General features: G+C 44.6%; 1 protein-coding gene and 1 long non-coding RNA gene across 2 annotated transcripts in view; one reads left to right on the top strand and one right to left on the bottom strand.

Annotated features, from left to right (window-relative positions):
• Positions 1-166, top strand: part of LOC134342405 (uncharacterized) — a 17927-nt gene extending 17761 nt beyond the window's left edge. The window contains exon 4 of the long non-coding RNA XR_010017018.1: positions 73-166. This is a non-coding gene — a long non-coding RNA (uncharacterized LOC134342405). The remainder of the gene's footprint in view (positions 1-72) is intronic.
• A 6078-nt stretch (positions 167-6244) lies between these two features.
• LOC134347039 (1-phosphatidylinositol 4,5-bisphosphate phosphodiesterase delta-1-like) lies at positions 6245-47572 on the bottom strand. Its single transcript, XM_063049107.1, has 15 exons — positions 46546-47572; positions 40074-40238; positions 36228-36444; positions 35622-35751; positions 33206-33434; positions 30907-31108; positions 28322-28466; positions 22450-22590; positions 21157-21398; positions 19138-19223; positions 16229-16342; positions 13920-14095; positions 11947-12082; positions 9016-9165; positions 6245-6650 (listed from the first exon to the last, which is right to left on the bottom strand). The coding sequence occupies exons 1-15, from the start codon at positions 47570-47572 to the stop codon at positions 6568-6570; spliced, it is 3243 nt and encodes a 1080-aa protein (XP_062905177.1). The 3' UTR covers positions 6245-6567.
• Positions 47573-72089: the final 24517 nt, after the last annotated feature.

Consider the following 72089-nt stretch of genomic DNA (forward strand, 5'->3'; position numbering starts at 1 on the left):
TTCATGGACCATTCAGAAATTTGAAGGTCAAGATGAAGAAGCAGTTTCTGAGTTGTTGAATGTGGTTTACAGGCTACTGAAGCTCCTCCCTGACGGTAGGAATGAGAAGAGGGCAGTTCCTGGATGGTCTTCCTGAGGCACGATGTGTTAGGAAACATAGAAAACATGGAAACGTAAGTTGATACAAATGACACATTTCAATGTGTGTGTTGATGTTGTGATGTCGATGTGACAAATGAAGCTGATCATTTAATTCGCACAACTGCCAATGCTTTCCATGCACCCACCACTCTCTGTGTAAACATTTTATATCTGACATACCCCTATGCAGTACCCTCCTCCAATCATCTTCAAAAACTGCCCCCTTGCATTAGCCATTTCTGCGCTCTGTTTATCCACTCGATCAGTTTATCTCATATTATTCTGCATTGTTTTTGTGTACATTGTTTCAGTGTACTGTGTCATGATTTGAGCTGTATCAGCAGTATCAAAAACAAACCTTCCACTGTATCTTGGTCCATGTGACAATAATATACCAATACCATAGAGTTGCTTCCCGCCAGTGGGCACACTCGAGGCCTGGGTCCCCATGAACAAGGAGGAATTCTATGGACATCACCTGTGAAGCAGAGTGCTTCATTATTGTCGCCTTGCTGTAGACAGAAGCTTGGTCTCTATGCCATCATGATGTGGTGTTTGATTCCAGGTCACTCCTTACCCCTTCATCCTGTTCCTGAGGAGTCAATGCAGCATAGAACAGGAGAAGGTCATGGTGCAGGTCATGGAATCTATCCTGGGAGACAAGATGCTCTACAATACCTTGATCGGGAAGATGTCCTCACCTGAGGTAAGGAGCGGAGTGGGCTTTATTCAAACAACAGGCACCAACCGGACAGGACCCTGCTGATGAGTACATTTCTGTGGACCTTGTAACATCTGCCATCTCCCCATCCACCAAGATCATGTTGTGTCCGATTGGGAATCCTGCGGATGTACACTCGAGCTCTGCTGAGGACGGTCTCGGTCTGACACCTTTGCCTGGGCTGTTGAAGGTGGAGCACATCCCACCAACACTGGAAACGATGCAGAAATACTACTCATTGCTCCTGAGATGGTAAGTCTATCTGAAGAAGGAAACGTTTCACAGGCTGGGAGAATGTGTGGATTCAGCAATGGCATGTCAAGAGGCTGCAAAACCAGATCCAGGTTGACTTGTCACACCTACGTTGAAATATATAATGAAATGCATTGTTTGTGTTCACAGCCAACACACCCAAGGATGTGCTGGGGTAGCCCACAGATGAAGTCACACATTGCAGTGCCAACATACCTGCAGTGTGCCCAGAAACCTCGTTAAAACAACAGAGAACACAACAAAATAGAATAGATTGAGTGACAAAACAACAACAGTAAAACAAACCCTTTCCTCATTCTGTACACATCTCCCCACTGCCCCCCCCCCCCCGCCCGACAGGACAGGCCATCTCTGGCATCCAGCATCCAGTGGACCTGAACTTGTAGACATTGAGCCTTTGCTGACTCAATCTTATAGAGGGGTATAAAGTCATGACAGGTATAGAAAGGGTCACTGCAGACACACCTTCTGTTTCCCTGTTTTGAGGAATCAAGAACTACAGGACATAGGGGAGAGGAAAGAGATTTAATAGGAACCTGACGGGAAAACCTTTTCACTCAGGGTGTCGTCATTACATGGAATGAGCCACCAGGTGAGGAGGTGAATACACAAGCAACATTTAAATGACACTTGGCAGCTATATGGACAGGAAAGGTCCCGAAGGATATAGGCGAAACACTGGCAAGTAAATCTAAATGAGAATCTTCGTCAGCATGCATGAGTTGGGCTGAAAGGCCTGTTACCGTGCTGTATGACTCTATGCTCACTGATTGGTTGCTTCTTGGCCTTGTGATGGGTGTAGCAACTGAAGGGAAAGATGTTGGTGAATGTCCAGAGGGTAAATTAACTAGCAGATGAAATTGATGAGAACGAGGAGGACTTGTATAGACATGAGGCTGCTGAAATGGAGGAAGGATGTAAGTAAGCAGAAGCTTAAAGAAAAGGTGGGTCCCCTCTTCCTTCCTTCCTTCCAGTCCTGGTCAATTCATTCAGTCTCTCTCTTCCTTATTCATTCACCCAGTGACCCCACATTTTCTGACTTGCTCCATCATCCCCTCACTCACTCTCCCTCCTTCCCTCTCACATTCAATTCCTCCCTCACTGACTGCCTCCACACTCACTTATTCTCCCTTTCTTCACATATTCACTATCTCCCTCCTTCCTCTCAGCTTCACTCCCTCTTACTCACTTGCTCGCTCACCTCACCCATGCTAGCTCACTCCCTCATTCAACCTCTCCCCCTTCCGCACTCTCCTCTCATTCATTCACTCCCTCCCTCCTTCAGTCATTTAGATTCAGATTCCTTTATTTACCACATGTACAGAGAAACGTGGAGTGAAATGTGTTGGGTTCTGGTGTCCTCTGGAATGTGTCCCGATACATCCTCATCCTCACTGGAATGCGTGGGTTTACTCTGGGCCCTCCGGTCACATGTCACTGGCTGGAGAACAAACATTTTAGGTTGGCATGATGCTTTTGTGTTAATATCCCTGTCGTACTTTCCAGAAGGAAACTTTTGAAAGAGGCAATTTGCTGCCTTCAACAGTCAGGGCATTGAGTTTGGGAGGTGGGATGTTTTATTGAAGATGAGCGTATTAGCCACATGTACATTGAAGGATACAGTAAAATGTCACGTTTTGCATCAAATGAAATCAGCAAAGATTTTGCAGGGCAGACCACAAATGTTATCACACTTACAGTGCCAGCATAGAATGCCCACAGCTTATTAACCCTAATCTGTACTTGTATCTTTGGAATGTGAGAGGAACATTTGCATGGAGTTCTGCATAGGTATGTTCCATTGAGGCAGGGAAAGGGTGGTAGAGTTAAAGAACCATGGTGTACAAAGTACATAGAAAATCTCGTTAAGAAGAAAAGAAAAGCTTACAACAGGTTCAAGAAACTAGGTACAGTTAGTGCTCTGGGAAATTACGAAGTTGCTAGGAAGGAGCTTAAGAATGGAATTGGGAGAGCCAGAAGGGGCCAAGAGAAGGCCTTGTTGAGCAGGACTAAGGAAAAGTATGTGAAGAGCAAGAGGATGAGCCATGTGAGAATAGGACCAATCAGGTGCGATAGTGGAAACATGTGCTTGGAGTCAGAGGAGGTAGCAGAGGTACTTAATGGATATTTTGCTTCAGTATTCACCGGTGAAAAAGACCTTGGTAATTGTGGGGATGATTTACAGCAGGCTGAAATGCTTGAACATGTAGACATTAAGAAAGGGGACGTGCTGGAACTTTTGAAAAGCATTCAGTTACATAAGTCACCGGGACCAGATGAGATGTACCCCAGACTACTGTAGGAAGCGAGGGAGGAGATTGCGGAACCTCTTGCTAGGATATTTGCATCATCAGTAGGGATGGGAGAAGTATTGGAGGATTGAAGGGTTGCAAATGTTGTTCCCTTGTTCAAGAAAGGAGTAGAGATAACCCAGGAATTTATAGACCAGTGAGTCTGACCAGTGTTCGGCAAGATGTTGGAGAAGATCCTGAGAGGCAGGATTTATGAGCATTTGGAGAGAGATAATCTGATTAACGATAGCATAGCTTTGTCAAGGGCAGGTCGTGCCTTACGAGCCTGATTGAATTCTTTGAGGATGTAACAAAACACATTGATGAAGGTAGAGCAGTGGATGTAGTTTATATGGATTTCATTAAGGCATTTTAAAAGGTTCCCCAGGCAAAGCACCTTCACAAAGGAGGGAGGCATGGGCTGTAAGGAGACCTTGCCTTGTGGATCCAGAATTGGCTTTCCCACAGAAGGCAAAGGGTGGTTGTAGATGGTTCGTATTCTGCCTGGAGGTCGGTGACCGGTGGTGTTCCACAGGGATTTCTTCTGGGACTGTCCGCTTTGTGATTCTTATAAATGAGCTGGATGAAGAAGTAGAAGGGTAGGTAACTAAGTTTGCTGATGACACAAAAGTTGGGGGTGTTGTGGATCGTCTGGAGGGTTATCAGAGGTTACAGCAGGACATCAATAGGATGCAGAACTAGGCTGAGAAGTGGCAGATGGACTTCAACTCAGATAAGTGTGAAATGGTTCATTTTGGTAGGTCCAATTTGAAGACAGAATATAAAATAAATGGTAAGGCTCTTGGCAGTGTGGAGGATCTGAGAGATCTTGGGTCTGTGTCAATAGGACACTCAGCTGCTATGCAGGTTGACTGTGTGCTAAGGATGCGTATGGTGTGTTGGCATTCATCAACCGTGGGATTCAGTTCAAGAGCCATGAGGTAATATTACGGCTATATAAGACCTTGGTTAGACCCCACTTGGAGTACTGTGTTCAGTTCTGGTCACCTCACTACAGAAAGGATGTGGATACTTCAGAGAGAGTGCAGAGGAGACTTACAAGGATGTTGCCTGGATTGGTTGAGTGTACTTGGCCTTTTCACCTTGGAGCGACGGAGGATGAGAAGCACTCTGATAGAGGTGTATAAGATGATGAGGGGCATTGCTGGTGTGGAGAGCCAGAGGCTTTTTCCCAGGGTTGAAATGGCTAACACAAGTGGGCATAGTTTTAAGGTGCTTGGAAATAGGTACCCAGGGGATGTCAGGGGTAACTATTTCACACAGAGAGTCGTGGGTGCGTGGAATGCACTGCCGGGGATGGTGGTGTAAGCGGATACAATAGGGTCTTTTAAGAGCCTCTCAGATAGGTACATGGAGCTCCAGAAAATAGAGGGTTATGCACAAGGGAAATTCAAGGCAGTCTCTGGAGTAGGTTACATGGTTGGCACAACATCGTGGGCCAAAGGGCTTGTAATGTGCTGTAAATTACTCCATTCTATGAAACCCTTTTAAGTTGGCATGATGTTTTTGTGTTAATATCCATGCCGTACTTTCCAGAAGGAAACTTTTGAAAGAGGCAATTTGCCTTCATCAGTCAGGGCATTGAGTTGGAGGTGGGATGCTTTATTGAAGATGAGTGTATTAGTCACATGTACATTGAAGGATACAGTAAAATGTCACGTTTTGCATCAAATGAAATAGCAAAGATTTTGCAGGGCAGACCACAAATGTTATCACACTTCCAGTGCCAGCATAGAATGCCCACAGCTCATTAACCCTAACCCGTACGTTTATCTTTGGAATGTGAGAGGAAACATTTGTATGGAGTTCTGCATAGGTATGTTCTATTGAGGCAGGGAAAGGGTGGTAGAGTTAAAGAACCATGGTGTGCAAAGTATGTAGAAAATCTCGTTAAGAAGAAAAGCCTACGGCAGATTCTTACGATTACAGAGAAGAGGAATCAGAAGTTCCGCATGTATAAACCCTTTCACTTCCGGGATCATTCCTGTGTACCATGTCTGGACCCTCACAAATGTCATCATATCCTGGCTCAGATCAGGGGCCCCAAACTGTTCACAATACTTCAAATGTGATCTGACCAATGCCTTATGAATTCTCTGCATTACATCCTAGACCTCTCCTCTCCACTCCAAATGAGTACTAACATTGCATTTGACTTCCATACCACTGACAGAGCGCAATAGCTCGGTGAGAACTAACTCCGTCACATACAAACAGGGAGGGTGATTATCACACATCTTGGATATGTTCAGGGTGGCAGACAATCTCACAAGCGAATAACCTGCGCTAAAATATGATAATAAGTGAACGTGAACATCTCACCATAATTTTACTGAACATACACACCACGAATGCATTTTCAAAACAAGAGCAATAAGTAGCAGTGGATATTGTTTACTTGGATTTTCAGAACACCTTTGAAATGGTGCTGCATGGACTGCTTAACAAGGTAATGGCCCATGATATTACTGCAAAAATACCAGCATGAGCGGATGGGCAGAAGGCACAGTAGGAATAAAGGGAGCCTTTTTCTGATGGGCTGCCGGTGACTGGTGGTGTTCTGCAGGGGGTGGTGTTGGAACCACTTCTTCTTACAGGGTACATCTTTCTTGACATGTGCTGACTGGAAGAATGCACAATCCTCAAGCTGTGATGTACGCCAGTGCTCTGCACAATTCCAAAATAAACTTTCCCATTTTAACCTCCCTATATCTCTATCTCCCAAAGAAGACAAGGATAAGTGGTGAGTGTGGTAAAATTATTTTTAATTAACATGTAGAGAGTATCTCACAATGTTCGCCATCAATCAGCTCCTGACTTGGTGAGTAATCCCTTCTCTGTCCTCTGACCAGTGTTAAATGTGAACACATGCGGATAATGGAAAGGTCAGTAAGTACATTTGAGCTCCATTCTCAGGCCCCAGAAACAACCCCAATCCCCTTCTCTCTTATCTCCCACTCTATTTCCCCCTCCCCCCTCCCACTTCCCTGTTCTTTCTTTCAATCTACCCCAACCCAATCCAGCTGTCCCTCTGTCCTTCTCTAGCTGCTCAAGAGGACTCTCTGTTCCAGCTCCTGGTGAGTCAGGAATCCCAGCGGAGGAGATCATGGCGGTGAGGATTCAGTCGATCCTGATGTTGACGAAGAGTGAGGCTGCGGGCAGGGGGTCGCCTTTTGCTGACAGAAGGTGGATGTGGCGGTACCCTGAGAATATAAGAGAGAGAGAGGTAATCACCTAGTAACCAACACACCCAACATCCTTGGAGTTTTGAGTAGATTTGGCACTCCCAATAACCCTGTCCACCATCTCAACAGTGAACTATTTCTTGTTTACTTGTGCTACACACCACATGCACTTTCAACTACATTTTATTAACTCATTTGTGTTAATACTTCGGTTTCTGTGCTACGTGTCTGATATGTTTTGTGGGTGCACCATGGTCCGAAGGAAGATTGTTTAATTTGCTTGTACATATGTATTGTCAGATGAGAATAAATTTGAACTGGAACTTTTACCTCCAATTCTCCCTTCCTAACACCCCGTTCCATTTCCCATTTTATTGTCATTCCATTGGGACATGGGCTCAGAGCTGTGCTGGCTGTTCCACCTTTACAAGCATTGCATTGCTTGCTGGTGCACAGATTCTGCCGTCACCATTAGAAATATGAGTAATGTGGGTTTCGGGAGAGCAGTCCCTTGCTGCCTCACTGGGGATGGTGGCATTGATCAGAAATGTGGGACTGCCTCAGTCATCAAAGACAGACATGGAGGCTCCACCCTCTCCTCCCTGGCCAGATGTGGAACTAATATCCTAAGCCAGATGTGAAGGACCCACATTCTCCTCTCTGGCCAGCTGTAAGACCAATTCCTTCAGCCAGATATTTCTTATTGTTTTATTTAGTCAGGGATACAATATGAAATAGGCTCTTCCATCCCACCAAGCTGTGCCAACGAGAAACCTTACCCTCATCCCAGGAATAATTAGTCACCTAACTGTGACGTCTTTAGATTGAGTGAGCAAGCTACAACACCCAGAGGAATCTCATGCACACCTGAGAAGTACATACGTATAGGCATCTGTTAGTCTGGTGAGACCCTGGATTTGCACCTTGGAAGGTTTCCAGGGTGCAGGCCTGGGCAAGGTTGTATGGAAGACCAGCAGTTTCCCATGCTGCAGGTCTCCCCTCTCCACGCCACCGATGTTGTCCAAGGGAAAGGCATTGGGGCCGCTGCAGCTTGGTGCCGGTGTCATCGCAGAGCAATGTGTGGTTAAGTGCCTTGCTCAAAGACACAACGCGCCACCTCAGTTGAGGCTCGAATTAGCGACCTTCAGATCACTAGACCAACGCTTTAACTACTTGGCCACGTGCCAACATGGGGAAGCACATACTGTACCCACTTTCTTAGAGAGGACGCCAGTACTGAACCTCAAACCCCGAAGCTCTAAGCTGGAATAGCTAAATTACATGATGTCCATCTTTTTCTCCTTGGTGAAACGTGGGATGTTCCTGCTCACTGGGACAGTGCCCCAGGTCCTGGTAGAGGAGCTTGGGATGCGACTGAAAGAGGTGGAGTGGGAAGCGGGGTGAGGAAGAGCTATTGGATCAAGGTTGGTAGGACCCAGAGAGGGAACCGGAGCATTACTGGAGTTACATACGTGGTTAGGATGGGGTTAGAACACGTCACCCAGGACCAGCATAGCCACAGTTGGCCATGTCCTACTACTAGTCGTCTCACTCACACCAGAGCAAGTATAACCTTGTGGCCTTGGTGGCAGGGGGGATGGGGTTACAGCCCACCTGCACATTGACACCCTTGTCAGAACTACTTGTTGGTCTCAGGGCCACTTGGCCTATCATGGCTGAGTTATTAAACCTCTCAACCCCACTCTCCTGCCCGTAACTTTTGTTGCACTGATTAATCAAGAACCCAACAACACTGGTTTAAATCACCTCATGACCTGGCCTCCACAGCCATCTGATGAATGAATTCCACAGATTCACCACCCTCTGGCTGACGAAATTCATCCTCAGCTCTGTCCCACTATTCTGAGAATGCACCCTTTACTGCTAGACTGTCGAACTATAGGGAATACCCTCTGCACATCCACTCTATCTAGTCCTTTCAAGATTCAATAGGTTTCTCGGTCTTCGAAACTCCAGTGAGTACAGGCCCAGAACCATTAAATGTTCCTCAAAAATTAACCACTGAATTCAAGAGATCATTCTCATTCTTGTGACTCACGTCTGGACGCTCTGCAATTCCAGCACATTTTCTCTTGGGTGAAGGGCCCATAACTGCTCACAATACACAAGTGTGGTCTGACAAACAACTTATAAAGTCTCTGTATCACATCCTTGTTCTTATATTCTTGTCCTCTTGAAATGAGCTTTAACAGCAGGCTTCTCTGGCTGAGGGAGAGTGAAGGATGGGACAAAGCACACGACCCCATTCCTGGAGAAGGGGTGGGTCTCGGTGAACCAGATCTGGCTCTCTCACTGCCCAAACTCTCCACACTCTTCCCTCCACTCCTTCCAGTTTTAAAGGGGTGGGGTCTTGATACAATACCTTGCTGTAAGCTAGTGAATGGTAGTGTGAACTGTCCGATGAAGTCATTCCTCGAGGAGCCGGGAAAGTCCTGAGCCAAGAAATGAACAAAGGCCAGCTCGGGCATGCACACGTCGAACTGAAAGTATGTGTTCCACATGGGGTTGAAACCTGAAACAGTGAAGGGGAAGATGGGTCAGACACAATGCCAACACTAATACCTCCAGCATGAACATGGGTTCAAATCCAAACAACACTGGCTCAGAAACGATATTGTAAGTATGAACACAGTCATTTCCACGTGTTGATCTCAGTAGTTTCAAAAGATGCTGCTATCCAGAGCAATACACACAAAATGCTGGAGGAACTCAGCAGGTCTGGCGGCATCTATGAAAGAGAATCAACAGTCAATATTTCAGGCTGAGACCATTTATCAGGACTGTAAAGGAAGGTGGAAGATGGCAGAATAATAAAGTAGTGGGAGGGGAAGGTGATAGACAGGAGGGGTTGAAGTAAGAAGCTGGGAGACGATAGGTGGAAAAGGCAGGAGGAGTCTGATAAGGAGAGGAGAGCAGACCTTGGCAGAGGAGGAGGAAATAGGGACACCGGGGAGGGTGTGATATGCAGGAGGGGAGAAGAGGGAAAGGGCCAGAGTGCGAAATTGAAGAGAAGGGAAGGAAGAGGAGAAGAAAGTTCCAGAACTTGGAGAAATCAATGTTCGTGGCATTAGATTGGAAGCTACGTAAAAGGAGTAAGAGGTGCTGCTCCACAAACCTGAAAGTGGCGTCGTCATGGCAGAAATCAAAGCTGTCAGAGTGAGTTTGTTTGGGTATGTGATTTGTTTACACTTAAATGACTTTGGCCACCAGACTTCAATTTGACAATGCGCTTCCTAAAAATGAATACCAGATGCTTCTGGCACCATAGTTTGACCAGATGCTGTAGTTTCAAAGACAGTATTACCTATACATAGCTATAGCTTTTTAAGTAGCGATTGCCTTTGTGTTTAGCATATAAATATCGAGCCCACATTGAGCTAGCAGACCTTTCTGCGGAAAGCGTCTCCGTCTGTAAGGTGCCTGCTGTTCCTTGTTGTGTAGAGTAAAGAAGCTGCTTTGTGTCTACCAGTGACTCTGTGTCTCCGCTGATTTCATCCATGCTACAACAGCCATGGAACAACATGTTGGAATAGGAATTAATATTGTTGGTCACTGATGAATTCTGCTTTTTGTGGATAGAGCAGAGGTACTCAACCAAACAGTGCCCAATCTACAATAGATTTCACCAAGCTGGAGAAGGCTGCACCAAGAGGGCTGGTAACAGCAGGTGAAGACAACAGCTTCACGGGTGGTGTTGCTTCACCCGGAAGGGCTGTTTGAGGCCCAGAATGAAGGTGAGCGAGGAGGTGAACGGGTAGGTGTAGCACCTTAGCTGTTTGCAGGAATAAATGCCTGGAGGAGATTCATGGGGAGGAACACAGAGCATAGAACAGTACAGCACAGGAACAAGCCATTCAGCCCACAGTGTTGTGTTGTGTCGAACCAGGTAAAAAGCAAATCAGAAACACCCAACCACCAATCCCTTCTACCTACACAATTTCCATATCCTTCCATCCATGTGCCTATCTGGAGGTCTGTTAAAAGCCTCTAACAATTTGTCTTTACCACCATACCAGGCAGCACATTCCAGGAATCCACGGTTCTCTCAGTAGGAAAACTTGCTGCTCACACCCCACTTGAACCTACCCCCTCTCACATTCACTGCATGCCTTCCAGTATTAGACATTTCAACCCTAGGAAACATGCACTCTTTCCACTCTACCTACACCTATCATAATCTCATAAGCCTCTATCAGAAATTCCCTCAGCCTCTGCAGAGAAAATAACACAAGCTTATCCAGCCTCTTGTGACCGCACATGCCCTCTAAACCAGGCAGGATCCTGAGAAAAGTCTTTTGCACCCTCTCCAAGTCTCAGAGGTCACGGCACAGATCCCTATGGAACTCCACAAATTTCAGGCCTTCTGCTCCAATAAACCCCTTCAATCACAACACACTGTCTTCCATGTGCAAGCCAGTTTTGAATCCAAACAGCCAATTCGTCATGACCCCATGTATCTTAATTTCTGATTAGCCTCCAATGAGGGAATTTGTCAAACACCTCTCTAAAATCCATGTGGACAAGATCCATAGCCCTACTCTCATGCATCTGTCTTGATATCTTGTCAAAAAAACTCAATTAACTTGGTAAGGCATGATCTGCTATGCACAAGACCATGCTGGCTCTCCCTCATTGGACATGGGTCTTTCTGCTATGCAATAGGAGAGGTGAGAAGACAGAATGTGTTGGAAAGCCACACGGCCACAATGACAATATGCAAACTCCCATCAAGTTTCTGCTATCAAGGCTGATTTACATTTCCACTCAATCCCGTTCTCCTGCCTTTTACCCGTAACCTTTGCATTGACTGTACCTGTCAAACGCTGCTTTAAATATAACTTAGCAACTTGGCCTAAACAACTATCTGTGGTCATGAATTCCAGATTCACCACCCCCTGGTGAAAGAAATTCCACCCAATCTGTCTTCTATAGTCATATCTCTATCCTGAGGCTGCACTCTCCAGTCTCAGACTCTCCTATTGGAAACATCATCTTCACGATCACTCTATCCAGGCCTTTAAATATTTGATAGCTTCCCCAATTTGAGATTCCCCCTCATTATTCTAAACTCCAATGAGTACAGGCCCAGAACCACCAAACGCTTCTCATATGTTAACTCCTGACTTCCTGGGAGCATGCTGGTGAGCCTCCTCTGGACCTTCTCCAATACCAGTACATCCTTTCTTAGATATGGGGCCCACTACTACTTAGACTCCAAAGATCTGAAAAAAGTTGGACCTGGACCCACCAACTACCATTCACCCCCGCCATGCTGGAATGACTCCAAACTTACCATTGTTGGAAACATGTGGTGTCACTTTCTGATCATTGTCGTCTTTGACTCCAAAAACCTGCACCTTCACAAGTGGGTCCACCACCGAGCTGGGTTTCGCCTTGTTTGTCTTGGGGAGTTGCTGGGCAGAGAGGACCTGTGGAGAGGCGAGGACATGATGTGAGAGTCGACTGGTGCAACAGTAACTTAATGTATTTGATGACTGGATGATATTAACAATCGAGGAACACAGAGTACAGGGCAGTTAAGTCCCTTCAGCCCACAATGCTGTGCTGACCTTTTAAAGAAGATTTAGCATTATTTGTCACGTGTACATCAAACACAGTGAAATGTGTCATCTGTGTCAACAACCGACAGACCAAGGGCAGTCTGGGGTGAACCGTAAATGTTGCCATGTTTCTGATGCCAACTCAGCATGCATACAACTTAGGAATCATAAGCCAAACATCTTTGGAAGGTCGGAGGAAATCCATGTGGTCATGGGGAGAATGTACAAAGTCCTCAGAGACAGTGGCTGGAATTAGAACCCAATCTTACAGCAAGCACTGTAAAATGCTATGTTGATCGTTACATCACTCTGCTGCACAACCTCCCTTAATTAACTCGAAATGTAATGCTAACTAATCCCCTCTGCCTGCACATCATCCCTATCTTTCCATTCTCTGAACACTAATGTGCCTATCTAAAAGCCTCTCATATCTGCTTCCACCATCTCCCCTGACATCCCGCTCCAGACACCTACGGCTCTCTTAAAAAAAAGCATGATCTGTACAAGCTGTTACGTACCCCGTAACTGGGTTGCCAAACCAGCAGAAATGGATCACTCAGTTGGAGTCTGGAGTACTAGAACTAAGAAAGTTTTATTAAAGAAACAAGCAACACAGTAATCGAAAGGATAATAAATGCAACAGTTCAGTGATGATAAACACACATGTGCACAGAATTAAGATAACAGCATCAATCAAGCTCTATCGTTGTCTAGGGGTAAATGACCAAATTTCAAAATGACTCAAAGTTCAGTTCGCAGTAATCATTGCCATGGCGATGGACAACGTGGGGGAAGAGACAGAGAGAACAGGAACAACTGATCATTCAGAACACTGCTTCACTCACAGACCAGCGAGATGGCTCACAAACAGCTTTTGGGCGGGTCCTTGGTGATGTCACCTGAGGTCACCGACTGTGACCCCTCCTCCAGATGCGGTCGATCCTCTGCAGTGAACCCGGCACCCAGGCAAGGGCGGACACACACCGGGTTCCCGCTGATCGTACCTTTCCACCCTTGTCGTTGTCTGATGCTTCTCACCCACTCGTGAGAGGCGCACCGCTTCCAGGGTCTCGTTACCTCGGGTGGCGTGTGTCCCTGTCTTAGCGAACCTGTCCCTTTTTATCCCCCTGCTGGGGTATCGCCTGTCCATCACTTCAAACAGTTCAGGGTTCAAAGGGGGGGAGCCGCTCCAGACAGCTCTCTCTCCCACATCCCTTCATTACACGTCTCCAGACGCTGCTCCATTGTTCCTTATCTCTCCTTCCCCTGAGGGCAGGTGGCAGACCAACTGCTGATGCCACTGAAGCTAGCCCAGGCCAGCAAACATCTTAATTTTATGTGTATTCTCGTAACAAAGCCCTTTGAACAGCCTCTCTCATCTTGAATATATGCCCTCTGATAATACGCATTTTGAACAAAGGAAAAAATATTGTGTGTCCACTATCTCTATACCTCTCGTAATTTTATAAACATATCAGAGCTCCCCTCAGCCTCTGACACTCCAGAGAAAAGCAACCCAAGTTTGTTCAACTTCCCTTAATCGTGCATGCCCTCTATTCCAGGCACAGTGCTAATGAACCCCTTCTGCACCCTCTCTAAAGCCTCCACACTGTTCTTGTGATGGGTTGGTGTGACTTGGTAGGCTGAAGGGACAGTTTTTATGCAGCCCAACCAACGGTGTTTATCCAACATTTCCTGCTCTTACCAGCACGCTCAGCTTCTTTCTGTTCAGCCAGAGTCTCATCTGGATCCTTGAGGCACACGTTGTCTTACGCTTCCTCAGGAACTTAGGCTTCAGGATATAACCAGAGAAACCGTTGTTTCGAAATTTACTCCGGTAGATGTCCATCTCCTGCCCAAAGGTCTGAAAGTTCACGGCCACTGCAGGCATTGTGGTGGAAGTGCAGAAGGAAGAGGGTGGGGAGGAGAACCAGAGGGAGGATAGAGTGTTGTGTGGGAGAAGAGGAGGAAGGATGGGCAATGGAATGAAAGGAGAGGGTGTGCGCATGTCATTGAGAGAGAGAGAGAGGGAGAGAAAATGAGAACATTTTTAAAAACATTTCATTATCACCTCTGCACTGAATATCAGCAAGTAATAAATGTGTTTGTAGCTGCGGTGATTACAAGGAACTGAAACAGTTACTGGGTTACCATTCTGTGTGGTATCAGACATAGTTTGGTACTGAACAATCTCCCAATTAAAAGCCAATTGAGTTGTACACACAAACCGATCAGGAGCTGCATTGGTGTTCGGCAAGGGTGGTTGGGTGGGATGGGGAATGTACAGGCAAATTCTTGGAAAGTATCCAGGGAATCTGGGCTGACTAGGATCCTGTGCATAACCAGTGATTGGGGGTGTTAATACTTTACTGAAGCCTGTCTTCCCTGTGAGTTGGCTATAATGGGAGAGTGTGAGTCAGGGACTCCCATCCATGACGTGGTGTGTGAGAGTGTGTATCTCTAAGGGTGTGTAGCATTTCGATTGTGTGTGTGTGTATGTGAGAGATTCAAAAACAGTTACTCTCCCCAAGATGTCAGATATGAGGTTTGCATCCATGATGGGGTGTGCGCGTGATGTGCATGCATGTCCATCTCTCTGGTGGGGGTGGGTGGGTGTGTGTGTGTGTGTGTTCGTGTTCATGTTCATGTTCGTTTTGAGCGGGTGGAGGATGGAATGAGGGAAGGTGGTCCTTACGGGAGAAAGGAATGCTGGTTGAGGTGGTAGCAGAGCCAGTCAGGAACATAACGGCCAGTATTTACACTCAATGCCTTGGCTGTGAGGGCAAGCATAATGACTTCTTCACCAGCCTCTCCACATGTGTCAGTGACCACTCGACTTGCACCTCGATGTCCCTCTACGTCAACACTCCTTAGGTCTGTGCTACATACTCTGCAAGTTTTATCGCAATTTGAGCTCCCAAAAGGCATAACCTCACACTTGTCTGTCCCCTTTGGCAGCAGGGTGGGGGACGGATGATTGAGAAAGGACCAAAAAGAGTCTAGCCTGAATGTGGTGGACACCTCTGACCTCTAACCCCAGTGATGAAGCTCCTCAAGGGAAAGCTCCCAGAAGGCTTTTCAGGGTCAAGATCAGGGAATAAAGTCCACACCATCTGGGCCACTCCCTTTTTTCAATGCTGCCATCGGGCAGGAGGCACAGGAGCCAGAGGATGCCTCACCCCCTGGTGTAACGACAGAAGAGGCATAATGTTATGTGACTGGAGGAATAGATAGGGGTGATGTCAGAGGTAGTTCCATATTTTGCTTAGGGAATGGTGAGTGCATGGAACATCCCTCCAGGGGAGGTGGTAGAGGGAGATGCACAAGGGACATTGAAGAAGCTCTTAGAGAGGTGCATGGATGATAGAGGGAAGCAGTAGATTGACATCAGAGTGGATGAAAAGGATTGTACAAAGTCAGGGCCAAAGGGCCTGTGTTCTATGTTCTCGTAGCTTCTTCCCCACTGAGACCAGATGACCATATTGCATAGAGGCAGAATTAGGCCATTGGGCCCATCAAGTGTGGTCTGACATTTCATCATACTGATCTATTATCCCTCTCAACCTGTTTATCCTGGTTTCTCCCATAACCTTTGCCTGCCATCAGTTTCATGAACCTTAGTTCTGTCTCAGACTATATTTGGCTACTTGGCAAATGTTATTTTGCTTAACATTTATTATGCCTCATGTATAACATAAGTTAACCTAAATTTATATCATTTACAGTTGTGGATATTTTGTAATGTAAAATATTACGGCTGTAAAAACTTAATTTTCATGTTGTTTATACGCACGACAAATTGTGTTTACATAGTGCACAGAAAAACCATGCGATGCAGTCGGCTGATTTGTTTGACAGACAGGCAGGAGTGATCTAATCAGGGTCCGCTTATGATGCAGGAAGGTGAGGCAGTGCAAGATGGACATTTCCACTGCCCAATGCCGGGAGGCAAGGGTTGGGTTTGGGCGATCAGATGTTCAAAGGAAGAGCTGGCGACACAGATGACAGGTTTACCTATCTGGTAGCCGGCGTTCCACATGTCAATGGCAGAGTAGTTCGGCGAGTCTGTCTTCCAGTCTTCTGGATATACCCTGTCCAGTTGTTGGGCATCGCACTGGAAAGTGGAGCCTGCAAACAGAAAATGTGTTTGTTGGAATATAAAGACAAAAGATTCTGTAAATGCTGGAAATTCAAAGCAGCGCGCAATAAATGCTTGAGGAATTCAGCAGGTCAGGCAGCATCAAATGAAAGGAATTAACAGTCCTGATGAAGAGCCTCAACCAACTGCTGAGTTCCCTAAGCATTTTGAGCCATCTCTCCTTGCCAAGTTCAGGCTTCCAAGCTTCCTGCCAGGACAGAAAATCTGACCATATGACATGGGAGCACAATGAGGACATTCAGCCCATTCAGCCTGCTGCAACATTCCATCGTGACTGATCTATTATCCCTCCCAATCTCATTCACCTGCCTTCTCTCTGTAACTTTTGACGGCCTTATTTATCAAGAACCTATCTCCCTTCGGTTAAAATATACCCAGTGACTGTCTCTACAGCCATCTGTGGCAATGAATTGCATAGATTCACCACTCTCAGGCCAAGGAAATTCCTTCGCATCTCTCTCCTAAATGGACTGTTCTATTCTGAAGCTGTGCCCTCTGGTCTAGGACTCTCTCACGACTGGAAACATCCTTTCCACGTTCAGTCTATCTCGGCATTTCAATATTCGATAGATTTCGATCAGATCTCCCTCTCATTCTTCTAAACTGCAGCGAGTACGGGTTAAGAGCCATCAGATGCTCCCACTGCTCTGTGCACCCACCAGCTGATTTATGTCCCTCTGTATCCTGGGGTGACCTTCCTTGCTATCTACGATTCGAACAACTTTTGTATTGTCTACAAACTTAGGAATCAGATCACCTACATTGATAACAGTATATTACAAACAACAGAGGTCCCAGCACCAGACCGCTTGTTACAAACTTCCAGTTGAAGGAACACCTGTTCAGCACTATCCTCTGATTCCTGTGACTTCATATGTTGTCCTTCCAGTCTTCCAACCATTCTCCCTGCAGTTTCAAATCGCCTGCATTTTTGAGTTTCTCACAGATGTTGCCTGACTTATCAATAAACCAATAAACGCACCACTGAGTACATTCAAAAGGCACGCTGCCATCAGGAAGTACCATCCATTATCAAAGACCCTCTCCATCGAGACCTTGTTAATCCAACATATTTTTGTTAGTTCTATTGTATTTCTTGATTTTCTGTAAATGTCTGCAAGAAATTGAGCCTCAAGTTTGTACGTGTTGGGCCTACATGTACTTGGATAATGAAGTTACTTAGACTTTGACTTGGTTCACCTGTTACTTTACATTGCACAGAAACTATATTTCCTTCATCAAACATTGCTGTCATTTCACTGTAATTTATTAAAGTCAAACATTAACACTGGTTTACTCCCATCATTCCACGTTTGCAAGTAACTGCTAATTCCATCCCAGATCTTCATTTCTACAGCTTAGCTAACTATCAAGTTCAGAGAGACTGCTCTGTAGTTATTGGCTCTTTTTTTGAGAAACATGATGGAACAGATTTTATCAACACACATAAAAAATGCTGGTGAACGCAGCAGGCCAGGCAGCCTCTGCAGGAAGAGGTACAGTCGACGTTTTGGGCCGAGACCCTTTGTCAGGACTAACTGAAAGAGAGATAGTCAGGGATTTGAAATTGGGAGGGGGAGGGGGAGATCCAAAATGATAGGAGAAGACAGGAGGGGGAGGGATGGAGCTAAGAGCTGGAAAGTTGTTTGGCAAAAGGGATACAAGGCTGGAGAAAGGAGAGGATCGTGGGACGGGAGGCCTAGGGGGAAAGAAAGGGGGAGGGGAGCCCAGAGGATGGGCAAGGAATTATAGTCAGAGGGAGAAAGAGAGAGAGAGAAAAAAAGGGAAATAAATAAATAAGGGATGGGGTACGAAGGGGAGGAAGGGAATTAACAGAAGTTAGAGAAGTCAATGTTCATGCCATCAGGTTGGAGGCTACGCAGACGGAATATAAGGTGGTGTTCCTCCAACCTGAGTGTGGCTTCATCTTGACAATAGAGGAGGCCATGGATAGACATATCAGAATGGGAATGAGACATAGAATTAAAATGTGTGGCCACTGGGAGACCCTGCTTTCTCTGGCAGACAGAGCGTAGGTGTTCAGCGAAACGGTTTCCCAGCCTGCGTCGGGTCTCGCCAATATATAGAAGGCCGCATCGGGAGCACCGGACGCAGTATATCGCCGCAGCCGACTCACAGGTGAAGTGTTGCCTCACCTGGAAGGACTGTCTGGGGCCCTGAATGGTGGTGAGAGAGGAAGTGTAAGGGCATGTGTAGCACTTGTTCCGCTTACAAGGATAAGTACCAGGAGGGAGATTAGTGGGAAGGAATTGGGGGGACGAATGGACAAGGGAGTCGCGTAGAGAGCGATCCCTGCGGAAAGCAGGGGGGGTGGTGAGGGAAAGATGTGCTTAGTGGTGGGATCCCATTGGAGGTGGCGGAAGTTATGGAGAATTATATGTTGGACCCGGTGGTTGGTGGGGAGGTTGGTGTGGACAAGGGGAACCCTATTCCTAGTGGGGTGGTGGGAGGATGGGGTGAGAGCAGGTGTGCATGAAATGGGAGAGATGTGTTTGAGAGCAGAGTTGATGGTGGAGGAAGGGAAGCCCCTTTCTTTAAAAAAAGGAGGACATCTCCTTCGTCCTGGAATGAAAAGCCTCATCCTGAGAGCAGATGTGGCGGAGATGGAGGAATTGCGAGAAGGGGATGGCATTTTTGCAAAAGACAGGGTGGGAAGGAGAATAGTCCAGGTAGCTGTGCGAGTCGGATTTTATATTGGCAGAGTGAAGCCTTTGAACTTGATATATTTCCAGTTTCCACTTACCTGAGTCCTGCACCAGTTCATTGAACTTGTTTTCCACGAAGGACAATATCTCATAGGAGACCTGGTTGCTCATGGCACCCTCAATCCTGTCGGAGGGGAGGATGTTGCAGTTGATGAGCAGGCCGGGCAACTCCTTGACTCGGTACAGCTTTGCATCCTGGGAGGAAGAGGTCACAGACACACAGATTGTCCTTCCACAGTTCACTGAGCAACCTTCAGTATCAATAAGACCAAGGATATGATGGTGGATTTGAGGGAACACACACCAGTCCTCTCCTTGGGGTCAGCACTGTTCCGTCATTAAAGACTCCTGTCACCCTGTGATAATAGATTTGATTCCTTTTCTGAGCAAATCAATCTTGTTGCCAGTGAGTGCTGTCTTAGGTGTTTAGACCAGTTACAAGGTCTTTTGGAGGCTTTACTCAACCCTCCTGGGATCTCCGCACATCTCCAGCTCTGGCCAAAGTTGTACAGCAGGGAAACAGGCCATTTGGCCCATCTTGTCCATGTCACTGGATTTGCCCAGTGAGCTGGTCGCAACGGTCAGTGTTTGGCCCATGGCCCTTTAAACTCCTCCTGTCCCTATTACTTAGCAAGATGCTTTTAGCCAATGCTTATGCCCCTGCCTCAACCGCGATCTCACATAGCTCATTCTGAAAACACTCCTGGCATGAAAAAGATACCCTTGGTGTCCTTTAGAAATCTTTCAGTTCTGATCTTAAACCTGTACCATCTTGTAGTAGCACCCTCTCCTTGGGGGGAAAAAAAACTGTGTGCTTTCTCTCTCTCTATGCACCTTATTATTGTAAACTCCTCTATTAGGTTACCCCTTAATCTCATGCATTCCAGGGAATAAAATCAACTTTGCAATCTCTCATTGTAGCTCTAGCCCCTTAGTCTGAGCAGCATCCTGGTAAATCCCTTCTGCACTCTTCCCAGTTTAATAATACAAGACCATAAGAAATAGGAGCAGAATTAGGCCATTTGACCCATTCAGTCTGCTCCAGCATTTCATTATGGCTGATCCATTTTCCCTCTACCCCCAATCTCCTCCCTTCTCCCCACATCCCTTCATGCCGGTTTGTGCAATCACTTTGCAGCACCAACTCCAAGATCAGAATTCAATTTCGATTGCTTTCTGTAAGGGGTTTGTACCTTCTCTGTGTGAATGCATAGGTTTCATCCAGGGTGCTCTGGTTGCCTGTCACATTCCAAATAAAATGTACGGGTTGGGCTTAGTGAGCTGTGGGCATTCTACGCTGGCACTGCAAGTGTGGCAACATTTGTGGTCTGCCCTGCAAACTTTTTTCCTGATTTGATGCAAAACGTGACATTTTACTGTATGCTTCAATGTGCATGTGTCAAAAAACACTCACCTTTAACACAACATCCCACCTCCTATGCTCAATGCCCTGACTGATGAAGGCAGCAAATTGCCTCTTTCAAAAGTTTCCTTCTGAAAAGTACTATTAACACAAAAACATCATGCCATCTTGAAATATTTGTTCTCTAGCCAGTGAATGTGACCAGAGGACCCAGAGAAAACCCACAGATTCCACAGTAAGTGTGTATAGGGACACCTTCTAGAGGAGCTGGGATTGAAACCTAAAATATGATGCCCCGAGCTTTAATAGTGTTGTGCTAACTGCTCTGCTACCACGGTGCACTGGCTGTTAACACAATGACACATTTCACTCCATCTTTCTCTGGACACATGGTAAATAAAAGAATCTGAATCACTAAAGGATGGAGGGAGTGAATGAATGAGTGTGGAGAGGAAGAGGTTGAATGAGGGAGTGAGCAATCAAGGGCGAGGTGAGTGATCAAGTGAGTATGAGAGGAAGTGAATGAGAGGGAAGGAGGGAAAGTGAATATGTGAGGGAAGAGGGAGAGAAAGCGAGCATGGAGGGAGTGAGTGAGGGAGGAAATGAGTATCAGAGGGAAGGAGGGAGAGTGAGTGAGGGCGAGTGAATAAGGGAAGGAGGAGTTGATGGCGCAAGTCAGAAAATGTGGGGTCACTGGGTGAATAACTGAGCAAGGAAAAGAGAGACGGAATGAATTGGCCGGGACTGAGGGAAGGAATTCAGTGAGGTGAACGACGGAAGAGAAAGGGGACTCACCTTTTCTTGAGACTTCTGCTTTCTTGCGACCTCCTCCATTTCAGCAGCCTCATCTTCGTCCAAGGCTTCCTCGTTCTCAACAATTGTACCGATCACTCGGTTTACTCTCTTAAGCTTCACCAGGATCTTTCCCTTCAGTTCCTACATCCACCACAAGGCCAAGAAGCAACAAATCAGTCAGCATAGAGTCATACAGCATGGTAACAGGCCCTTCAGACCAACTCTTGCTGACCAAGATTCCTATTTAGAGCTACTTGTCAGTGTTTCGCCCATATCCCTCAGAACCTTTGCTGTCCATACCCCTGCCCAAGTATCATTTAAATGTTCTTCATGTGTTCACCTCTTCACCTGGCAGCTCATTGCATGTAATGACACTCTGAGTGAAAAGGCTTCCCCTCAGATACCTACTAAATCTATATCCTCTCCCCTGTGTCCTGCAGTTCCAGATTACTCAACACAGGGAAGAAGAAGCTGTGTCTGCATTCACCCGTTCTATGCCCCTCATGATTTTATACCCCTCCATAAGACTAAGACAGCTGAACAATCACGGGAGGCCAAAGGTGTCCTGTCCTGGAGGTTGGAGGTGTGTGTGTGTCTGTCTGTCTGCAAGGACATAATGAGGGAAGGGGTTTGTTTTGCTGTTGTTGTGTTACTTGGTCTATTCTGTTTTGTTGTGTTCTCTGTTGTTTTGTCTAGGATTGTGGGCACACTACTGGTATGCCGGTGCTGCAACGTGTGGGCTGGCCCAGAACATCCTTGGGTGTGTTGGTTGTGAACACAAACAATGCACTTCACTGTATATTTCGATGTGGGTGTGACAAGTAAACCTGAATCTGAATCTGGCATCACGGCCTCTCGCCACACCGTTACCGAATCCACCCATTCTCCCACCCTGTTAAATGTTTCCTTCTTCAGATTGACTTCTCATCTCGGGAGCAATCAGTAATATTTCTGCATCATTCCGGTGTTGGTGGGCTGTGCTCCACCTTCAGTAGATCAGGCAAATGTGTCTGACAGACACTGTCCTAGGCAGAGCTCTAATGTATGTCCACAAGACTCCCAATCGGACACAACACGGTCTTGGTGCATGGGGAGATAGCAGATGTCACAAGGTTCGCAGAAATGGTGTTCATCAGCTGGGCACTGTCTGGATTGTGCTTGTTGTTTGAATAAAGCCCACTCCGCTCCTTACCTCAGGTGAGGGCATCGTCCCAATGAAGGGCTTGTAGAGCAGCTTGTCCCCCAGGATAGATTCCATGACCTGCACCATGACCTTCTCCTGTTCTATGCTGCAGTAGCTCCTCAACAACAGGATGAAGGGGTAAGGAGTGACCTGGAATCAAACACCACATCATGATGGCATAGAGACCATGCTTCTGTCTACAGCAAGGCGACAATAATGAAGCACTCTGCTTCTCAGGTGACGTCCATAGAATTCCTCCTTGTTCATGGGGACCCAGGCCTCGAGTGTGCCCACTGGTGGGAAGCAACTCTATGGTATTGGTATATTATTGTCACATGGACCAAGATACAGTGAAAGGTTTGTTTTGCATATTACTCATACAGCTTAAATCATTACACAGTACACTGAAACAGAACAATGTATTAAAAAAATGCAGAATAAGATGAGTGATGTTGATCGAGTGAATAACCAGAGGGCAGAAATGGCTAATGCAAGGGGGACATTATTTGAAGGTGATTGGAGGAAAATACTGCATGGGGGTATGTTAGAGATAAAAATTATTTTTACACAGAGAGTTGCGAGTGCATGGAAGGCATTGCCAGGAGTGCCAAATTAACTGATTAGCTTTATTCGTCACATCGACATCACAACATCAAAATACACAGTGAAATGTGTCATTTGTATCAATATAGCATGTCCTCAACTTACCAACCTATTAACCTGTACATTGTTAGAATGTGGGAGGAAACTCAGCACCCACAGGAAATTTGTTGTTTTATTCTTGTGCCAGCTGTGTCGTGTCAAGATGGTGCCAGCGTACAACACTCACTCAGTCAACATCTTTCATACAACGAAACGGCTTATTTAACTTTTTTGATGCCTGTTTTTTGTTTTAAACATCTTTCTGGAACTGTTAGAGCCTTTGATTTAGTTTGGAGATTAGCTGAGAGATCTGGCACTTTGCAGCCATTGAGAATAATCTGGGGAATGAGTGTGAACTCAAGCTTGAATCTCGAGACCACAAAGTGAAGAAACTTCGAGACTGGTCACAAGCTGAAGTTCGACTACAGTTCACTGCTGAAAGCATCCATTATTTGTTGATTAAAGCATCAAGGATGATTAAAACATCAAGGAGAATGCAGAAGGCAAGCGAGGGTTTGGGATCCTTCTGCCGGAGAAGGAGCCTGTGTGGCCGATCGCTCTGTTTTTAAGCAAACAATGACAAAGCAGTGTCTGGATTCCAGAGCTGTGAGGATTCAAAGCAATATGATTTGGTGTGTATTTCATATGTCCCTTTATCTGAAGGAACGACGTGTATGTGTTCATAGCAGCTGATACCTGGAATAGATGGAGCATCTTATGGTCAAAGCTCCACTCATTTTCCTGCACTCTAGGGAAAAAAATTCTAACCTACTCAACATTTCTGTATTAGTCATGATATGGAGTTAAGGTGATCATTACTTGATTGGCAGTCATATTAAGTGACAGAGCAGGTTCAAGTAGCTGAGTGGTGCACTTTCTGCCTAATCTGTATACTCCTATTTAAGTTCCAATTGACACAGCCTGTGGAGTCTACATCTGCAGAGGGTTGTAGAATCATCCAGCACCATCGCGGGAACTGCCTTCCCATGATCGAGGACATCTTCAAGAGGTAGTAATCTCAATAAAATGGCATCCATCAGTAATGGCTCTCACCCTCCAGGATGTCCCCTCTTCTCATTCCTACCGTCAGGGAGGAGGTACAGGAGCCTGTCGACCATACTTAATGATTCAAAACAGCTTCTTCCACTTCACCTTCAAATCTCTGAATAGTCCACGAACCCATGAACAACCATTTTATTTTGTACTCTTTATTTATATCATAGTTTATCATTTTTTAATGTCTTTATACATTGTACTGCTGCTGCAAAGCACGATATTTCACAACATCAAACTTATGAGTAATGCAGTGCTTAGTTTAATGCTTTACAACATCAGCAATCACAATTGGGGTTCAATTCTTGCTGCTGTTTGGAAAGGAGTTTTCACGTTCTCCACATGATCATGTGGGTGTCCTCCAGATGGTCCACGTTCTTTCCACATTCCCAATGTGTGCGGGTCAGGGTTTGAAGTTGTGGGCAATCTATGTTGGTGCCAGAAGAATGATTAAACCTTCAGGCTGCACCAGCATATCATCGGACTGCGTTGGTCATTGTCACAAAGCATCGCATTTCACTGTATATTTCGATGTACGTGTGACAAATAAAGCTATTCTGTAATCTTTTAATTTTACTTATATTAAACTTGATTCTGATTTTATTATCCCTGGTTACAAAAGCATTATTGAATGATTGGAGTACTGCTAATACTGTATTTCTCTTTCATGAGGGATAAATCAAGTAATGACAGTTCAGTTTGATGTTCATGGTGTACAAATTATTGGAATCAGTTCTGAGGAACATTCTAAACTTTTAATTGCAAAGGGCACTTCGTATCCTCTTGAAATCTGAAATGGCTGCCACAAGGGGGCACAGGTTTAAAGTGCTTGGGAGTAGGTAAAGAGGAGATGTTGGGGTAAGTTTTTTTTACGCAGAGAGCGGTGAGTGCGTGGAATAGGCTGCCGGCAACGCTGGTGGAGGCAGTTACGATAGGGTCCTTTAAGAGACTTTTGGATAGGTACATGCAGCTTAGAAAAATAGAGGGCTATGGGTAACCCTAGTAATTTCTAAGGCAGGGACATGTGCAGCACAACTTTGTGGGCCGAAGGGCCTGTGTTGTGCTGTAGGTTTTCTATGTTTCTATCTAGGGCCAGACAGTGTGGATTTGTTACAGGTAGTGTGTTGCTTTTGAGGAGATAGTAAGGTTTCTAAAGCCACTGCATTTTATGGGGTCAATAAGGACAATGTCAAGCTCATAGTGATAGTCATAGTCATACTTTATTGATCCCGGGGGAAATTGGTTAAGATCCCGGGGGAAAGCTTCTTGACAGGGTCTTATGAGACAGGCTGTTTAGAAAGATAGGTCCAAGTGATCAGAGAGAGAAACAAAACTGGCTGAGTTACAGGCAGGCGGGATGGGTGACAGGGAGGATATTACTTTTGGCATAATTCCATACAGGATATTAATGTATTAGAGAGGGAATGCAATGCAGATGTTTGCAGATGACACAAAAATTGGCCATGTGGTTAACACTGACCTCAGAATCAGAATCAGGTTTATTATCACCAACATATGATGAGAAACTTGTTCTTTTGGCAGCAGTGCAGTGCAAGACCTTAAAACTTATGAGGTCACAATAAATAAACAGAGACATACATACATAATAGATAAATGACCAGTCAGACAGAAAGAGAGATAGTGCAAAAGAGGAATAGTGAGGGGATTCAGAGTCCATTCTGATGGCACGTGGGAGGAAACTGTTTCTTAATCACTGAATGTGTGTCATCAGACCCCTGTACATCCTCACTGATGTTAGAAATGAGAAGAGGATATGCCCTGTACGGTCAGGGTCCTTAGTAATGGATGTGGACTTCTTGAGACACTGGTTCTTGATGATGTCCTTGATGACATGGAGGCGTGTGACTGTGATAATGTGATTAAGTTTGTGAGGATGTAGACAAGACTAAGAAGAAAGCTGTCTGTAATAAGGGAACAGGCCCTGTATGCTCGGGGTCCTTAGAAATGGATGCAGTTTTCTTGACACACTGGCTCTTGCTTGTCCTTGATGGCATGGAGGTTTGTGCTTGTGATGGAACTAGCTGAATCTCAAACCCGCTGCAGCCCCTTGTGAACCTCCATACCTGACTGTGATGCTCTTCTGTCAGAATACTGTTCATGATACAGGGGATGACATACATGATCCAACCAGTTGTCAAGTGACAAATGGAATTTAATCTGGAGTAGTATGTGGGTGAAGGTGGTGTGTGGCACACTCGTCTTCATTGGCCAAGGCAATGAAAACAAGAGTTGGGACTTGGTACCTCAATCCTACAAAATGTTGGTTCGACCTCACTTGGAGTAGTGTGCAGTCCCATTCACCATGCGAGAGTAAGGATATGATGAAGTTTGTGAGAATGTAGAGAAGATTAATTAGAAAGCTGTCTGGAATGGAGGGCTTGAGTGACATTGAACGATGTTGGGACTGTTTTCCTTGGAGTGAAGGAGTCTGAGAGATGATGTTACAGAGGTTTATGAACATATCAGAGGCATAGATAGGGGAGACAGTCATTCACTTTCCAGGAGAGGGCAGTCAAAACAAAGAGGGCATTGGTTTAAGATGAGAAGGAAGAATTTAAAGTGGACATGAGTGGTACGTTTCTTGCACAGAGGGTGGTGGGAAAATGGCATCTGCTGCCAGAGGAAGTGGGTGAGGTGGGTACAATTACAAACATAGGGCAAGTCGGGACATAATTTGGAAATATTTAGAGGGATATTGGCCTAATGCAGCCACATGGGATCATCTTGGTCAGGCATTTTGGTCAGTGTGAACCAGTTAGGCAGAAGGGCCTATTTCTGTGGTGTATAATGCTATGGATACAGTATGTAACCAAAGACTTATGCAAATTTCTACAGAAGTACTGTGGACAGCATTCTAATAGGTTGCATTGCTGTCTGCAATGTAGCAGCCACCGTGCAGAATCAGAAAAAGCTGCAGAAAGTTGTAAACTCAGCCAGCTCTATCATGGGCACTAGCCTCCCAAGCATCGAGCACATCTTCAGAAGGCGATGCCTCAAAAATGCAGCATCCATCATTAAGGAACCCCATCATCCAAGACATACCCTCTTCTCTTTGCTACTATCACTGAGAAGGTACTGGAGCCTGAAGACACATATTCAGCGTTTCCCCCTCCACCATCAGATTTCTGAATGGACAATTAACCCATGAACATTACCTCACTCTTTTTTCATATATTATATAGATTACAATTCTCATTGTAATTTATCTTTTTTATAGTGTACTGCTGCTGGAAAACAACAACTTTCATGGCAGCTGACAGTGATATTAGCCCTGATTCTGATTCTGATTAAAATAAGGTGTAAGGTAATACATTTGGGGATGGACATGCACATTTCCCATCTGTAGAATTAATGCCAAATGTGAAAGATCGGTGACAGTCTCCTCATTACCCAGTGGCCCGACCCTCACTGTTACTTCCAAACACACCTTCCAAGTTACAGGAAAACCGAGTATACAACACAAGAATGAGAAAATCTGCAAATGCTGGAAATCCAATCAACACAAAATGCTGAAGAAACTTAACAGGCCAGGCAGCATCTCCAGAAAAGAGCAAACAGTCAGAGTCGACAGAATTTCCTGGTGGCCAACCATTTCAATTCTACTTCCAATTCCCATTCCGACATGTCAATCGAAGGCTGCCTCTAATGCCGCACTCAGGCTGGAGAAGCAACACCTTATATTCCATCTGGGTAACCTCCAACCTGATGGCCTGAATGTATATTTCTCGAGCTTCCGGTCATTGCTCCACTCCACCTTCACAATTCCCGCGTTCCCTTTTCCCTCCCTCACCTGATTTCCTTACTTCTACGTCACCATCCTCTGGTGCTCCTCCCCCTTCCCTTTCTTCCACAGTCCTCTATCCTCCACAGTCAGATTTCCCCTTCTCCAGCCTTTTGTCTCTTTCACCCATCTGCTTCCCAGCTTCTTACTTCATCTCTGCACCTCTCCCAGTTTCATCCATCACCTCCCACCTTGTACTTCCTCCCCTCCCCCCACCACCTTACTTTCACTTCTCATCTTTTCTCTCCCAGTACTGATGTAAGGTCTCGGGCTGAAACGTTCACTATTTACTCCTTTCCATGATGCTGCCGAGCCTGATGCGTTCCTCCAGCATCTTGTTTGTGTTTCTACAACACAAGCTTTGCATGGAGCATGTCAGCTTACCGTAAAGGCATAATTATTTATGACTTCCATGACGTCCCGTAAGAGGACTTCTGAGGTGAGGGCGAAGCCGTGATAAATAACAGGCTCACCGTTCCGTCCATTCCAGCATTCCAGTTCCATCCAGCGGCAGCCTTTATTCAGTTCACTGATGATGAGAGAGGATAAGACATACAATATAAATACAGTACAGGCCCTTCACCAACCTCTTAATTTACTCCAAGATCAGACTAACCCTTCCCTCTCACATAGCCCTCCAATTTTATTTCATTCATGTGCCTATCTAAGAGTGACTTAAATGTTGCTAATGTATCTGCCTCTGCACAATGCCTGGAAGTCATTCTGACATTTCCCCCGCCACGACCTGTACTTTCCTCCAATGACCTTAAAATTGTGACCCGTCATATTTATGCCCTGGGAAAAGTCTCTGGTTGACCACTCTATCTGTGCCGCTTATCAGGGTCCCAGAACAGAGATCCCTGCAGAACATCATCGGTCACTGATCTCCAAGCAGTTTATGATCCAACTACGACCAGCCTCTGTGTTTTTTGGGCAATCCAATGCTGAATCCAAAAAGCCAAATGTCCCTGGATCCCATGCCTCTTGACCTTCTGAGTCCACCATGGGGAACTTCATCAAACCGAATAAACTTTGCAATGGCACAGTTAAAGAGTTATACTGTGCAGAAACAGGCCATTTGGTCCAAACGGTCCACGTTAGTCAACATTGCAATCTGACCTCGTCTCATTTGCCATCGTTTGATCCATATCCCCATAAATCTTTCCTATCTGTGAGTCTTTAAATGTGGTTAATGTCCTGTGTCTACTTCAAACACTTCCTTTGGCAGCTTGTTCCATATACTGATAACTCTCTTTGAGAAAGTTTTGCCCCTTGGGTTCAAATGAAGTTTCTGGCCCCTCACCTTAAAACTATGTCCTCGAGTTCTTGATTTCTCAACCCTAGAGAAAAGACTGTGTGCATTCACCCTAACTGCACTCTTCGTGATTTTACACATTTCGGCAGAATCACCCTTCAGTTTCCTGTGTTCCAAGGAAAAAAGCCCCAGCTTGTCCAACCTATAACTCAGGCTCTTGAGTCCAGAAAACATCGTTGTGAATCTCCTCTGCATTCTTTCCAATTTAATTTATCTCTTAATATTGTTTTACATGCTGTATGTAATATGTGTACTGTGTTTTGCACCTTGGTTCCAGAGGAACATTGTTTAATTTATCTAATCTGTGTGCATGATTGAATGAAAGTAAAACTGAACTTGCAGTTAAGCCCAAACTTTCAGGTAACCATGTATTTCTACTCCAAGGTCTTTCTGTTCTATAATACTCTCCAGGGTCCTGCCATCAACTGTAAAGGTACGATTATGGTTTGACTTCACAAGAAAGCAGTATCTTGCATTCATCTGAATTAAACTCCATTTGCCATTCCTCAGACTACATTCCCAGCTGATTAAGATCCCTTTGTAAATCCTGATAATCATTTTCACTGTCTATGATACCAGTAATCTTGGCAATGACCATAGCCACAGGATTTTCACTATGCCAGGCCCGCAATGATCATACACCATAAAGCAGTCAGACCTTAAGATATAGGAGCAGAATTAAGCCGGTTATTTCATTAAGTCTGCTCCATCATTCCATCATGGCTGATTTATTAACCCTCTCAATTTCATTCGGTTGCCTTCTTCCTGAAATCTTTGATATCCATATTAATCAAGAATCTGTCAACCTCCACTGTAAATGTGCTGAATGATTTGGCCTCCACAGCTGTCTGTGGCAATGAACTCTACAGATTCACCAATCCCAGCTGAAGAAATTCCTCCTCATCTCTGTTCTAAAGAGATACCTTTCCATTCTTGGGCTCTTGCCACTGGTCCTAAACTCTCGCACTGTAGGAAATATCCTCTACACATTCACTCTCTCCAGATTATTCAAGATCCAGTCAGTTCAATGAGATTGACCTCCACCCTACTTCCCTCTTATCCTTCTCAATCCCATCAAGTACAGTCTGAGAGACATCAAACGATTCTCATACTTTAGGACTTTTGTCTTGGGATCGTTCCGGCAAATCTCCTCTGTACCAGGACATCTTTCTTTGGGAATGGAGCCTAAAAGCGCAAGGAATTTGTATGTTTTCCCCATGGCTGCATGGGTTCCTCCTGACACACCGGTTTCCTCCCACAGTCCCAAGACAAACCATTATTAGGATAATTGGTCATTGTAAATTGTCCTGGTGATTAGGTGACTGTTTACTAGATGGGTAGTTGGACAGCGTGACTCGTTGGGCCAGTAGGGCCTGTTCCGAGCTGTATCTCAAAATAAAACAAAAAAAATACAATTGCTCGCAATATCCCAAATGAGATCTGACCAACACTTCACAAAGACTCAGCTGTACATCCTTGCCTTTATTTTCCAGTCCTCTTGAAATGTACTAAGACCTTTTCTGTAGCTCTCTTGAGAAATCCTAGGCTGCATTTTTCATCTCCCACCCTTTCGCATCAGCTAAACACAGACTTAAAAAAAAACCTTTGCTGCCCATTTAATCCCAAGCCCCCTTCTGCAATATGGTGCCAGTACCTGATGATGGCCTCGGTGCTACTGGAATCCTCCAGCAGATTTGTGAGCAGGTGGATATTGTGAGAGGAAGAAATGTAATATTGATCGAGTGGCTTTGTCATGTCTTGGTAAACCTTGTCATGTTCTTGGTTGAAAATGTCCCCTCTCGGTGACATCAGGAAGAACAGAAATCCATCCTTGGTCATGAAGAAATGACGCTTCGCTAACAAAAGAACACACTGCTATTAATGCCATTCATGTATTACCCACACTGTAATTAGGGTTATGATTTCTTAAGATTAGCTTTATTTTTCACATGTATATCGAAATATGTACATGTGGTGAAATGTGTTATTTTCAGTTAATGACCAGCATAATCTGAGAATGTGCTGAGGGCAGCCCAGAAGTTTCTCCATGCTTCTGGCACCAACAAAGCATGCTCATAACTTACTAACCCACACCCATCCGTACTTGAAATGTGCAAGGACCTGGAGAAAAAGCACGTGGGCACAGAGAAGACGTATAAATTACAGTCAGTGATGAGGTTTGAACCTACATCGGTGATCGCTGGCACTGTAAAATGATTGCAATCCAGAAATTTGGTGTTGAAGAAAGGTAGATTCATGGACAAGCTTTTCTTCTCCTTGGAAGGTACTGCTTTCCCATTCATCACTGAAGAACCAGACAAGAGTCTTTGACTGCAGCCTTAGAGATGTAGCTGCCATCTGGAAGACCAACAAGGAGTTTGAAGTCTGGCTTACCAATGTGAATAAATCAGGCTAAGCTGCCAGGATGTCATACTTCCCCGAATCTACTGCCCCTTGCTGGTATAAGGGAAACTCATGAAAACAGCTGAGGCTCTTGAAAAAATGACCCGTGGCTATCTTCGAAAATAGCTAGACCTCCATCGTCGCCTGAGCAGATTTGCTCTGTACAGGGAGGTGAATAAACTATAACTTCCTTTTAGCAGCCTGGACAAGGAGTTCATTGTTGCCTGCACAGGAGAATTGCTGCTGTACAGAGATTCCAGCGACCACGTCTTATCAGCAGGCACAGATGTCTGGACAGGCAGGGAATAGAAGGCCAAAGATGCAGTGAAGATGGTTGAGTCACACCTGAGGCACTGGGATCTGGTAGGGACAGTGGTGTCCGGTCAGGCAGAGTGGGACAATTTCCCTGCAACCCTCTTCAACAGAGATCAGGGTAGGGACAGATGCAGAATGGTACAGGAAGAGTTGTGAGCAGCTATCAAAGAAGTGCATACCAACAGGGTGGTAGGTATGGGGTAACACTGAGCTGGGATATGGTGGGAGGGTGCGCTGATACGGAAGATCTCCTGGTCCAACATCTGGCAGGGAGGTCCCCTGCACGTTGTTCTTTTCCAGATTGTGTAAAAATTTCTCGCCAAGTCTCAGTCAACCTTTATGCTTGGGGCAAAAGTGAGGCAACATCATGTCTTCTCTGCCCTGGCAGAGGGACCCTGGAACACATCCTCAGCAGCTGCCAAAAAGCCTTGCGACAAGGACGCTACTGCTGGTGCCATAACCAGCAGGATTGAGAATAAATGTGATCCAAGTGACTTTGACTATTTAATGATCACTAGTGCCAGATGGGATGTTTTGAGCATTTCAGAAACTGCAGATCTCCTGCAATTTTCATGCACAACAGTTTCAGGAGTTTACAGATAATGATGTAAAACAAAGAAAACTCCAGTCAGCAGCAGTTCTGTGGGCGAAAATGCCTTGTTAATGAGAGAGGTTAGGGGAGAATGTCGAGAGTAGTTCAAGCTATCAGGAGAGGGACAGAAACGCAACTAACCATGTGTTAAAACAGCAATATGCAGAAAAACATTTCCGTATGCACAGCACATTGAATCATGAAGTGGATAGACTGCACCACACACTACTGCCCTCTACTGTGCCTATTGTCTTGTTTATTATTTATTGTAATGCCTGCACTGTTTTGTGCACTTAATGCAGTCCCGAGTAGGTCTGTAGTCTAGTGTAGTTTTTTTTGTGTTGTTTTACGTAGTTCAGTGTAGATTTTGTATTGTTTCATGTAGCACCATGGTCCTGAAAAACGTTGTCTTGTTTTTACTGTGTACTATACCAGCAGTTATGGTCAAAATGACAATAAAAAGTGACTTGACTTGAGTACAGTAGCAGGAGACCATGAATGTACACTCTGTTGTTACTTCATTAGATACTGGAGGTATCTAATAAAGTGGCCACTTGAGTATATGTTCTGAGGTGACAGGTCATGTGATTAAACATCCCCAAAGTGTAGGCAACACAACTTCAAGGTGATGGATGTGGCTTACCTTCCTCGTTTAATTCATACATCTGGATGAGATGTGATGCATTCTCCTGTGTCACACTCTCCCTTTGTTCCTTCCATAGGAATTCCTGGAGTTTTCCCACGCTGATCAGCTGCTCCTTGTTGCAGTAGAAATCAAAGATGGTGGTGATCTCCTTGCGGTCCGTGAGCATGTGATAAAACTCTTTAATCTCCCTGCCACAGATGGTACCGTCTTTCGCCTTGTCACATTTCTGAGGGTGGAAGTAAGGACTAGAGACAGTTACGATGAAAGAACGGCCGAAATTGTATTGCTACTGAATCTGTGCTGCCTTCACCCCAGTGAAAACAGTTCACCTCATTCAACCACTTTGCCTGAGAATATTGGGCCCTTTTATAAGAAAGTGTGCACTAGCATTGGAGAGTGTCCAGAGGAGGCTCATGGAAATCATCCTGGGAAAGAAAGCCTCACTGCATAAGGAACAATTGAAGACTCTGGACTGGCGCTCACTGGAGTTTCTAACAATGAGGCTGAGGGGTGGCGGGGTGGCAGGGGGAATCTCATTGAAATCTACCACATATTCCAAGGCCCAGACAGAGTGGATGTGAAGGTGATGCTTCCTATAGTGTTAGAGTCTGAGACCAGGAGGTACAGCCTAAGAATAGAAGGATGTCCCTTTACAGGTGTTGAGGGGTGATTCATTTAGCCAGAGGCTGGTGACACTATGGAATTCATTGTGACAAATGGCTGTGGAGGGCAAGTCAATGGCTATATTTAAAGCAGTGGTTGATAGGTTCTTGATTAGTAGGGGAGTTGAAGGTTATAGAGAGGAAGCAAGAGAATGCAGTTGAGAGGGATAATAAATCAGCCATGATGGAATGGTGGAAGAGACTGAATGCCTTAATTTGCTCCGATGTCTTATCTTCTTTTGAATTTATGGTTAGTGGAGCAATGCAGAGAAAATGTCGCAGGAACTGAGCAGGTCAGACAGCATTCATGAAGAGAAGTAAACAGTCTGCTTTATGGGCTAAGATCCTTCACCAGGACTGGAAAGGGAGGGAGCAGAAGCGAGAATATGAAGGCATAGGAGGCTGGTAGGAGAAGCTGGCGGCTGTAGCTGAGACCAGATGAGGGGGAAGGTGACTGGGTGGGGAGGTGAGGATGAAGTAAAAAGCTGGGAGATGATTGGTGGAAGAGCTGAAAGGCTGAAGAAGGAGGATTCTAATAGGAAACGAGAGTGGACCATGGAAGAATGAGGAGGAGGAGGAGGGGAACGACAGGAAAGTCATGAGCAGGTGGGAGCAAAGCGGGTGAGAGTGGAACCATGAAGAGGAATGGAGAAAGATTGAAGGGGACAGGGGGAGAAAACACCATAAAGAAAAAAAATCTAATGTTCAGTAACATTACCCTTTCACCTCAGCTGCTCCAGCGAAAATAGTCCCAGTCTATCTAAGACTCAAGTTCTCTGGTCCCAGCAGTACATGTTCTGCAGTTTTCCAGCTTAATGACAGCATTGATGCCTGTCGCTGGTGGGTAAAGGAGAAGGAAGGTGCCGTGACATGCAGACTAGGGAGGCCTGGCTGTTAGTACAAAAATCTCACAGGCCTGGAACATCCAGTTGCGGGGAGAGATAGATGGGACAACACAGTAGCGTAGTGGTTAGTGTAAGTACAGGGTTCAATTCCTAACACAGTCTGTCAGGAGTTTCTACATTCTTCCCATGATTGTGTGGTTTTCCTCTGTGCTCTGCTTTCCTCTCACATCCCAAGACACGTGGGTTAGGGTTAGTGAGTTGTGGGCATGCTACGTTGATGCTGACGCGTGAACTCAGTTGCGGGATGCTCCCAATGCAGTATCAGACTGTGTTGGTTGTTGACACAAATGACACATTTTACTGTATGTTTTGATGTACATGTGACAAATAAGGGTAACTATAAGGGTTCTCATTGTGATTGCATGCATTTCCCCAGCTGATCCAGTTTACTCCCACATTCCAAAAAAAGCATGGTGACCCTTGCACACTGAGCCCAGTACATAGATGGGCTGTATCCATCTCCAAAACAAGGTACTGTATTTCACTGTATGCTTCGATGCACACGTGACAAATAAAGCTTATCTGTCTTTTAGGCACCGCAGTAGGGTAGCGGTTAAAGTGACACTATTACACTCGAGTGGAGTTCAGAGTTCAATTCGACACCATCTGTACATTCTCCCTGTGACTGCACGTCTTACCTCTGAGTGCTCCCATCTCCCTCTCACAGACCAAAGACGTACCAGTTAGTTGGTTAATTGGTCATTGTAAATTGTCCTGTAATTAGGCTGGGGTTAAATAGGTGTGTTGTTGGGCAGTGCACCTGAAGGTCCAGAAGTGCCTATTCCGCACTGTATCTCTCAATAACAATAATTAAATTAATTAAATCATTAAGATACAGTGTTGTACCTTGAACAGGTCCATTGCATGCATACTATCCACTTCTATATTCATCATATGCATAAACTGCTTCACTTCTTCCAGCGTCATTTTGGCGTTCTTATCAATATTGGCCTTCTGCAGGTAAAGTTGGAACAATCTGCGAAGTGATGCAAGGAAACAACTCAAGCAGTGGGGTACAGCCCCATCCAAACCCAAGCAATGGGGTACAGCCCCATCCAAACCCAAACAGTGGGGTACAGTCCCATCCAATCCCAAACAGTGGGGTACAGTCCCATCCAAACCCAAAGAGTGGGGTACAGTCCCATGAGAGTCACACACAGTAATGCACACAAACATAGATCACAGACACACTCATGCAAACACATATACACAGACACACAGATACACAAACACAAGGCTGATGTCAGTGACAATAAACATGATTCTCATTATGTGTTCTTATACCTATAGGCTTATGTACTTCTAAGTCAGGTTACGTGACTTGGAGGTGAAGTAGTTCCCACGTGCCTGCTACCATTGACTTCTACACGGGGATGGACTTAGGTGCCAATGTCGAAGAAGACAAAGGATGAAATGGTACCCTCCCTTTCTGACATACTTAGCAAAGGATACTGGTCCAGCTGCTCTCTCCGTTTCATGCTGGAGTTTCTGATCTTCAGTTTTGTAAGGCCATTGACCCAGTGCTGGGCCTCCTCAGCGCTGTTGGCCACCAGGTCCAGTTTAGTGTTCCTCTCCTTAAAGAGGATGGAGAAGCTGCAATCAGTGCGCTTCTCCAATATCACCTCTGACCAGTGGCCTGCCCTCACCTCTTGGATGTCAGCGATGGAGACTGGAGGGGATTGGGGGGTGGGTGGGTTAGAACAGCAACAGAGATCAGAACAAAATACTCAGATTCAGATTAATAAACACAAGAGATTCTGCAGATGCTGGAAATCCATATTAGCACACAGAAAATGCTGGATGGACTGAGCAGGTCAGGCAGCATCGGTGCAGAAAAATAAACAGTCAATGTATCAGATTTTCCAAAATTGGCCAGAGTCCTGATGAAGTGTCTCAGCTCAGAACGTCAACTCTTTATCCTCTCCAGAGAGCAGCCTGACCTGCAGATTCAGATTTATTTATTACGTGTACATCAAAACACACAGAATCCTCAAAGATCACCCTCAATCCAGACATGCACGCTTCTCCTCTCTCCCATCAAAATAAAAAAGCTTGAAAACACATATCCCCAGGCTCAAGGACAGCTTCTATCCCATGGACTCAGTTCTCTTTGCCTTATTGCAGGAAGGATGTGGCAGTTTCAGGAAGAGTGCAGATGAGATTTACCCAGATGCTGACTGGACTGGTGGGCATGTCTATGAATACAGGTTGAGCACACTATGGCTGAATTGAGTGCAGTTGATATTATGAAAGAGAAGGTACATGGAAAACTGGAAGGCCTAAGGTACATAAGACAAATGCACCAGGATAGACAGAGGAGAATCAATGGATGTTTTTTTTACTTGGATTTGCATTGACAACATGTCGCACACGAAGCTGCTTAAGAAGAGCCCATGGTATAAGTTGCATGAACAGAAGATTGCCTGCGTAATGTGAGGCAAACAGTGGGAATAAAGGAGGCCTGTTCTGTTTGGCTGTTGATAACATGTTGTGTTCCGCACACATTGTATATCAATAATTTGGATGACGAACTTGATCACTTTGTGGCCGGGTTTTCAGATGATGATACAAAGATAGGTGGAGGGGCAGGTAATATTGAGGAAGCAGGGTCTACAGAGAGATTTAGACAGATGAGGAGAATGGGCAAAGAAGTGGCAGATGGAATATAATTTAGGGACGTGTATGTCATGCAATTTGGTCAAAGGAATAAAGGCATAAGGCTATTTTCCAAATGGGAAGAAAATTAAAGATTCAGAAGTGCAAAGGGATTGGATGTCCTTGTTGAGGATTCCCTGAAGGTTAACTTGCAGGTTAAGTTGGTGGCATGGAAGGCAAATGCAATATTAGCATTCATTTCGAGAGGACAAGAATATGAGCAGGATGAAATGCTGAGGCTTAAATAGATATTGGTCAAATTGCACCAGTATTGTGAACAGTTCTGGGCCCCTTCAAAAAGATGTGTGGTATTGGAGATCATCCGGAAGTTGTTCATGAGAATGAGTCCTGGAATGAAAGGATGAACAGATGAGGAGAGTTTGCTGTCTCTGGGCCTGTAACTGTTGGAGTTTCGAAGAAAGAGGGGAGATCTCATTGAAACCTAATGAGATTTAAAGTCCTACATAGAGTGCATGTGGAGTGGATGTTTCCTGTTATCACTTGACTCCCAAGCAGACCTCTCATCAAATTGTCCTCCTTTCTCTCCCCCCATTTTTTTATTTGGTTGTCTTCCTCTCTTTTCCTTTTGGTCCGAAACATTAACTACTTATTTTTCTGGATGCTGACATAACACCTGAAGCGTCCAGCAGGCAGCACCAACATCTCCAAGAGCAATGATGCCATCTGTCTGGATGGTGATGCTCACCCCAACTCACTGGGACTGATTAAGTGGCGTTCAAGGCTGGTGGCTGCATGTATTAGTTCTTCAATCATGATACTTAATCTGCTTGTTAGAATCAACTGCTAAGGTTAGTCAATCTCTGTGGAATTGCTTTTGCATGTTTGGTACTGAAAAAAGACTTACCTGGAATCTAGCCTGTGGAAACACCCCTTTTGTTTTGTGGACTGACTGCATCATTTTCTCCTGAGCCCTGAATCTTGTGAGACAGTCTATCTGAAGCCTTTATAGTGTATTCTTCGTGAACTCTTAAATTGCCTGTGTATTTTTGTTGGAATCTGAACAAGTGAATGTGGCAAGACAGTTGTACTGAGAACTTCTCACTGTTGAAGTAAAGTCTGAAGTCATTTGAGTCAGTGTCTGTGTACAATTGTACTTTAACCCACCTACATCTTTTCTGCTGACTTATCCAGAGTTGTGTATGTGTTGCTCTAGATGTCCAGCATCTGCAGAGTTTCTTGTGTTCATGCAGGAAAATTATTCTTTTGATCTTTCAACCCATCTGACTTGATTTGATGCAAAATGACAGATTTCACTGTCTGTCTCGATGCACATGTCACAAATACACTCACTGGCCACTTTATTAGGTACCTCCTGTGCTGAGTACAGGTTTGTGGTCTTCTGCTGCCATTGTCTGCCCACTTCAAGGTTTGGCATGTTGTGCTTTCAGAGACATTCTTCTTCCAACCACTTGTACCACATGGCTACTTAAGTTACGTCCAACTTCCAGGCAGCTTGATCCAGATTGGACTTCGTTCTCTGGCCTCTCTCATTAACAAAACATTCTGCCCACAGAAATGAGACTCACTAGATGTTCTTTAGTTTTGTGTTTTGTTTTGAACCATCTGTAAATACTAGATGATCAGCCATGATCACAGTGAATGGCGGTGCTGGCTCGAAGGGCCGAATGGCCTACTCCTGCACCTATTGTCTATTGTCTCGAGAGCATTGTGCATGAAAATACCAGCATGACTGGCTGATTAGATATTTGCCTTAATGAGCAGGTGTACCTAATGTGCCAGTGATTATATTCTACATTCTGTAGTGATTTTTGCTTTTACTACCTCAATGTATTGCTTCAAAGTAATGTGTGTCTAGCTGTCAAAGTCAAAATTGAGTTTATTGTCTTGTGTGCAACTACATGTTTGCACAGGGCACTGAAAAACTGGCTTCCAGCAACATATATGGCTCATAGCATCAGATAAGCACCATTCACAAGAAATTAAATTAATAGACAATATCTTCAAGAATGAACACCATTAGAAAATGAAGTGATCAAAGCAAAACCAAGTTTTACACTTCATCTCATTACATGTGACAATAACAAACCAATATTAAATAGAGGGAGGAAGTTAAAGCTCCCAGGGCAAACACGTGTGTTCACATGGAGAACGTACAAGCTCCACACAGACAGCACAAAGGTCAAGGGGCATCACTCTTGCGTGGCAGTTACCAGGACGCTATGACAGCTCAGGTCGTCAGAGTTCACATTTCAATTTTGGCACCGTCTGCAAGGGGCTTATTCATACTCCCTGTGATCAAGTGGGTTTCCTCCACAGTCCAAAGTCGTACAATTTAGTAGGATAATTAGTAATTGAGTATTGTCCTGCCATTGGGGTCATGTTAAGTAGGCGAGTTGTTGGACCAGAAAGGCCTGTTCTGCGTTCTATCTCAAAATAAAATGAATTAAATTTTATTTCATTCTGCTGTTTCTGCCCAGATCAGAGCTGCCTTCAGGCAGCAAATCTACTGGCTCCAACATGGTGTCATACCATCAATCAAGCCCACCAGTCCAGTCTCATCACTGGCATTGTTGGCCCCTTGGACAAATATTTTAGTAAACTTTCTACCAACACTCTCACTGTCCCGTCCCACCATCCCTCTAAGACTTGCACAGCACTCACAAATTTGGTTCCTGGCTCTCTTGAAGATTTTCTGAGAGTCATACCACACCGTCTGACAGTCCTCCTGGAGCCTGTAATAACGGAACTTCATCCAAAAATGAGACTTAATTTTCAGCAGACGGCTCCCTTTGAGCATGACTTCAAGATCTTCTTCGTTGAAGTCTTCTGAAGAAAACAGAGAGGACACATCAGTCAGAGAGACGTCAGAAAGGCAGAAAGGAAGTGAAGGCTAAGAAGGTAATGAAGGAAAAGAGGGAGCGAGGGAGGAATGGGATAGGTAACTGGAGAATGCCTGGAGCAGGGAAAAGGTGTTAGTGTTCAGGAGAGAGCAAAAAATAAGATATGATACTGATCAACAACACAGGCCCTTGTTATGTGACAGAACCCATGGAAATCATGCAGCCCAGACAGTGAACCTGGCTGAATTTCTAAAGATCTCTGCTCATCAACTGTATGGAGTATTTACTGTTATCTTTAACTTTTCGCTACAGCAGTCTGAGGTACCCACCTACCTCAAGCAGATATCGATCATACTGGTACCCAAGGAGATTCAGGTATCCTGCTTCAATGATGATCATTCAGTAGCATTTATATCCAATCCAATCCACCTACCATCACAACAGGTTACAGCAGATGCTATTTCATTGACTCTCCCCTCAGCCCTAGAACATCTGCACAGGGAAGATGCACACAGCAGGACACTCTTCATTGATTACAGATCAGTAGTCAATGCTATCATTGCATCAAAACTAATCAATAAACTACAAGACCCTGACTTCAATACCTCTTTGCAAATGGGTCCTCAATTTGCTCACTTATTGACGCCAGTCACCAGACTGACATCTCTTCCACAATCACCATCAACACAGGTGCACCACAAGGCAGTGTGCTTAACCCCATACTCTACTTGCTTTATACTTGAGACTGTGAGGCTAAAGATAACTCCAATGGTACATTAAGACCATAAAACAAAGGAGCAGAAGTCGGCCATTCGGCCCATCAAGTCTGCTCTGCCATTTTTTCATGAGCTGATCCATTCTCCCATTTAGTCCCACTCCCCCGCCTTCTCACCATAACCTTTGATGCCCTGGCTACTCAGATACCTATCAATCTCTGCCTTAAATACACCCAATGACTTGGCCTCCACTGCTGCCCGTGGCAACAAATTCCATAGATTCACCACCCTCTGACTAAAAAAATTTCTTCGCATTTCTGTTCTGAATGGGCGCCCTTCAATCCTTAAGTCATGCCCTCTCGTACTGGACTCCTGCATCATGGGAAAAAACTTTGCCACATCCACTCTATCCATGCCTTTCAACATTCGAAATGTTTCTATGAGGTCTCCCCTCATTCTTCTAAACTCCAAGGAATACAGTCCAAGAGCGGACAAATGTTCCTCATATTTAACCCTCTCATTCCCGGAATCATTCTTGAGAATCTTCTCTGCACCCTCTCCAACGTCAGTACATCCTTTCTTAAATAAGGAGACCAAAACTGTCCACAGTACTCCAAGTGAGGTCTCACCAGCGCCTTATAGAGCCTCAACATCACATCCCTGCTCCTATACTCTACTCCTCTAGAAATGAATGCCAACATTGCATTCACCTTCTTCACTACTGACTCAACCTGGAGGTTAACTTTAAGGGTATCCTGTACGAGGACTCCCAAGTCCCGTTGCATTCTGCTTGCTGACAATACCACTGGTTTTGGGCTAAATCAAAGCTAAATAACATATAGGGAGAATGAAAATCTAGATGAATGGTGCCACAACAAACATATTATTGTGTGGGCCCTCTCAGCGGTGGCAACTGAACTCGACGAAGAAGTGCTTCTCGCAGGTCAGAGACGGTTATTTAAAACAAGAGCTTTGCAGGCATTAGTCCATTGTGCGGGGCCTATCAGCGGTGGCAACTGAGCTCAACGAACTTACTAAAAGTACAGATGGGATAAGCGGAGCGGCCATTGTCGGGAGCAGGCCAGTGGCGAGAGTAGAAGCGACAGGCTTTGGCTCATTTGGGCTTCGGCGAGGTAAGTGGGTAGGTGGACTTCATTTTTGGGTTTTCATTGCATTTTTTTGAGGAATACAGAGCATGCCCAATAGGGTTAGTATTTTGTTCTGGGTGTCGGATGTGGGAATCCTGGGAATTTTCCTGTCTCCCAGATGGCCACATCTGCTCTAGGTGCACCGAGGTGCAGCTCCTGAGAAACGGTGTTAGGGATCTGGAGCTGCGGCTCGACGACCTACAGCTTATTAGCGAGAGTGAACAGGAGATAGAGAGGAGCTACAGGGAGTTAATCACCCCAAGGCTGCAGGAGGTAGATAAGTGGGTGACGGTCAGGGAAGCGAAAGGAAGAGCTCTGATAGCAGAGAGCACCCCTGTGGCCATCCACCTCAGTAATCTTTATCTCACTTTGGATGCGATTGAGGGGGATGACCATGGCACTGAGCGTGGTGCAGAAGGGAAAGAGGAAGACGAGGAATGTGGTAGTCATAGAGGGATCCAGAGTGAGGGGAAAGAAAGGAGGTTCTGTCAGCCTGATAGAGATACCCACATGGTGTGTTGCCTCCCAGGTGCCAGGGTACGGGATGTCTTGGTTCGGGTGCAGGGTATTCTGAAGGGAGAGGGTGAACAGCCAGAAGTCTTGGTACACGTTGGTACCAATGACAAAGGTAGAAAAAGTGAGGAGCTATTGGAGAGAAAATTCAGGGAGTTAGGAAGGAAGCTGAAAAGCAGGACCTCTTGGGTAGCAATCTCAGGATTGCTGCCTGTGCCACGTGCTAGCAAGTGGAAGAATAGCATGATCAGGTGTCTTAATGCGTGGCTGAGAGACTGATGTAAGGGGCAGGGCTTCAAATTCCTGGATCACTGGGGCCTCTTCTGGGGAGGTACGACCTGTACAAAATGTATGGGTTACACTTGAACCCAAAGGGGTCCAATATCCGAGCGGGCATATTTACTTGAGCTGTTAGGGAGGGTTTAAACTAATTTGGTAGGGGGATGGGAACTGGGATGATAGGGCTGAGGAAGGGGAAAACAGAAATAAATCAAAGATAGCATGCAACAGAGATGATAGAAAGGACAGGCAGAAGATGAGGCATAATCACATCCAGTGGGATGAGTTACAGGGCAATAGAGGCGTGGTGCAGTTAAAACAGAAAGCAACAAATACTGGACCAAAAATGTTATGTTTGAATGCATGCAGCACAAGAAATAAAATGGCCAATCTTGAAATTCAGCTATAGATTAGCAAGATTGACGTTGTGGCCATTTCTGAAACTTGGCTAAAGGATGGCTGTCACTGGGAGCTGAACGTGCAAAGATATTCAGTGTATCGGAAAGATAGGTTAGTAGGCAGAGGGGGTGGTGTGGCCCTGCGTATAAGAAATAATATTAAATCATTAGAAAGGGATGACATAGGATAGGAAGGTGTAGAGTGTCTATGGGTTGAGTTAAGAAATGACAAGGGTAAAAGGAACCAAATGGCAGTTGTATTCAGGCCTCCAAACAGCAGCCAGGATGTGGATTACAAATTACAGCAGAAGACAGAAAAGGCGTGTCAGAAGGCAGTCTCATGATAATCTTTGGGGATTTTAACATGAAAGTGGATTGGAAAAAGCAGGCAAGTACTGGACCTCAAGAGAGAGAATTTGTAGAATGTCTAAGGGATGGATTTTTGGAACACCCAAGTCATTGGGTGTATTTAAGGCAGAGATAGATAGGTTCTTGATTAGCCAGGACATCAAAGGATATGGGGTGAAGGCAGCGAAATGGGGATGACTGGAAGAAATGCATCAGCCCATGATTGAATGGCGGAGCAGACTCGATGCCGAGTGGCCTACTTCTGTTCCTATATCTTATGGTCTTATGGTCCAACATCAGCCAAGCCAAATATGTGTTTCTTTGACTGCAGGAGGAAGAAATCAGGGGATTATCAGCATGAGCACAACCTTTGAACACACTTGCAAAGACAGTACAACTCATGTTCTCAAAGTTATTTACTTATTATTATTATATTGTATTAGCATAGTTTCTCATCTTTTACACGTTGGTTGTTTATCAGTCTTTGTGTGCAGTTTAGCTTTGATTCTATTGTATTGTGGCGAGCATTCGGTACATGATGACAAACGAGGAAAGCTCATTCATCTCAACTGCTCTTTCTATTGCGACATGCACAATAGCAGAGCGCAAAGCTTGGTGAGAAGTAACTCAATCACATACAGATAGGGAGGTTATTAGTGCACATCCTGGTTACAGTCAGGGTGGCACACAAACACACAAATGAACAACTGAATAACCCAAGATAAAATGTAACAAAAACTGAACTCGAACATCTCACTATAATTGTACTGAATACGCACATTATGAATGCAATTTTCAAACATAAATGCTGGGGGCGTGAATAACCCCCAGATCTTTGGAGCTGTCCCACACCAGATACTTTCTCTTCTCCCGTCTCCCATCAGTCGGAAGATGCAAAAGCCTTAAAGCACAAACCAGCACCAGACACAAGAACAGCTTCTATCTTCCTGTTATAAGACGATTGAACGGTCCCCTTGTACAATAAGATGGACTCTTTATTTCACAATCTATCTCAATATAATCTCGCGTGTAATCAAAAAGATCTGCAGTGTTATGGACATAGAGACCATGGAGTGGAGGCAGGTTTCTCCATGATGTGGAAAGCTGTCTGTATTTCTCACTGCCTCAGTAAAGCAGCCAGCATCATCAAAGACCTTCCCACCTCAGACATTCTTTCTTCTGGAGTTGCACAGTGGAGAGTATCCTGACTGGTTGCCTAATGGCCTGGTATGGAAAGACCAATGTTCAAAAATGTCAAGGCCGACAAAAAGTGATGGATACGGCCCAGTCCAGAGGAAAAGCCCCAACATCCACCATTGAACACATCTATCAGAAGCACTGCCAGAAGAAAGCAGCATCGATTTTCAAGGACGTCCGCCATCTAGGCCACGCTCCCTTCTCATTGTTGCCATCAGGACGGAGACACAGGATCTATATTTCCCACACCACCAAGTTCAGGAACAGTTATTACCCTTCAACCATGAGGCTCCTGAACCAGTGTGGATAATTTCCCTCACCTTAACACTGAACAGATCACTGAGCACAACCTTTGAACACACTTTCAATGGCAATACAGCTCATGTTCTCAAAGTTATTTATTTACTTGTTATTATTATTATGTTGTATCAGCATAATGTGTCATCTTTTGCACAATGGTTGTTTGTCAGACTTTGTGTGTAGTTTATCTTTGATTCTATCGTATTATGGCGAGCATTTGGTACATAATGGCAGATGACAAAAGCTCACTCATCTCAACTGCTCTTCCTATTGCGACATGCACAATAACAGAGCGCAAAGCTTGGTGAGAACTCAGTCACACACCGACAGAGGAGATGATTACTACACACCTCGGTTACATTCAGGATGGCACACAAACACACAAGTGAACAACTGAACTGAAATGTAACAAAAACTAAATTTGAACATCTCAACATAATTGTACTAAACACAGCGCTGGCGGCTAGGAATGCTGGGGGCGTGCTGACAACCACACCCCCGGTGTGCAACGCTATTATTAATTGTATTGGGAAGGTCTGGAAGAAAATGAATTTCAGGATAGTATATGGTGACATATATGGAATTTGAAAATAAATTTACTGTGAACTTTAAACTTTGAGAAATAAATCTGAACTTAGCCATTAAATTTCTTCCCTCTCACCTTTAACATGTGCCCTCTAGTCCTCGATTCACCAGTCCAAGGAAAAAGACTTAGTACATTCACACTATCTATGCCCCTTATAATTTTAGACACTGCTATAAGGTCACGCTTCAGCCTGCTGCACTTCAATTAAAGTTCTCGACTATCCAAGTTGGGATAGATGCAGAGATACAGCTTGTTTTCACATCTCTCTTCATCCAGGGTTTAATTGTGACTTGGGATTGTTAATTCCACTCTGCTGGTTTGTGCTCATCATTGTATTTATTGTTGGAATCATTGACATGGTCTCAGCATACAAGGACACGGGAACCAATTCCTTGAAGAGCACCCGTCAGTTCACTGGAAGAAACCAGTACGTCTGCAGAAGTGTAGTGGTCAGTGGCGATCACTTAAAAGTGCTAGCAATCACTGGTAAGGGTTCGATTCCCACTGCTGCCTGACAAACAAGCTCAAGCTGACAGGAAGACACTGGGAACACAAATAACCATATATTACAACAGTGCGGTGTAGAACAGCATCTCTGAATGCACAATACATCAAACCTTGAAGTGAATGGGTTACAGCAGCAGAAGACCAAGAAAATACACCCAGTGGCCACTTTTTTTTAGATACAGTTGGCAACTGTATTTAATATAAAAACCTTGATACAGCGATCGCGCCTTAACATCTATTCTTTCACATTTTCTCTCACACTCACTCTCTCACACATCTATTGGTATGAGACAATTTTTACCTTCAGCTTCTTTGTGAGAGTTTGCATTCAAATCTTCTGTATATGTTGTGATGTGAACTGAATCCTCTTTGCAGAATCTTGACTGCAGTGTCATATCCGCGGGCACCATTCCCTCACCTCGGCAGCCCTCTTGTTCACATCTTTGCCGATCCCTGTGGAGTTTTTGATTTGTTCTTGGCCATCTTTTCTTGTATTCTGTCTTCCCATCCTCAGCCAATCTCACCTCTGCATACCTTCGTTTCTTAACGCCAAGAAACTTTCCTACCGATTGCAATCTTCCACTCAATGGAGCTCTTCTGTCACCCACCTTTGTGGTGTCATCTGACCCACACTCTGGACTCTGTTCATCGTTCTGCACTTGTTCTTCACTGCTCATTCCTTGATCCCCTCTTTTAAGTCCCACTTTCTCTTCTCCCACAATTACATTGTCTTTCCTTTCATTATTCACTTCCTCCTCCGCAATGATTCCTTCATCCTTACTTTCATTTATCGTGTTCTCATCCCAGGTATCTCCGTTTTTGAACACTTGGTTCATTGTTGGAACAGCCACCTCCGACGGAAAATTCCCAACAGCTAGCTCGGGACCTGGCTTTCCATCTGGCTGTTCTAGTAAACTAATTCCATGCTGCTTTCCTTCATCCCCTTCTTCCATATTATCACCCCCAATATTCTGGCTCTCTGGTTTCCTATTCAGAGCTCCTTCCTCTGAATAACCTTCCTGGAAATCCAGGCTACCCTCACCTGGACACAAATATTCCGTTTCATGTTCTGACTCTCTAACCTCAGGAGCCAAGCTTTCAGCTTCGAGATTTTCTGTCTCGATGATTACTGGTAGACTCGAGCATCCCAAGTTTTCTAGCTCCACTCGCTCAACGTCCTGCTGGGCGACGTCTGCTCCGAGCTCAGCTTCCCCAGCTAGGGGGCCCTTCCTGGTATTTTTCCTGTGGGCCCAGAGGCTGGCGGCAACAGCGACCCCAACAGCCGACAGGCTGAGGAGCAGCAGCACAGATAGTTTGTGGCAGCACATCCCGCTGTTCCGGGGGATACAAGTAGAATTCCAACAATATTGCAGAAGCAAAGCAAGAAGGTACTCCCCTCTTCAGCAGGGGGAAGCACAAAACTTGGACTTTGCCAATAGACAACTTCTGTCCGAACAGTTATTAGAATACTCAACAGTCCCTTGAAAAATAACATGCACTGGTGACCTCAGAATCTAGCTCATTATGACCTTGCTCAAGAAAATGTACGAGTATTGTGGACACAGATCATCATGACATCATGAAAACCAGCCTCCCATTTTACATTAAGATGTATTCATGAACTCACAATCTATATAGTCACAGTCATACTTTACTGATCCCGAGGGAAATTGGTTTTCGTTACAGTTGCCCATAAATAATTAAATAGTAATAAAACATTAAATAATTAAATAGTAATATGTAAATTATGCCAGGAAGTAAGTCCAGGACCAGCCTATTGGCTCAGGGTGTCTGACCTTCTAAGGGAGGAGTTGTAAAGTTTGATGGCCACAGGCAGGACTGACTTCTTATGACGCTCAGTGTTGCATCTCGGTGGAATGAGTCTCTGGCTCCTGTGCCCAACCAGTCCATTATGTAGCGGGTGGGAGACATTGTCCAAGATAGCATGCAACTTGGACAGCATCCTCTTTTCAGACACCACTATCAGAGAGCCCAGTTCCATCCCAACAGCACTGGCCTTACGAATGAGTTTGTTGACTCTGTTGGTGTCTGCTACCCTCAGCCTGCTGCCCCAGCACACAGCAGCAAACATGATAGCACTCGCCACCACAGACTCGTACAAACCCTATTTCCAGAAAAGTTGGGATATTTTCCAAAATGCAATAAAAACAAAAATCTGTGATATGGTAATTCACGTGAACCTTTATTTAACTGACAAAAGTACAAAGAAAAGATTTTCAATAGTTTTACTGACCAACTTAATGGTATTTTGTAAATATACACAAATTTAGAATTTCATGGCTGCAACACACTCAACTAAAGTTGGGACAGAGTTAAAATAAGATTGAAAGGTGCACAGAATATTCAAGTAACACCGGTTTGGAAGACTCCACATTAAGCAGGCTAATTGGTAGCAGGTGAGGTATCATGACTGGGTATAAAAGTAGCGACCATCAAAGGCTCAGTCTTTGCAAGCAAGGATGGGTCGTGGCTCACCCCTTTGTGCCAAAATTTGTGAGAGAATTGTTAGTCAGTTCAAAAGGAACATTTCTCAACGCAAGATTGCAGAGAATTTAGGTCTTTCAACACCTACAGTACATAATATTGTGAAAGAATTCAGAGATATCTCAGTGCGTAAGGGGCAAGGTTGGAAACCACTGTTGAATGCGCGTGATCTTCGAGCCCTCAGGCGGCACTGCCTAAGAAACCGTCATGCTACTGTGACAATTATAGCCACCTGGGCTCGGGAGTACTTTGGAAAACCATTATCACAGTCCGTCGCTGCATCCAGAAATGCAACTTGAAACTGTATTACGCAAGGAGGAAGCCATACATCAACTCTATGCAGAAACACCGGTGAGTTCTCTGGGCCCGAGCTCATCTCAGATGGACCGAAAGACTGTGGAACCGTGTGCTGGGGTCAGATGAGTCCACATTTCAGCTAGTTTTCGGGAAAAACGAGCGTCCAGTTCTCAGTGCCAAAGATGAAAACAACCATCCAGATTGTTATCAGCGAAAGGTGCAAAAGCCAGCATCTGTGATGGTATGGGGGTGCATCAGTGCCCACGGCATGAGTGAATTACATGTATGTGAAGGTACCATTGACTCTGAGGCGTATATTAGGATTTTAGAGAGACATATGTTGCCATCAAGGCGACATCTCTTCCTGGGACATCCATGCTTATTTCAGCAGGACAATGCCAGACCACATTCTGCACGGGCTACAGCAGCGTGGCTTTGTAGACACAGAGTGTGTGTGCTTAACTGGCCTGCTGCCAGTCCAGATCTATCCCCTATTAAAAATGTATGGCGCATAATGAAGAGGAGAATCAGACAACGGAGACCACGGACTGTTGAGCAGCTGAAGTCTTATATCAAGCAAGAATGGACAAAATTTCCAATTGCAAATCCACTACAATTAGTATCCTCAGTTCCAAAACGATTAAAAAGTGTTATTAAAAGGAAAGGTGATATAACACAATGGCAAACATGCCTCTGTCCCAACTTTTGTTGAGTGTGTTGCAGCCATCAAATTCTAAATTTGTGTATGTTGACAAAATACAATTAAGTTGGTCAGTAAAACTATTGAAAATCTTTTCTTTGTACTTTTGTCAGTTAAATAAAGGTTCACGTGAATTGACATATCACAGATTGTTGTTTTTATTGCATTTTGGAAAATATCCCAACTTTTCTGGAAATGGGGTTTGTAATTTGGCTGTGTTGACACTGATCAACAGAAAAAGACTCTTCCATTTCAAAGTGACAACAGATCTTAACAAAGTCATCTTCCAGAACCCCGATTCCAGCCTCAACTTCCAGAAACATGATTCTTCCTCAGGAATTGATCCTTGGCAAAGATCCAAAGACAAGGCTGATCACCAAACAATGGGAGTTCAAACTCTGGACTCATCAGTGGTGAACACTGAATGTCGAACTCCATTCTCATCAATTTAGGAACCCAGGGGGTTACTGGAATTCATTCCTCCTGCCAACATAGAACTCAGACTCCAGAACCCGCTGACAGCTCTCTGTGAGTACACTGGGGAATTCAAAGGCAGAACATCTGCGAATCTATGAGTCTGCTGGAAGTTATGTTCAGTCTCGTTCTGTTGAACATTGTGGGAATGCTCTGTTGTCATCACTGTAAATTTTTCTGTACATGTGACTCCAGAGGACCCAGAGAAAACCCATGTATTCCACAGTGAGAACGTATAGGGACACCTTACAGAGATGGCAGGATTTTAACACCAAAATCCAACTCCCTGAGCTTTAATAATGTCGTATTAACTGCTCTGCGATCACGGTGTCCTGGTTGTTAACACAAACGACATATTTCACTCCATGTTTCTCTGTACATGTGGGAAATGAAAGAATCTGAATGTGAATGACTAAAGAAGGGAGGGAGTGAATGACTGAAAGGAGGAAGAGTGAAGAAGAGGATGAATGAGGGAGTGAGCAAGGAAGGGTGAGGTGAGTGAGCAAATGTGCAAGAGAGGGAGTGAATATGAGAAGGCAGAAGGGAGAGTGAGCAAAGCTGAGTGAGTAAGTAACAAAGGGAATGAATATGAGAGGGAAGGATGTGAGTGAGTGAGGGAGGGTATGATGGAGGAAGCCAAAAAATGTGAGGTAATTGGGTGAATGAATGAGCAAGGATGAGACAGATAGAATGAGTGGACAAGGAATAGAGAGAAGGAATTCACTGAATATGAACTAAGGAAGGGAGAGGGGACTTACCTTTTCTTCAAGGTTCGGCTTCCTTGCATCCTCCTGCATTTCAGCAGCCTCATCTTCATCCGAGACCTCGTCATTCTCTGAGATGTGAATTCTTCCAATCGATCTACCTTCTTGAGCTTCACCTGGATCTTTCCCTTTAGGTGCTGTAGCCATCACAAGACCAAGAAGGAACAACTGAGTGAGCACAGAGTCATACAGCACAGCAACAGGCTCTTAAGCCCAACTCCTCCATGCTGACTAAGATTTCCATCTGGACTCACTTGTCAGTGTTTACCCTGTAACCCTCTTGAACTTTCCAACCCACGTACCTGCTCAAGTATCTTTTAAGTGTTGTTCATATATTCACTTCCTCACCTGAGAACACATTCCATATACTGAGGACACTCTGAGTGAAAAAGTTTCCCCTCAGGTTCCTACTAAATCTCTTACCCTCGCCCCTAAGTCCTGTAGTTCTTGATACCTGAACCCTGGGTAAAAGAAGCTGTGTCTGCATTCACCCTTTCTATACCCCTCATGATTTTATACACCTCAATAATATTGAGTACACCAAGGATGGCCTGTCCAGAGGTTGGAGGTGTGTATATGTATATGTCTGTGCGTTAGGAGAGAATCTGATGCTGTGGACTCTTGGCACACCATTGCTGAATCCACTCATTCTCGCACGATCTGAAATGTTCCCTTGTTCAGATATACTTTCCATCTCAGGAGCAATGAGTAGTATTTCTGCCTCATTCCAGTGTCAACTTGTGTATCTCCAGAATATATATTTTTATTATTATCTGTTAATATAATTCTGTTATTATTTTATGTGCTGTACGTGATATATGTACCTCAAAGTTGCTGGTGAACGCAGCAGGCCAAGCAGCATCTATAGGAAGAGGCGCAGTCGACGTTTCAGGCCGAGACCCTTCGTCAGGAATGAAGTCCTGACGAAGGGTCTCGGCCTGAAACGTCGACTGCGCCTCTTCCTATAGATGCTGCTTGGCCTGCTGCGTTCACCAGCAACTTTGATGTATGTTGCTTGAATTTCCAGCATCTGCAGAATTCCTGTTGTTTGTGATATATGTACTATGTTTTGCACCCTGGTCCCCGCCGAACATTGTTTAATTTGCCTAATACATGTGCATGGTTAAATGACAATAAAATTGAACTTGAACTTAACCCTGAACTTTCAGGTACCTATATATTTTTACTCCTAGGTCCTTCTGTTCTACAGCACTCTCCAGGGTTCTGCCATACACTGTAAAGGTGCTATTCTGGTTTGACTTCCCCAGAAAAAAACATTCATCTAAATTAAACGCCTTGCCATTCCTCAGACCACATACCCAGCTGATCAAGATCCCTCTGTAAATCCTGATACCATTTTCACTGTGATAGCCAAATCACCATAATATATAGGAGCAGAATTATGCCAGTCATCACATTAAGTCTGCTCCATCATTCCATTATGGCTGGTTTGTCGAACATGGAGATGAGGAGGCATTTCTTCAGCCTGACTGTGGTGAATCTGTGGAATTTCATTACCACAGGCAACCGTGGAGGCCAAGTCTTACATATATTTAAGGCAGAGGTTGATAGGTCTTGATCGGTCATGGCATGAAAGGATATGGGGACAAGGCAGCAGTTTGGGGCTGAAAGGAAAAAAACAATCAGCCATAATGAAATGCCGGCAGACTCGATGGGATAAATACCCCAATTCTGCCCCTATATCTTATGGTCTCATGATTATGGGGAGAATGGGGTTGCGGGTTGGGCACTTGGGAATGTGCTGCCTGGGGCAGTAGCAGAGGCAAATACAAAAGAGGCATTTGGAAGTTTCTTAGGCAGGCAATTGACTCTGCAGAGAATTCAAGAATCTGAGTATTGTGTAAACAGAAGGGATTAGTCTGCTCAGTTACTTGTTTAATTAGTTCAGAACAACATCAGTTCAGGTGGGACAAAGTGCCTGTTCTTGAGTTGTCCTGTTCTACACTCATTGGCTACTTTATTTGGTACACTTGTACACCTGCTCGTTACTTCAAACATCTAATCAACTAATCACATGGCAGCAACTTAATGCATAAAAGTATGCAGATGTGGTCAAGAGGTTCAGTTATTGTTCAGACCAAACAGCAGAAATTTGAATAAATGTGACCCAAGTGACATCAACTGTTGAATAATTGCTGGTGCCAGGTGGGGTGGTTGGAGCATCTCAGAAATTGAAGATCTGGTAACATTCATAAGGAGAATGCACATCATTTCTGCGAGTGCACATCTTTTCTCCGAGTGTTCCATTTTCCCTCCCACAGTACAAAGACATACTTGTTAATAGGTTAATTGGTCATTGTAAATTGTCCTACAATTAGGCGGCGTTAAATAGGTGTGTTGTTGGGCAGTGTGCTTGAAGGGCCAGAAAGACCTATTCCGCGCTGTACCTCTCAATAACAGTAAATAAATGAATTTTATCATTAAAATACAGTACTGTCCCTTGAACAGGTGCATTGCACACATACTGTCCATCTCTATGTTCATCATCTGCATAAACTGCTTCATTTCTTTCAGAATCCTGGTAAGAGGCTGTTAGGTGCATCAATATGCATCAGTAACACAAACAAAGCACAAGTCAGGCAGCATCTATGGAAATGAATGAACAGTCGACATTTTGGGACAAGAACCTATATCAGTACTAGAATGATGGGGAAGAGCCAGAGAAAGGTGGTGGGGATGGGGGAAGCAACACAAGCTAGAAGGTGATAATTGAAGACAGTGGCTGAGGAGGGAAGATGAAGTAGACAGCTGGGAGGTGATAGGGACAAAAGGTAGAGGGCTGGAGATGAAGGAATGTGATAGGAGAAGAGAGTGGATCATGGATAAAAGGGAAAGAGGTGGGACACTAGGTGATAGGCAGATGAGGAGGAGGAAAGAGGCCCGAGGGGGGAACTGAAGAGAGGAGAGGGAGGGAAAAATATTGGAAGCAGTGAGTCCTGATTGATGGTCTTAGCTTAAAATCATTTTTTAATATTTCTTAGTTACAATAAACCTGATTCTAATTCTGTGCTCCCATACCTTTATGTACCTTATGTACTTCTAAGTCAGGATACGTGACTTGGAAGAGAAGTGGTTCCCATGTCCTGCTGCCTGTGACTTCAACAGGGGGCTGAGCTTTCAGGCTACTGTCAGAGAAGACAATGGCCACTTAGTACAGGAAATTAGATATGTGTGCAATAAATGAACAGCAGTTATAATGGGTGACTTCAATCTACATGTAGATTGGGTGAACCAAATTGGTAAAGGTGCTGAGGAAGAGGATTTCTTGGAATGTATGCGGGATGGTTTTTTAAACCAACATGTCGAGGAACCAACTCGAGAGCAGGCTATTCTGGACTGGGTTTTGAGCAATGAGGAAGGGTTAATTAGCGATCTTGTTGTGAGAGGCCCCTTGGGTAAGAGTGACCATAATATGGTGGAATTCTTCATTAAGATGGAGGGTGACATAGTTAATTCAGAAACAAAGGTTCTGAACTTAAAGAGGGGTAACTTTGAAGGTATGAGACGTGAATTAGCTAAGATAGACTGGCAAATGACACTTAAAGGATTGACGGTGGATATGCAATGGCAAGCATTTAAAGGTTGCATGGATGAACTACAACAATTGTTCATCCCAGTTTAGCAAAAGAATAAATCAAGGAAGGTAGTGCACCCATGGCTGACAAGAGAAATTAGGGATAGTATCAATTCCAAAGAAGAAGCATACAAATTAGCCAGAGAAAGTGGCTCACCTGAGGACTGGGAGAAATTCAGAGTTCAGCAGAGGAGGACAAAGGGCTTAATTAGGAAGGGGAAAAAAGATTGAGAGAAAACTGGCAGGGAACATAAAAACGGACTGTAAAAGCTTTTATAGATATGTAAAAAGGAAAAGACTGGTAAAGACAAATGTAGGTCCCCTGCAGACAGAAACAGGTGAATTGATTATGGGGAGCAAGGACATGGCAGACCAATTGAATAATTACTTTGGTTCTGTCTTCACTAAGGACATAAATAATCTTCCAGAAATAGTAGGGGACAGAGGGTCCAGTGAGATGGAGGAACTGAGCGAAATACATGTTAGTAGGGAAGTGGTGTTAGGTAAATTGAAGGGATTGAAGGCAGATAAATCCCCAGGGCCAGATGGTCTGCATCCTAGAGTGCTTAAGGAAGTAGCCCAAGAAATAGTGGATGCATTAGTGATAATTTTTCAAAACTCGTTAGATTCTGGACTAGTTCCTGAGGATTGGAGGGTGGCTAATGTAACCCCACTTTTTATAAAGGAGGGAGAGAGAAACCGGGGAATTATAGACCGGTTTGCCTAACATCGGTGGTGGGGAAACTGCTGGAGTTAGTTGTCAAAGATGTGATAACAGCACATTTGGAAAGCGGTGAAATGATCGGACAAATCAGCATGGATTTGTTAAAGGAAAATCATGTCTGACGAATCTCATAGAATTTTATGAGGATGTAACTAGAGTGGATAGGGGAGAACCAGTGGATGTGGTATATTTGGATTTTCAAAAGGCTTTTGACAAGGTCCCACACAGATTAGTGTGCAAACTTAAAGCACACGGTATTGGGGGTAAGGTATTGGTGTGGGTGGAGAATTAGTTAGCAGACAGGAAACAAAGAGTGGGAATAAACGGGACCTTTTCAGAATGGCAGGCGGTGACTAGTGGGGTACCGCAAGGCTCAGTGCTGGGACCCCAGTTGTTTACAATATATATTAATGACTTGGATGAGGGAACTGAATGCAGCATCTCCAAGTTTGCGGATGACACGAAGCTGGGTGGCAGTGTTAGCTGTGAGGAGGATGCTAAGAGGATGCAGGGTGACTTGGATAGGTTGGGTGAGTGGGCAAATTCATGGCAGATGCAATTTAATGTGGATAAATGTGAAGTTATCCACTTTGGTGGCAAAAATAGGAAAACAGATTATTATCTGAATGGTGGCCGATTAGGAAAAGGGGAGGTGCAACGAGACCTGGGTGTCATTATATACCAGTCATTGAAAGTGGGCATGCAGGTACAGCAGGCGGTGAAAAAGGCGAATGGCATGCTGGCATATATAGCGAGAGGATTCAAGTACAGGAGCAGGGAGGTACTACTGCAGTTGTACAAGGCCTTGGTGAGACCACACCTGGAGTATTGTGTGCAGTTTTGGTCCCCTAATCTGAGGAAAGACATCCTTGCCATAGAGGGAGTACAAAGAAGGTTCACCAGATTGATTCCTGGGATGGCAGGACTTTCATATGAATAAAGGCTGGATGAACTGGGCTTGTACTCGGAATTTAGAAGATTGAGGGGGGATCTGATTGAAACGTATAAAATTCTAAAGGGATTGGACAGGCTAGATGCAGGAAGATTGTTTCCGATGTTGGGGAAGTCCAGGACGAGGGGCCACAGTTTGAGGATAGAGGGGAAGCCTTTTAGGACCGAGATTAGGAAAAACTTCTTCACACAGAGAGTGGTGAATCTGTGGAATTCTCTGCCACAGGAAACAGTTGAGGCCAGTTCATTGGCTATATTTAAGAGGGAGTTAGATATGGCCCTTGTGGCTACGGGGGTCAGGGGGTATGGAGGGAAGGCTGAGATGGGGTTCTGAGTTGGATGATCAGCCATGATCATAATAAATGGTGGTGCAGGCTCGAAGGGCCGAATGGCCTACTCCTGCACCTATTTTCGATGTTTCTATGTTTCTATGATACTGGCCAGCTGCTCCCACGGCTTCATGCTAGAGTTTCTGTTCTTCAGTTCAATAAGGCCATTGTTCCAGTGCTGGGCCTCCTTGGCGCTGTTGACAACTGCAGGGATTGGTATTAGGACAGCTTCTTTTCAACTTGTATGTCAATCATTTGGAGGACGGACTTGATATGTGGCCAAGTTTGCAGACAATGATACAAAGATAGGTGGGGGGGGGGCTGGTAGTATTGAGGAAACAGAGACTCTGCAGAAAGTCTTAGACAGATGAGGAAAATGGGCAAAGAAGTGGCAGATGGCATACCATGTCGGGAAATGTATGGTAATGTAATTTGGTCAAAGGAGTAAGGGCATAGACAATTTTCTAAATGGGATGATAATTAAAGATTCAGAGGTACAAAGGGATTGGAAGTTCTTCAGTAAGATTCCAAAAGCTTAACTTGTATGTTGAGTCAGTGGTAAGGAAGGCATTCCTTTTCAGAGGAATGGATAGCACTTATTTCTAGAGGACAAGAATATAAAAGCAAGGATGTAATGCTGAGGGTCTATGAGGCATTGGTCAAATTACACTTGAAGTATTGTGAATAGTTTTGGGGGCCCTAATCTTATAAAAGATGTATGGCATTGGAGAGGATCCAGAAAAGGTTCATGAGAATGATTCTTACGATAAAAGGATTCATATATAGTGGTACTGGGAAGTTTGTGAACTTTGTAGAATTTTCTCGATTTCTGCATTCTCCTCCTCCGTCTCATGGAGACCGTTCTAACTGGTTGCATCACCCCCTTGCTATCGATGAGCCACTGCACAAAATTGGAAAAAGCTACTGTGGGTTGTAATCTGACTCATCTCGATCATGGGGTCTAGCCTCCCCAGCATCAAGGACATCTTCAGACAGTGATGCCTCAAAAATGTGGCATCCATCATTAAGAACGCCTAACACCCAGGACGTGCCCTCTTCTCATTACTACCATCAGGTAGGTAGTACAGGGGTCTCAAGACAAGCACTCAACATTTTAGGAACAGTTTCTTTCCCTCCAACATCAGATTCTAAAACATTCAATGAACCCATGAGTAATACTTCATATTTTTGCTCTATTTTGCACTATTTATTTATTATTTTAAATTGGAGTATATTTTATGTATTGCACTGTGTTGCTCCCACAAAACCACTAATTTTATATCAATGTCATTGATAATGAACCTGATGGAGATTTTAAAGTGTAAGAGGCACAGAGAAAAAGCAATACAGGTAAAACATTAATAGAACAGATCATAACGAATCCTATTTACCAGCGTTTGGCCCATATCCTTCCAAATCTTCCCAATCCATGTATGTGTCCAGTTATTTTTCAAAGTTGGTATTGTTTCTGGTCTGAGGAATACAGGGTAAACAGGAAGGGGAGAGACGGTTCTGTCCCAGCTGCATCGGTTCCTCTCCCAGGGTGGTGGGGACGGTCGGAGCAGGAGCTACACTTGCAGCAGATGGGGAAGGGAGGCTGGCTGAGACTGATAAGGTGGACCGTGGGCTTTCTCTCAGCCGCTCTTGAAGTCGATTATCTACTCCAGTGGCTAGCGAGATCAGACAGTCCGGTTCATCCCTCGCTGCCAGTTCATCCTTTATCTTGTCTGAGAGACCCTGTTGAAACACCTCCCGCAGGGCCTCGTCATTCCACCCTGAGTCTGCGGCGAAGGTCCGGAACTCGATGGAATACCCTGCTACGCTGACACAGAGTCAGCAAGCGTTTAGCGGCGTCCTTACCACGAATGGGTTGTTCGAAGACCTTCCTCATTTCAGCAACAAAGGAAGGGAAGGAGGAACAAACCTCTGGTCGGTTATCCCATATCGCGGTTACCCAAGCCAAGGCATCCCCTTGGAACAGCCCATGATGTACGCAATCTTGGATTTATCTGAAGTGTAGGTACGTGGCTGTAGCTCAAAGACCAGAGAGCATTGTAAGAGGAAGGCCCGGAACCTCCCTAGGTCCCCAGCGTAGGGTTCGGGTTCGGGCTGGGGCTCGGGTACACATGGCTCTCAAGGGGACTGTGGTGCTGATCCAGGGGCGACGCCATCCCGCGCGGTGCAGGTTGGGTAGTCGGGGTTCCTGGCGGGAACGGAAACTCAGTCCACCTGCTCACTGACCTTCTGTACATTTGTGGAGAGCGGCCGAAGGTTTTCCGTCACCTCCTTAAGTAGTTGGTCATGGGCGCCCAGTAGGTAGCCCTGGCTGACGAAGGCCTGTTCTACCAGATCCGTGTCCGCTGGGTTCATTATGGCCAGTTTGTTCCGTTACACGAGCATGGCGGTGGACGACCCCAAGTGCAGAACACGGGACGGGGGCAGAGTCGGGAGGCGATATTGCCGTCCCGAGCGTGGAATCGGTTTCCAGTAGAGTCTTTACCCCAAGTCTTGGCTTTGGAGAGAATCCAGGAGCGATGCTAGACTTAGAACCATGAAACGGGGTTACTCACACCGGAGTCAACCAACGAAATGGCAGCTTCTTATATTTCTGGCGGTTTAGACGCATCTTGGCGTATTACTGCACTCCCGCAGGATGTATACTTAATTATAATTCTGCTTGCAAATAGTGTATGTGCTCATTAAATAGCAACGCCGCAGATTGTTTTCCTTCTCAAATGTTCTCATGTGGTTTCCAAATAATTGCATTGCCTCAAATTACATTAATTTCATTTGAATCATTTGTAAAAGTAAAAGCATCTTGATTGAGAATATTCATTATCGCATGCCTAACATTTAAAATTGTTGTTTTCCAAGTCTATCTGCCATTTCCGTTTTCCCTTTCTTGAATCAAAACCTGTAGTTGTTTATTGAGATCTTAAAATTCTTCCTCAGTTGATTTCATGTTTTCATTTTATAATCCGAATGTAGATAATTCACTTTGCAACGAATTCCTTTTTCCTTGTGTAACTTTAGAATAAGTTCCTTCATTTTTAATCTGTTTTCCATGTCACTGAATTTTTGACAACAAGCACCTTTTTCAGAAACCGTCTCCTCTAAATGCAGTACCGTTTCATCCAATCTCTTTCCAACTCACAGTTGTTCTTATTGAGTACTTCTATTTGTTGATGGAGTTCTGCACATTTACCCTGAGTTTCGACCATGTTTCTTGTAACATAAAATCTGAGGTTTTTCCTTAAATTCTGGTACATATTTGGTAAATTTTTGACCATCTGTGATGACTCCTTTCATTCCCTTGTAATGTATATATACCCCAAGTGTGTGTGTGTGTGTATATATGTATATATATATATATATACACATATACACACACACACATATCTCCATTAATTTCCCACCTCTCCTGCCTGTGAACTGTTTGATCCTCCATTCAGCGTATCTTTGACTGTTTCCCACCTAAGCCCTGTAATACCAAGATATTTTTCTGCAGACTTGACAATAATTTTAATTTTTTTGGTTCTTTTGTCTGTTTGCGTTGAACATTTAATTGCATCTACCGTAAACAGTACGAAATCCATCTTACTCATAATCAGTGTGTCCTTATTTATCACATTACAACCCTCACAGTTCACCGGTTTATTATTCCCTGTATTTGTTTGCGTGATAGTCTTTTTTCCAGCAACTGCTTTCACTGCCTCTACATAACTAATCCCTTGAGTTACTTTTACATATTGTATCTCAGCTTCTTTCTTGCTAATAATGCACCCTTAATAAGCTACACTGTGTTCCTCACCACAATTGCAGCATTTCAGCCTAGCTCCCGCCTCACATTTCTGATATTCATTTTCTCAAGCGCATCTTCCACATCTTTGTTTCCCTCTGCAGACTGCCGCAATATGCCCGAATTTCTGACATTTAAAGCATCTTAAAGGCGGTGCTATATATATTCTCTCTTCATAACACAAGTACCCTAAATAAACTTCAGTCGGCAATCTCTCATCAAAGTTGATCATAACCAATAAACTATCACACTATTTCCCACTTCTTATAAATTTCAAACGTTTGGCCTCAATAATACTTGCTCCTTTTATGTTCTGTTTAATCTCATCCATAGTAACTTTTGTTGGTAAACCTGAAATAACTCCTCTAGTCCACTTTCTATTGTTGGGTATTGAACATTGTACTTTTTTGCCGTCTATTTTAGTTAATCTTATCACTTTGCCTTGTTGAGCACTGTCCAACAAATCACTAATAGCGATCCATTTCGTAAAATCTTTGCTTTTTTGACTTCACCTACAAGTTTGTTGATTATCTTCGTCAAACGAATCGAGTTCCATTCACCAAAAGACGCTCCGTCTTCGCTCAGTGTTATAATTGCTTTAATCGCATCTTCTTTCTGTTGTTTTGCTATCCTATTTTGTTTGTCCCCTGACTCCTTAGAGTTTGACATCTCATACCTCGGTTTCCTTTCCTCACTCTCTTCATTCCATTCCTCTATCTCAAACTCACTTTCACTATCCATCAACCTGTTCATCCTACAGGATATTTTCTTCATCAACTCAGCAATTGCAGCCTCTGTCTCTTTTCCAGCTCCACCACCCAACTCAAATTTCCAACTCCACACTCTCAGCCCCAGTTTCAACTCCCCACTCCCAATTCTCTCAACCCATTCCAGCAGCTCCTTCTTGTGATCACAGGGTCTTTATCCTGCATTCTCTGATAGAAAGCAGGTGTGTATAGTTAGTGGAACCTGGGAATGATTGGAAATTAAATGAGGGGATTGAGGCCCAATTCCTGAGGTAAATAGTAAGGTGGGGGATTGCCAGAAGGGACCATGACATTTATCTTAGAAAGAATGTGCTGAAACTGGAGAGGGTTCAAATGAGGTTAATTAAAATGTTTCCAGTATGAAATGGCTTGTCAAACGAAAAGCATTGATGGCTCTGAAGCCTGTATTGACTGGAATTCAGAAGAGTGAGGGATGACCTATTGGAAACCTATTGAATGATGAAAGGTCATGATAAAATGGATGTGGAGAGGATGTTGCCTCTGGTTGGACATTCTAGGACCAGAGAACAAAGCAGAGTAGAGGGGTGTCGTTTTAGAATGGAGATGAGGGGGAAATTTCTTTAGCCAGAGTGGTGAATCTATGGAATTTCTTGACACAGGCAGCTGTGGAGGCTAACTCTTTACATATATTTAAGGCAGAAATTGACAGATTCTTGATTGGTTAGGGCATGAGATGATACAGAGATTGGGGCTGAGAGGAAAAGTGGATCAGCCATGATGAAATGGTGGCACAGACTTGATGGACCAAATGGCCTGATTCTGCTCCTATATCTTGTGGTCTTCTCCAACAGTGCCCTCCAAGTCCTGACTTAGAAGTACATAAGGTACAGGATTCAGGTTTATTGTCACTGACATAAGCCTTGAAGTTTGTTTTGCAGTAAGAAATATGAAAAGTAATTTTAAGCCAAGACAGACCCTTCCTCAGAATTCTCTGCTTAAAATTTTCCCCCTCCCCTTCCCCTCTTCTTCAAATCCCCACTGGCCTCTTACCACTTCACCTCACCTCACCTCACCTCACTTATGATGGGGTGTTGAGTAGCCTGAATGCTTGGATAAAGTAACTGTTTTGAGACTGTCACTTTTGAATCAGACACACGCACACACACACACAACCTCTTATCTGAGTCCTTGACTCTCTACCCAACCCGCCCAGTTCTCAGGCCTTCTCACTGTTGTCAACTCACAGGGAGGAGAGGTTTCTGCAAAGTATTGCCAGCCCCAGTCGCTGGTTATGAACGGCACTCTAACCTGCCCTGATTCCCTGGATACTCACCCAGAGTTTGCCTCTACTTTCCCTATCCCTCCCCAACCACCCCTGCCTAAAGCCAATGCAGTTCCTGATGGGTTTGTATTTACAAGTTTTGTGTGTCAGGTCTGCCACTTAGCTCTGAAGCTGCACAAACTGTGATCTGCCAGTCAGGTAGTCCATGTAACTGCTTATGAGAGCTCAGCCAAGAAACATGACTGCCCTTGATAGTGCTGACTGGTAATGTGACATGTCTGGGTGAGTAGTGCATCTGTGAATCACAATCTGTTGAAAATCAGCTGCCTTGGTTGTTTGATCCAGGCTGAATCCCAGTAGGTTCACATGCATCTCCAGCCCTCAGTGGCCACAATTCAGTTACAGTGACATTTGGATGGAGGTAAGGATGAAACTTAAAGTTGTGACAAAGGTTATTACCATTCTACAGAACATTACAACACTTTAAACTACTTCAAGATCAGACTAACCCACATCATCTTCCAGTTTTCTATCATCCATGCAGCCATCACAGGATCTCTTAAATATCCCTAATGTATCTGCCTCTACCACCATTGCTAACACAGTGTACAACACACCACCACTATGTGCAAAAAAACTTCAGTCATCCTCCTTTAGACTTTCTCGAGTCAATGTAATACCCTGGTATTAGCCATTTCTGCCCTGCAAAAAAGCCTCTCAGTGTCTACTCGATCTATGTCTCCTATCACCTTGTACACCAGTATCATTTTTCCTCTCATGCTTTTTCACTTCAAAGAGGCTCTATCAACCTATGCACCACTCCAGTGTACAGCAAAACATAGAAACACACGGTGAAATGTGTTCCTTGTGTCAATGACCAACACAAGTGGAGGGTTATGCTGGGGCAGACCACCATGCTTCCGGCATCAAAATAGCATGGCCACAGCTCTCTCATAGGATCTGAAATTTCTTTGGAATGTGAGGGAAGGGGAAGCCAGAGAACCCAGAGGAAAGCCACACAAACTCCTTACAGACAGTGGTGGGAGATGCACCCTGATCACTGTCACTGTAAAGCATTATGCTAACGGTTAACACCACTGTGGCTATGGAACTGATTCTGTTTTGTCTTCTGCCGCATGACTACAGGTGAATTTGGTCAAGATAGCTCCGAGCTGTGGTCTCCAGTGAGGCCGTCGTCAGATTTTGTTATTTCTTTTAGGTTCATAGGGACGATTTAGAGACAGGGATGTGAGGGAGTTAGAGGTCAGACCGAAGTTTAGGCCTCCACTTTGCATTGAAAGGGCAGTGACTTGGGCAGGGGATAAATACATCCATGGTTTGATGTCAGGTTAGCAGACCAGCAAGAATAAGAAGGTGTATGAGGAGAGCTGGTGTGCCTTCTTCATGACTGCATCAATATGTTGAGCCCTGGATAGATTCCTGAGGTATTGTTGCCTAGGAATCTGAAAGCTGTTTACTCTTTCCATCATAGACTCTTCCATGAGGTCTGTTGTGTGTATCCTTCTAAAATCCACAATCAATTCCTTGGTATTACTAACATTGACTATGAAGTTGTTGTGGCAAGACCACTCAACCAGCCGATCTATCTCTGAAGAAGAGTTCTGAAGAGGTGCCTCAGGCAGAAACGTCGATTGTTTATTCATTTCCAGAGATGCTACCTGACCTGCTAAATCCCTCCAGAATTTTGGTGTGTTGCCTTGTACTTCCAGGATCAGCAGACTTTCTCATGCTATGTGCCCACAGGTTTCGTTTACTGTGAGTGTCACTTTAAGAGACGCCTGGATGAGGCGGGACTATGATATCAGTATAACAAGCTGCGATGGACCGCTGAGCTTTTCAGTAGTGGGGAGAGAGAGGGGGAGACTGTGACTGTCACCCTGTGATGTTTTACGTGCATTTCGGAACAATTCAACAGATAAGATCTTCGGCGACTGTTATTTCGTTTACCCAGCGTGGAACCTGTGGAATTATTCGTAATTGCCTTCTCTATACATTTTAACGTGGATTTACAAATCCCTCCCCTCACTCATTTGTTCTGTGGATTACTGAGCCTTTACACTTTGCCATCTTAAGACTTTAAGAACTGTTCCTAAACTTGGCTGTAAAACTTGACACACACATATATACAGGTAAACAGGTTCTCCCTCTTGGAAGCTGTCGGGACAGAAGACAGTGCCAGTCTGAGAAGGGGACGGGTCTGCGAGTCAACAACTGGCGTTGAGGCAAAGCCGAGGAGACAGACGTCAGGCAGAGCCGTGGTAGTAGGGGACTCCATAGTGAGAGGTACAGAAAGGGGTTTCTGTGGCAACAGGCGAAATTTAAGGATGGTGTGTTGCCTCCCTGGTGCCGGGATCCAGGATGTCACGGACCCATTGCAGGGAATCCTCAAGAGTGAAGGTGAACATCCGGAAGTGGTGGTGCACGTCAGCACAAATGACATGGGGAAGAAGAGGAAAGACATTCTACAGCGCGACTTCAGAGAACTTGGAAGAAGGCTGAAAAGCAGGACTTCCAGGGCGGTTATCTCCAGTTTGCTTCCAGTTCCCTGTGCTGGAGTGGTCAAGAACAGGGAGATAATGGATCTGAATGTGTGGCTGAGGAACTGGTGCAGGAAGCAAGGATTTACATTCTTGGACCACTGGGGTATGTTTCGGGGTAAGGATGAATTGTACAAAAGGGACGGGTTGCATCTTGATAAGCGGGGCACCAGCATTCTGGCAGGCAGGTTTGCCTCTGCAACACGGGTGTGTTTAAACTCAGTAGTGGGGGGGGGGGAACGAACTGGAAACATAAGGATGGAGATAAAGGGAAAGTGAGAATAAGAAAAGTTAAGAGTGACAGCAGAATCAACAGAGCAGAAAGCTCAAGAAGGGATCGTACAGTATGGCCAAGTGAAATAGGAATTGATGTGGGAGGTGAGGGGAGTAATGAATTAAAAGTATTGTATATGAATGCACGGAGTATAAGAAATAAAGTGGATGAGCTTGAGGCACAGTTGGAAATTGGTTAAGTATGATGTTGTGGGAATAACAGAGACACGGCTTCAACTGGACAGGCCCTGGGAAATGAATATTCAAGGAGTATACGTCCTATCGAAAGGACAGACTGATGGGCAGAGGGGGTGGGGTGTCTCTGTTGGTGAGGAATGATATTCAGTCCCTTGTGAGGGGGGACATAGAATCAGGAGACGAAGAGTCAGTATGGATAGAACTGAGAAATTCTAAGGGCAGAAAGACCCTGATGGGAGTTATCTACAGGCCCCCAAACAGTAGTCTGGATGTAGGGTGCAAGTTGAATCAGGAGTTACAATTGGCATGTCACAAAGGTAATGCTACAGTTGTTATGGGGGACTTCAACATGCAGGTAGACTGGAGGAATCAAGTTGGCACTGGACCCCAAGAAAGGGAGTTTGTGGAGTCCCTCCGAGATGGATTCTTAGAACAGCTTGTACTGGAGCCTACCAGAGAGAATGCAATTCTAGATTTAGTGTTGTGCAATGAACCAGATTTAATCAGGGACCTCGAGGTAAAGGAGCCATTAGGAGGTAGTGACCATAATATGATAAGTTTTAATCTACAATTTGAGAGGGAGAAGGGAAACTCGGAAGTGTCAGTATTACAGTTGAGCAAAGGGAACGATGGTGCTATGAGGGAGGAGCTGGCCAAAGTTCAATGGAACAATACCCTAGCAGGGATGACAGTGGAACAGCAATGACAAGTGTTTCTGGGAATAATGCGGAAGGTGCAGGATCAAAGAGGAAGAAAGATCCTAAGGGGAGTAATGAGAGGCCGTGGCTGACAAGGGAAGTAATGGACAGTATAAAAATAAAAGAGAAGAAGTATAACATAGCAAAGACGAGTGGGAAGCTGGAGGATTTGGAAACTTTTAAAGAGCAACAGAAGGTAAATAAAAAGGCAGTATGCGGAGAAAAACTGAGGTACGAAGGTAAGCTAAACAAGAATATAAAGGAGGATAGTAAAAGCTTCTTTAGGTATGTGAAAAGGTAAAAAATAGTTAAGACCAAAACTGGGCCCTTGAAGACAGAAGCGGGTGAATTTATTAAGGGGAACAAGGAAATGGCAGACGAGTTGAACAGGTACTTTGGATCTGTCTTCACTAGGGAAGACACAAACAATCTCCCAGATGTAATAGTGGCCAAAGGACCTAGGGTAATGGATGAATTGAAGGAAATTTATATTAGGTAGGAAATGGTGTTGGATAGGCTGTTGGGTTTGAAGCCTGATAAGTCCCCGGGACCTGATGGTCTGCATCCCAGGGTACTCAAGGAGGTGGCTTTAGAAATCGTGGACGCATTGGTAATCATTTTCCAATGTTCTATTGATTCAGGATCAGTTCCTATAGATTGGAGGGTAGCTAATGTCGTCCCTCTCTTCAAGAAGGGAGGAACAGAGAAAACAGGGAATTATAGACCGGTTAGCCTGACGTCGGTGGTGGGAAAGATGCAGGAGTCAATTATAAAAGATGAAATTACGACACATCTGGATAGCAGTAACAGGATTGGTCCGAGTCACCATGGATTTATGAAGGGGAAGTCGTGTTTGATTAATCTTCTGGAATTTTTTGAGGATGTAACTATGAAAATGGACAAGGGAGAGCCAGTGGATGTAGTGTACCTGGACTTTCAGAAAGCCTTTGATAAAATCCCACATAGGAGATTAGTGGGCAAAATTAGGGCACATGGTATTGGAGGCAGAGTACTGACATGGATTGAAAATTGGCTGGCTGACAGAAGACAAAGAGTAGCGATTAACAGGTCCCTTTCAGAATGGCAGGTGGTGACCAGTGGGGTACCGCAGGGATCAGTGCTGGGACCGCAGCTGTTTACAATATATATTAATGATTTAGATGAGGGAATTAAAAGTAACATTAGCAAATTTGCCGATGACACAAAGCTGGGTGGCAGTGTGAAATGTGAGGAGGATGTTATGAGAATGCAGGGTGACTTGGACAGGCTGGGTGAGTGGGCAGATGCATGGCAGATGCAGTTTAATGTGGATAAATGTGAGGTTATCCACTTTGGTGGTAAAAACGGGAAGGCACATTATTATCTAAATGGATCAAGTTAGGAAAAGGGGAAGCACAATGAGATCTAGGTGTTCTTGTACATCAGTCACTGAAAACAAGCATGCAAGTACAGCAGGCAGTGAAGAAAGCTAATGGCATGCTGGCCTTCATAACAAAGGGAATTGAGTATAAGAGCAAAGAGGTCCTTCTGCAGCTGTACAGGGCCCTGGTGAGACCACACCTGGAGTACTGTGTGCAGTTTTGGTGTCCAAATTTAAGGAAGGACATTCTTGCTATTGAGGGAGTGCAGCGTAGGTTCACAAGGTTAATTCCCGGGATGGCGGGACTGTCATATGTCGAAAGCTTGGAGCGACTGGGCTTGTATACTCTGGAATTTAGAAGGCTGAGAGGGGATCTTATTGAAACATGTAAGATTATTAAGGAATTGGACATGCTGCAGGCAGGAAGCATGTTCCCGCTGATGGGTGAGTCCAGAACCAGAGGTCACAGTTTAAGAATAAGGGGTAGGCCATTTAGAATGGAGTTGAGGAAAAACTTTTTCACCCGGAGAGTGGAGGATATATGGAATGCTCTGCCCCAGAAGGCTGTGGAGGCCAAGTCTCTGGATGCTTTCAAGAAAGAGATGGATAGAGCTCTTAAAGATAGCGGAATCAAAGGTTATGAGGATGAGGCAGGAACTGGATACTGATAGTGGATGATCAGCCATGATCACAGTGAATGGCGGTGCTGGCTCGAAGGGCCGAATGGGCTACTCCTGCACCTATTCTCTATTTTGAATTGTCTATAACTTTTGTTTATTTCGTTTAATTTTCTCTATTATGAGTAGATGCTAATAAAGGTAGTGGCTTTAACATTAAAACCTCGCTCAATTTGTGATCTATTGTGGCTGGTACGTAACACTTGCACTTCCAGGATCAGCAGACAATCTCATGTTTATGATCTATCTCCCTCCTGTATGCTTCCTCATTGCTCTCTGAGATCCTGCTAACAGTTATTTTATCAGTGAACTTATAAATAGTATTTGTGCTGTGCCTAGCCACAAAACCATGAGTGTAAATGGAGAAGAGCAACAGGGTAAGCAAGCATCCTTAAGGTACACCTGTATTAAATATCAGCGAAGAGGATATTATTACAGATCCTTACTGACTTTGGTCTCCTAATGAGGAAGTCAAGGGACTACAACAGCAGCAGTGAAAGATTGAAGATATCCATGAACATTCTGCCATTTGTTTGGCATGGATTTTCAGAGCCCCACACGGTGCACTATCAGGGACTGACACCTTGCAAGTATTCACCCTTTTGAAAGATGTTCTTGTGGTGATATCACGTCACATGTAAGAAAGTGATTGGACAGAGTTCGGAGCTTGCGCAGAAATGAGAGAATGATCTAGAAACTGTGTGGTGAAAACCTAGTTGCTGTTTGCTGTTGTAAATAAAAGTTCTAGTTTTAATTTTTCCAGAATATGGTTTGTTCTTAGAAACTGTGGGTACATATAAAGAACACAACAGTTCTGACGTCATCTTCCAAGACAGGTATTACAGGGTCACCAGGTACTCCAGGTGTTGCCTCACCAACTGCAACATAACGCTCCATGTCTATACTTAATGTCCTGACTAAAGAAGACCAGTGTGCCAAATGTTTTCATCACCACACCAGCTACCCATGATTCCATTTTCAGGAAACAATGTGTTCTTAATTCTCACTGTACTACAAACATATACCTGTATGGGCTCCATGACGAATATGCGTAGCATTTGGAATAAGGTGGACGAACTCATAGAAACTTAGAAAATATGTGCAGGAGTAGGCCATTCGGCCCTTCGAGCCTGCACCGCCATTTATTATGATCATGGCTGATCATCCAACTCAGAACCCCGCCCCAGCCTTCCCCCCATACCCCCTGACCCCCGTAGCCACAGGGGCCATATCTAACTCCCTCTTAAATATAGCCAATGAACTGGCCTCAACTGTTTCCTGTGGCAGACAATTCCACAGATTCACCACTCTCTGTGTGAAGTTTTTCCTAATCTCGGTCCTAAAAGGCTTCCCCTCTATCCTCAAACTGTGGCCCCTTGTTCTGGACTTCCCCAACATCGGGAACAATCTTCCTGCATCTAGCCTGTCCAATCCCTTTAGGATCTTATACGTTTCAATCAGATCCCCCCTCAATCTTCTAAATTCCAACGAGTACAAGCCCAGTTCATCCAGCCTTTCTTCATATGAAAGTCCTGCCATCCCAGGAATCAATCTGGTGAACCTTCTTTGTACTCCCTCTATGGCAAGGATGTCTTTCCTCAGATTAGGGGACCAAAACTACACACAATACTCCAGGTGTGGTCTCATCAAGGCCTTGTACAACTGCAGTAGTACCTCCCTGCTCCTGTACTCGAATCCTCTTGCTATAAATGCCAGCATACCATTCGCCTTTTTCACCGCCTGCTGTACCTGCATGCCCACTTTCAATGACTGGTGTAGAATGACACCCAGGTCTCGTTGCACCTCCCCTTTTCCTAATCGGCCACCATTCAGATAATAATCTATTTTCCTATTTTTGCCACCAAAGTGGATAACTTCACATTTATCCACATTAAATTGCATCTGCCATGAATTTGCCCACTCACCCAACCTATCCAAGTCACCCTGCATCCTCTTAGCATCCTCCTCACAGCTAACAATGCCACCCAGCTTCGTGTCGTCTGCAAACTTGGAGATGCTGCATTTAATTCCCTCATCCAAGTCATTAATATATAAATTGTAAACAACTGGGGTCCCAGCACTGAGCCTTGTGGTACCCCACTAGTCACCGCCTGCCATTCTGAAAAGGTCCCGTTTATTCCCACTCTTTGCTTCCTGTCTGCTAACCAATTCTCCACCCACACCAATACCTTACCCCCAATACTGTGTGCTTTAAGTTTGCACACTAATCTCCTGTGTGGGACCTTGTCAAAAGCCTTTTGAAAATCCAAATGTACCACATCCACTGGTTCTCCCCTATCCACTCTACTAGTTACATCCTCAAAAAATTCTATGAGATTCGTCAGACATGATTTTCCTTTCACAAATCCATGCTGACTTTGTCCGATCATTTCACCGCTTTCCAAATGTGCTGTTATCACATCCTTGATAACTGACTCCAGCAGTTTCCCTACCAGCGATGTTAGGCTAACCGGTCTATAATTCCCCGGTTTCTCTCTCCCTCCTTTTTTTAAAAAGTGGAGTTACATTAGCCACCCTCCAATCCTCAGGAACTAGTCCAGAATCTAACGAGTTTTGAAAAATTATCACTAATGCATCCACTATTTCTTGGGCTACTTCCTTAAGCACTCTAGGATGCAGACTATCTGGCCCTGGGGATTTATCTGCCTTCAATCCCTTCAATTTACCTAACACCACTTCCCTACTAACATGTATTTCGCTCAGTTCCTCCATCTCACTGGACCCTCTGTCCCCTACTATTTCTGGAAGATTATTTATGTCCTCCTTAGTGAAGACAGAACCAAAGTAATTATTCAATTGGTCTGCCATGTCCTTGCTCCCCATAATCAATTCACCTGTTTCTGTCTGCAGGGGACCTACATTTGTCTTTACCAGTCTTTTCCTTTTTACATATCTATAAAAGTTTTTGCAGTCCGTTTTTATGTTCCCTCGTGGCGCAATTAGAGATTGGTCAATATGATGTTGGGGGCATCACTGAGTCGTGGCTGAAAGACGGTTATAGTTGGGAGCTGAATATCAAAGGGTATACTTTGTATTGAAAGGACAGGCAGAAGGCATTGGCAGTGGTGTGGCTCTGTTGTTAAGAGATGGAATTCCATCTTTAGAAAGAGGTGACATAGGGTCAGAGAAGGTTGAATCTTTGTGTGTGGAGTTAAGAAATTGCAAGGGTACAAAAAACATTATAGGAATCATATATAGGCCTCCAAATAGTAGCCAAGATCTGGGACAAGATTGCAAAGGGAGCTAGAAAATGTTGTAATAAGGCTAATGACAGTTGTAGTGAGGGACTTCAATATGCAAGGAGATTGGGAAAATGAGGTTGGTGAATACCCTCAAGATGGCTTTTTAGAGCAGTTTGTGCTCGAGTCTACTTGGGGAAATGCCATCTTAGATTGGGTGTTGTGTAATAACCCAGATCTTATTGGGGAGCTTAACGTAAAAGAACCCTTAGGAGGCAGTGATCATCATATGATTGAAATCATACTGCAATTTGAGAGGTAGAAACATAACTCACATCTATCAGTATCTCAATAGAATAAAGGGAATTCCAGAGGCATGAGGGAGGAGCCTGCCCAAGTGGATCGGGGGAGGGTACTGGCGGGGATGACGGCAGAGCAGAGATGGCTGAAGTTTCTCGAAGTAGTTGGCAAGGTGCAGGATAGATATGTTCGAGAGAGAAAGAAGTTCTCAAATGGCAGTGGTAGGCAATCGTGGCTGACAAAAGAAGTTGACTGCATAAAAACTAGGGAAATGGCATATAAGGTAGCAAAAGTGAGTGGGAAGTTGGATGATTGGGAAGCTTTTAAAATCTAACAAAAGGCAACAAAAAAAGCTATAAGAAAGCAAAGGATGAAATATGAAGGCAGACCGGCCAATAATATAAAGCAGGATACCAACATTTTTTCAGTTATG

Source organism: Mobula hypostoma, chromosome 1 (genome assembly GCF_963921235.1).
Source record: "Mobula hypostoma chromosome 1, sMobHyp1.1, whole genome shotgun sequence".
Lineage (NCBI taxonomy): Eukaryota > Metazoa > Chordata > Chondrichthyes > Myliobatiformes > Myliobatidae > Mobula > Mobula hypostoma.

Excerpts from the sequence above, each read along its gene's own strand:
- LOC134347039 (XM_063049107.1), bottom strand. The coding sequence starts at position 47,572 with ATGTGCTGCCACAAACTATCTGTGCTGCTGCTCCTCAGCCTGTCGGCT. Across the intron at positions 22,591-28,321 it reads TAAATAATTATGCCTTTACG|GTCACTCCTTACCCCTTCAT; the intron begins GTAAGCTGACAT and ends GTTTGATTCCAG. Across the intron at positions 16,343-19,137 it reads TGAACTGGTGCAGGACTCAG|GCTCCACTTTCCAGTGCGAT; the intron begins GTAAGTGGAAAC and ends TTCTGTTTGCAG.